Here is a 65,000-nt window from a genome sequence, read left to right on the forward strand (position 1 = left end):
GGCGATACGGCTTCTACTGTTTCATTTAAAAAGCTCTATAATGTTCATATGATCCACACAGTCGCTCTGACAGACTGTAATACACTACAGGAAGCGTAGGGGGCGATACGGCTTCTACTGTTTCATTTAAACAGCTCTATAATGTTCATATGATCCACACAGTCGCTCTGACAGACTGTAATACACTACAGGAAGCGTAGGGGGCGATACGGCTTCTACTGTTTCATTTAAAAAGCTCTATAATGTTCATATGATCCACACAGTCGCTCTGACAGACTGTAATACACTACAGGAAGCGTAGGGGGCGATACGGCTTCTACTGTTTCATTTAAAAAGCTCTATAATGTTCATATGATCCACACAGTCGCTCTGACAGACTGTAATACACTACAGGAAGCGTAGGGGGCGATACGGCTTCTACTGTTTCATTTAAAAAGCTCTATAATGTTCATATGATCCACACAGTCGCTCTGACAGACTGTAATACACTACAGGAAGCGTAGGGGGCGATACGGCTTCTACTGTTTCATTTAAAAAGCTCTATAATGTTCATATGATCCACACAGTCGCTCTGACAGACTGTAATACACTACAGGAAGCGTAGGGGGCGATACGGCTTCTACTGTTTCATTTAAAAAGCTCTGTAATGTTCATATGATCCACACAGTCGCTCTGACAGACTGTAATACACTACAGGAAGCGTAGGGGGCGATACGGCTTCTACTGTTTCATTTAAAAAGCTCTATAATGTTCATATGATCCACACAGTCGCTCTGACAGACTGTAATACACTACAGGAAGCGTAGGGGGCGATACGGCTTCTACTGTTTCATTTAAAAAGCTCTATAATGTTCATATGATCCACACAGTCGCTCTGACAGACTGTAATACACTACAGGAAGCGTAGGGGGCGATACGGCTTCTACTGTTTCATTTAAAAAGCTCTATAATGTTCATATGATCCACACAGTCGCTCTGACAGACTGTAATACACTACAGGAAGCGTAGGGGGCGATACGGCTTCTACTGTTTCATTTAAAAAGCTCTGTAATGTTCATATGATCCACACAGTCGCTCTGACAGACTGTAATACACTACAGGAAGCGTAGGGGGCGATACGGCTTCTACTGCTTCATTTAAAAAGCTCTGTAATGTTCATATGATCCACACAGTCGCTCTGACAGACTGTAATACACTACAGGAAGCGTAGGGGGCGATACGGCTTCTACTGTTTCATTTAAAAAGCTCTATAATGTTCATATGATCCACACAGTCGCTCTGACAGACTGTAATACACTACAGGAAGCGTAGGGGGCGATACGGCTTCTACTGTTTCATTTAAAAAGCTCTGTAATGTTCATATGATCCACACAGTCGCTCTGACAGACTGTAATACACTACAGGAAGCGTAGGGGGCGATACGGCTTCTACTGTTTCATTTAAAAAGCTCTATAATGTTCATATGATCCACACAGTCGCTCTGACAGACTGTAATACACTACAGGAAGCGTAGGGGGCGATACGGCTTCTACTGTTTCATTTAAAAAGCTCTATAATGTTCATATGATCCACACAGTCGCTCTGACAGACTGTAATACACTACAGGAAGCGTAGGGGGCGATACGGCTTCTACTGTTTCATTTAAAAAGCTCTATAATGTTCATATGATCCACACAGTCGCTCTGACAGACTGTAATACACTACAGGAAGCGTAGGGGGCGATACGGCTTCTACTGTTTCATTTAAAAAGCTCTGTAATGTTCATATGATCCACACAGTCGCTCTGACAGACTGTAATACACTACAGGAAGCGTAGGGGGCGATACGGCTTCTACTGCTTCATTTAAAAAGCTCTGTAATGTTCATATGATCCACACAGTCGCTCTGACAGACTGTAATACAATACAGGAAGCGTAGGGGGCGATACGGCTTCTACTGTTTCATTTAAAAAGCTCTATAATGTTCATATGATCCACACAGTCGCTCTGACAGACTGTAATACACTACAGGAAGCGTAGGGGGCGATACGGCTTCTACTGTTTCATTTAAAAAGCTCTATAATGTTCATATGATCCACACAGTCGCTCTGACAGACTGTAATACACTACAGGAAGCGTAGGGGGCGATACGGCTTCTACTGTTTCATTTAAAAAGCTCTATAATGTTCATATGATCCACACAGTCGCTCTGACAGACTGTAATACACTACAGGAAGCGTAGGGGGCGATACGGCTTCTACTGTTTCATTTAAAAAGCTCTATAATGTTCATATGATCCACACAGTCGCTCTGACAGACTGTAATACACTACAGGAAGCGTAGGGGGCGATACGGCTTCTACTGTTTCATTTAAAAAGCTCTATAATGTTCATATGATCCACACAGTCGCTCTGACAGACTGTAATACACTACAGGAAGCGTAGGGGGCGATACGGCTTCTACTGTTTCATTTAAAAAGCTCTATAATGTTCATATGATCCACACAGTCGCTCTGACAGACTGTAATACACTACAGGAAGCGTAGGGGGCGATACGGCTTCTACTGTTTCATTTAAAAAGCTCTATAATGTTCATATGATCCACACAGTCGCTCTGACAGACTGTAATACACTACAGGAAGCGTAGGGGGCGATACGGCTTCTACTGTTTCATTTAAAAAGCTCTATAATGTTCATATGATCCACACAGTCGCTCTGACAGACTGTAATACACTACAGGAAGCGTAGGGGGCGATACGGCTTCTACTGTTTCATTTAAAAAGCTCTATAATGTTCATATGATCCACACAGTCGCTCTGACAGACTGTAATACACTACAGGAAGCGTAGGGGGCGATACGGCTTCTACTGTTTCATTTAAAAAGCTCTGTAATGTTCATATGATCCACACAGTCGCTCTGACAGACTGTAATACACTACAGGAAGCGTAGGGGGCGATACGGCTTCTACTGTTTCATTTAAAAAGCTCTGTAATGTTCATATGATCCACACAGTCGCTCTGACAGACTGTAATACACTACAGGAAGCGTAGGGGGCGATACGGCTTCTACTGTTTCATTTAAAAAGCTCTGTAATGTTCATATGATCCACACAGTCGCTCTGACAGACTGTAATACACTACAGGAAGCGTAGGGGGCGATACGGCTTCTACTGTTTCATTTAAAAAGCTCTATAATGTTCATATGATCCACACAGTCGCTCTGACAGACTGTAATACACTACAGGAAGCGTAGGGGGCGATACGGCTTCTACTGTTTCATTTAAAAAGCTCTATAATGTTCATATGATCCACACAGTCGCTCTGACAGACTGTAATACACTACAGGAAGCGTAGGGGGCGATACGGCTTCTACTGTTTCATTTAAAAAGCTCTATAATGTTCATATGATCCACACAGTCGCTCTGACAGACTGTAATACACTACAGGAAGCGTAGGGGGCGATACGGCTTCTACTGTTTTGTGTTCTGTAATGATCTACACATCGTTTTGTTGTTCTTTCTCTCTGTAGGCTTCAGAGCTCTGTATTCCGGACTCACTCCCACTATGATCCGAACGTTCCCGGCTAATGGAGCACTCTTCTTGGGATACGAGGCCAGCCGTAAACTCATGATGTCACAGTTTGACAGTTAACGTTAAATCCAGCGTTGACTCTTTCGATAAATCCTACATTTAATCTCTCATGTTAACTCCAGCTGCTGTTTCCTATCTAGATCCCCAAAGTAACTTCCTCTATTTCACCGGTGCCGTGGAATTCACTCCGTTCTACTTTGGGTTTTATTTATTATTGTTTGAGATGTTTGTCCAGTACAGTGACTGACCGTCATGTTTCTGTTCTGCACATGAGTTCTGTTAACATTCCAGCATATCATCAGTTAGATCAGCATTAGTACGTTTATTTAGCTTTATTCTAAGCAGAACCAGCCCAGGATGTTCTATGGTGCCATTTTAACTCCAGTTGTGCTCTTCGGTGAGCACGTTCCACTCCACACGTGTCATGTGTTTCCTCAGCGTATTAAACTGTGGAACACTAGGTTTCACTATCGCTTTCGTTTACAGTCCCTGGCGTTCTAGTTAAACTGCCTGGGAACTTACCAACGGGTTACCCAAAATAATTATCTAGTACTTCTGGAAATTTCACCAGTTAACAGCTAGAACCTTTTGGGCATTTCAGTAAAATTGTCTGGGAGCTTAACATCAAAATTTTGGAAAATATACCACATACTCACCCAGTCCACTTAATATCTAGAACCTGTTTGAAATTTCAATGTAATATAGTTCGACTGTCTTGGAACTTTCCATCATGACACCCAAAATAATTTGTACGTCACACTTGTCTGGTTGTTATCTACAGTGCATCCGGAAAGTATTCACAGCGCTTCACTTTTTCCACATTTTGTTTTGTTACAGCCTTATTCCAAATTTAATTATATTAATCTTTTTCCTCAAAATTCTACACAAAATACCCCATTGTGACCATGTGAAAAAAGTTTTCTCGAGAGTTTTGAAAATGTATTAAAATTAAAAAACAAAGAAATCATATTTACATAAGTATTCACAGCCTTTGCCATGAAGCTCAAAATTGAGCTCAGGTGCATCCTGTTTCCACTGATCATCCTTGAGATGTTTCTACAGCTTAAATGGAGTCCACCTGTGGTTGATTGGACATGATTTGGAAAGGCACACACCTGTCTATATAAGGTCCCACAGTTGACTGCATGTCAGAGCGCAAACACCAAGCATGAAGTCAAAGGAATTGTCTGTAGACCTCCGAGACAAAATTGTCTCGAGGCACAAATCTGGGGAAGGATACAGAAAAATTACTGCTGCGTTGAAGGTCCCAATGAGCACAGTGGCCTCCATCATTCGTAAATGGAAGAAGTTCGGAACCACCAGGACTCTTCCTAGAGCTGGCCGGCCGTCTAAATTGAGCGATCGGGGGAGAAGGGCCTTGGTCAGGGAGGTGACCAAGAACCCAATGATCACTCTGTCAGAGCTCCAGCGTTCCTCCGTGGAGAGAGGAGAACCTTGCAGAAGGACAACCATCTCTGCAGCAATCCACCAATCAGGCCTGTATGGCAGAGTGGCCAGGCGAAAGCCACTCCTTAGTAAAAGGCACAAGGCAGCCCGTCTGGAATTTGCAAAAAGGCACCTGAAGGACTCTCAGACCATGAGAAACAAAATTCTCTGGTCTGATGAGACAAAGATTGAACTCTTTGGTGTGAATGCCAGGCGTAATGTTTGGAGGAAACCAGGCACTGCTCATCACGAGGCCAATACCATCCCTACAGTCAAGCATGGTGGTGGCAGCATCATGCTATGGGGATGTTTCTCAGCAGCAGGAACTGGCAGACTAGTCAGGATAGAGGGAAAGATGAATGCCGCAATGTACAGAGACATCCTGGATAAAAACCTGCTCCAGAGCGCTCTTGACCTCAGACTGGGGCGACGGTTCATTTTTCAGCAGGACAACGATCCGAAGCACACAGCCAAGATCTCAAAGCAGTGGCTTCAGGACCACTCTGTGAATGTCCTGGAGTGGCCCAGCCAGAGCCCAGACTTGAATCCGATTGAACATCTCTGGAGAGATCTGAAAATGGCTGTGCACAGACGTCTCCCATCCAACCTGATGGAGCTTCAGAGGTACTGCAAAGAAGAATGGGCAAAACTGCCTAAAGATAGGTGTGCCAAGCTTGTGGCATCATATTCAAAAAGACTTGAGGCTGTAGTTGCTGCCAAAGGTGGTTCTACAAAGTATTAAGCAAAGGCTGTGAATACTTATGTAAATATGATTTCTTTGTTTTTTAATTTTAATAAATTTTCAAAACTCTCGAGAAAACGTTTTTCACATGGTCACAATGGGGTATTTTGTGTAGAATTTAGAGGAAAAAGATTAATTTAATTCAATTTGGAATAAGGCTGTAACAAAACAAAATGTGGAAAAAGTGAAGCGCTGTGAATACTTTCCGGATGCACTGTAGAACGTACGGGACTGTAAAAGAAAGCGGTAGCTGCATTTCACCCTAATCAGTGTGATGAACTAATAATATTGATGTTGTACTGTTAATATGAGCAGATAATACTCCGTATCTAGCAGACGTTCTGCGCTGGGTGGAACACGCTGATGAAATCTAGCGGCGTAGCGACTGGCGCAGTACGGTCTGCGCTGCGAATTCGATCTGTGGCCTAAATAACGCGATTTCTCTTTTATGATGCTCTGATTTTGGTATTTTTGAAGGAAGTTTCTTGCTCTTTGTTGTTTTTAGCTGTTTTGCTGTGTTTTGGTGACCAAACGTTGCAGAAACGGAACCGTCAGCAGACTTTTAACATTGCAGAATATGATGCGCTAAGGCAGCTAGAACAGCTGCACTGTGCTCTGCCTCTCTAACACCGTCGCACAGCAGCTGAGCCCCAGATTTCTACCAGAGCAAAGCGTTCGAACAGAGAACCAGTAACGTTTAGAACCAGGATTTTCTATTTTTTAACACAGTCAGTGGGATCCGAGCGCTGAAGCGCGTTTTAGGATGTTTGGAAAGCTGCGTAACATTTTCTGACGACTAAAACTGTTGATTTGGGAATAAATAAGAGTTTTAAACGCAGCGTCCAGACTGTTTATTCACGCTTATGGAATATCAGATTAAACGCTCTCTACATCAATGGCCAGTGAATCATTTAAGGAACGATGGACTGACCGCCCCTGAGTCCAGACCCCAGCACCACTGAACGGGTTTAATCACTTCAGAAAATCATCAACCAGCTTCTCAGACTGAGCTTTGGAGGCGTGTCTGCAGGTTCTCTGAGGAACCGACAGTGAGGATCCTGAGAAGAACGGAAGCTGGAATGAAGGGAGAGAGAGACTCACTGACTGAACAGCTGAGATTAGATTTAGTTATAAATAATAATAATATATATTTTTAAAGCACATACAATGTACTGTTCTAGTCAACTATCTGAGTTCGTTTTTATGCATAAACATATTTATTTATGATTGTAATACACGACGCTTTGAGCACAGAGTGTACTGATAAAGCAAGAACCCGTTTTCTGTTTAAACTGAGGGGCTGGAGACTGATGTTGTTATCTAGAACCCGGCTGGTCAACTAGCTGACAGGCTAAAAGGCCGACGCTCTTTGTGTTGTTCTCTAAAAGTGATGTTTCCAGAGCAGATCACTGAAGAGACGCCGTCTGTTTATAGTTTAGAGCCCAGATTTGGGGAAAAACGGGTCGACTTTCAGTAGAAAAACAAACTGAGTTCAGCTTCTTTTATTACAAGGGTTTAAAATGACGTCACCGTCTATTAGACTGGAGAGAAGAGCTACAGCCTCACACGACGCCCAGCTTCTGAATGGAGCTCATGGAGTATGAACGTTATGGAGAACAGGACCGAGAGCGGTTTGGACCCACCGGTGGTCCCGCGGAGTTTAAAAGGTTAATAAACACACCTCCTCGTCTCTCATGTACATGTTTTAGCAGGATATATATTTATAAAGGCCATACATTCTCTTATAAGCCACATCATACAGTCAATTTACTACAACACATTAAAAGCGTGGTGAAATGCGTGTGGATGGTTTACGACGTCTGTTATGTCTCTGACTAAAACAAGTCCCACACAGTCCATAACAGGAACAGATCACTCATTTGTGAAAAAATAGCTGCTATTGTTAAATTTTGGACAATAAAACTGTAGAATAATACAAAATGAAGCAGATCAGTCACTCTAGTTATAAAGGTACAGTGTCATTCTCAATTAGATATCAGTTAGAGCGCAAAGCAAAGCACCAGGCCAGGAGAGTCTTATTACATGATTCCCATCAGACTCATCAGCAACGTTCTTCTGTTTACGCCAGCTGTATTAACATCTGGGTGATTTATCTATTATTTTACAATTAATATCTAATTAATAATGAATACTGGAGTGCGCCAGACTACTCCACATTAAGGTTTGCCTGCACAATAATAAAACATTCGCAACAGTTTTGAGATTATTAGTGAATTTATGCAACTGCTTCCTATAACATGGTGTTGGCCTGCTTGCAGCATCAGGGACTGTCCACCAGAGGCCGCTGCTTCCCTGTGCTGTGTACAGCAGGCGCAGTGTACAGTGCAGATCTACAGAGGCTGAAAAAGAGAAGAAAAATGTGAATTTGTGCACAATAAATCAAAGATATGTGTACGGAAGTGTAATAAACATGCTTACTATATAATATAACTATATCATTTTGATTTTGCACAGTGGTTCTGGGTGTTTAAATATATATACATCCATCCATCCTCTCACTGTAATGTTAATGTTATTAATTACTTGATTTTTTAATGAACTCTTTCTAAGAGGCGGATAAAATGAAATAAAACAGTTAAGATGTAAACAGAGCCCTTCAGGGCTCACTGAGTCAGAGCCGCTCACAGTGGTGGTGATGGGAACCAGACGTCCCTCTAAAAGCTCCTCACAGTGGTGGTGATGGGAACCAGACGTCCCTCTAAAAGCTCCTACAGAAAGTTCCTACATGAGCTGGTTCTGAATTCACTGCCTGATGACTGAGACGCTGTTTTATGAGAGTTTAGAGAAGTTCAACTCCATTCATGGTGGAGGGAGACATGCAGGGCGCTGTGCGGCAAAATAGTCCCCAAAGAAAACTCATTATTCCAGATTTTCCACTGTTTTCCATCATCAACATTCCATATAAGCTCAGAAGACTCGTGTAGGTTCTCTGGTGGTTCTGGATGGTAAATAAAGTGTCTATATCTGTGTTGTAGTCATGGCGACGCCTGGTTCCCATCACCACCACTGTAAAGACGTCTGAACCACTTCACACTAAACCCTCTGAATCTCTCTGTTTACACCTCTCACACTGGACAGCGGAGGAATTAGAAAAGAATGGGTGGAATTCTCCTTTACTCTTTCAATCATGTCACAGGCTGCACTGCAAAATACTTTAAAAGTTTTTTTAAATAATAATTTGCGAATCTTATTCATTTTGAGCATTTGTTTGGTTTTGTTTGCTTTTTCTCTCTCTCTGCCTGTCTCACTCTCTCTGTCTCTGTCTCTGTCTCTCTCTCTCTCTCTCTCTCTCCCCCTCTCTCTCTCTCTCTGTCTCTCTCTCTCTCTCTCTCTCTCTCTCTTTCTGTGTCTCTCTCTCTCTCTGTCTCACTGTCTCTCTGTCTCTGTCTCTCTCTCTCTCTCTCTCTCTCTCTCTCTCTCTGTCTCTCTGTCTCTGTCTCTCTCTCTCTCTGTCTCTCTCTCTCTCTCTCTCTCTCTCTCTGTCTCTCTGTCTCTGTCTCTCTCTCTCTCTCTCTCTCTCTCTCTCTCTCTCTCTCTCTCTCTCTCTCTCTCTCTCTCTCTCTTTCTGTGTCTCTCTCTCTCTCTGTCTCACTGTCTCTCTGTCTCTGTCTGTCTCTCTCTCTCTCTCTCTCTCTCTCTCTCTCTCTCTCTCTCTCTCTCTCTCTCTCTCTCTCTCTCTCTCTCTCACCCCTTTTTGGGTGCAGGTTCCACAGAGGCAGCCGAAAAGGCCGTTGATCATCTGAGAGGCACAGAGGATGAGCTGCAGGCCGCTGGTCACCAGCAGCGTTGAGAACAAGCCCACGTTGAACTCCACCACGTTCTTCGGCTCTGTGCACATCGACCACCAGTTCCGGTTATTCAGGTAGCTCTCAGACCTCCGAGAGGAAGAGATGAAGACAGAGACATGAAGATAAAAGCAGTGAAAAGCAGTAAAATACGGAACCACATCTCTATTTTACCGTATTAACTCAATAAGCAGAAGCTTCTGGCTGAAGGTGAATTCTCACCTGTCCTTGAAAGGTGTTTGCCAGATCAGGAGTACTTTGCAGTAGGGTCCGTTCACCAGGCCTAACGCCGCCACTACGAAACTGTAGAGGGCGCCAGCGACACCCAGTGCTGCGAAGGCGATGGAGAGGAACATCTACAACACAAAAATACAGTTTTAATTATTTGTATTTAGAGAAATTTGATTTATATACATATATTAAGCATTTTTCTAATACATATACATGGTTTAGACTCACAATCCACTGCAAAAGGCAGAGTTTTAAGACATGAGCTACTTAATGCTCCTCTTACATGGTCTTAAATACCAGTTGCTCACTTGTAAATTGGGCTTGAGCAGCTGTGAGATGGGAATAACCCGATTTTTCACCTTTTACACGAGTGAAAAATGCTAAACTGCTTCTATCTGATCTGTTCACCACACAAAACGGTATCCTGTGATCTTAAATATGACAAAGCTGATATTTCTCCTGCTGAGACTGCCGTAAGCATAATTCAAGATAGTTTTCCTAATTTCTAGACGTTGTTTACTTGTTTTAGGTAATTTTATTGAGTAAAATGATCCCACTGGAAATGTGCTTAAAGCTAGCAAACATTATCTGCCATTATAGATAATTGTACTCAATAAAATGACCTAAAACAAGTAAACAATGTCCAGAAATTCGTTATATGTCCGTTTTTCCTATCGTGGCTCTAAATATTCCTCACTGAGTGCGTTTACATACACTTAATAACCTGATAACTGCAGAAAATCAGATTTTGTCAGTAATTCGATCAGCAAAGTAAGTTAAAGCAAGCAACCACCTGGGACACCCCACCTAGCAACACCTTAGGAACCTCCTGGGATACTATAGCAATAGCCAAAGAACATCTTAGCAACCAACTGGAATAGCATAGCAACCACCTAGCAACACATTATCAACTGCTTGGGAATGCATAGCAACCACCTAGCAACACCTTACAAACCTCTGAGAGCTGATTGGTTAGTGTTGCTGCTACTGAGAGCTGGTTGGTTAGTGTTACTGCTACTGAGAGCTGGTTGGTTAGTGTTACTGCTACTGAGAGCTGATTGGTTAGCGTTACTGCTACTGAGAGCTGATTGGTTAGCGTTACAGCTACTGAGAGCTGATTGGTTAGCGTTACTGCTACTGAGAGCTGATTGGTTAGTGTTACTGCTACTGAGAGCTGATTGGTTAGCGTTACTGCTACTGAGAGCTGATTGGTTAGTGTTACTGCTACTGAGAGCTGATTGGTTAGAGTTACTGCTACTGAGAGCTGATTGGTTGGTGTTACTGCTACTGAGAGCTGATTGGTCAGTGTTACTGCTACTGAGAGCTGATTGGTTAGTGTTACTGCTACTGAGAGCTGATTGGTTAGCGTTACTGCTACTGAGAGCTGATTGGTTAGTGTTACTGCTACTGAGAGCTGATTGGTTAGTGTTACTGCTACTGAGAGCTGATTGGTTAGTGTTACTGCTACTGAGAGCTGATTGGTTAGCGTTACTGCTACTGAGAGCTGATTGGTTAGCGTTACAGCTACTGAGAGCTGATTGGTTAGCGTTACAGCTACTGAGAGCTGATTGATTAGTGTTACTGCTACTGAGAGCTGATTGGTTAGTGTTACTGCTACTGAGAGCTGATTGGTTAGTGTTACTGCTACTGAGAGCTGATTGGTTAGTGTTACTGCTACTGAGAGCTGATTGGTCAGAGTTACTGCTACTGAGAGCTGATTGGTCAGTGTTACTGCTACTGAGAGCTGATTGGTTAGTGTTACTGCTACTGAGAGCTGATTGGTTAGTGTTACTGCTACTGAGAGCTGATTGGTTAGTGTTACTGCTACTGAGAGCTGATTGGTTGGTGTTACTGCTACTGAGAGCTGATTGGTTAGTGTTACTGCTACTGAGAGCTGATTGGTTAGCGTTACTGCTACTGAGAGCTGATTGGTTAGAGTTACTGCTACTGAGAGCTGATTGGTTAGTGTTACTGCTACTGAGAGCTGATTGGTTAGTGTTACTGCTACTGAGAGCTGATTGGTTAGCGTTACTGCTACTGAGAGCTGATTGGTTAGCGTTACTGCTACTGAGAGCTGATTGGTTAGCGTTACTGCTACTGAGAGCTGATTGGTTAGCGTTACTGCTACTGAGAGCTGATTGGTTAGCGTTACTGCTACTGAGAGCTGATTGGTTAGCGTTACTGCTACTGAGAGCTGATTGGTTAGAGTTACTGCTACTGAGAGCTGATTGGTTAGCGTTACTGCTACTGAGAGCTGATTGGTTAGTGTTACTGCTACTGAGAGCTGATTGGTTAGTGTTACTGCTACTGAGAGCTGATTGGTTAGTGTTACTGCTACTGAGAGCTGATTGGTTATTGTTACTGCTACTGAGAGCTGATTGGTTAGTGTTACTGCTACTGAGAGTTGATTGGTTAGTGTTACTGCTACTGAGAGCTGATTGGTTAGTGTTACTGCTACTGAGAGCTGATTGGTTAGTGTTACTGCTACTGAGAGCTGATTGGTTACTCTGTAAAACATCCAACCTAAAATGTTTTGATTTTGTGAGAAATACCAGGTTAAATAGCTAATTGTAGTTAATTCGACACAGTCTGCTTCAGTGCTGGATTCATTTCTACATATCCTAGTTTGCAGTTTAACTCAGATTTAGTTTACAGCGATTTATGGATGCTTAAAGATTTATGTTCATTAAACAACAAAACTGATCTGAAGTTCACAGAACGTAACTTTTCTTTCAGGTGCGTCACATATTTTACATGAAATAACTATTTTTTACAGTGTAGTGCACATTTTAGCCGCCTGCAGCTGGTAGTCCAACACCACTATCCCTGAGCCTCGTGGCGCTGTGCAGCATTCCCACCCAGCAGGGCAGTTTTTGTGAAGACCTGGTTTCTGTACTAGTGGTTTACAGCAGTGGGCCAGTTCTGGTAGTGGTGTTGGTTTAACGGTGGCTGTGATGTGGCCCTGTAATGGCAGTAGACAGGCTGGGTTCTGGCAGCCGACGTTTGGGCCATATCAAATCTGCTGTCTGGGTATGATTATATGTAATGATGTTACGGTGGGGAGTTAAGGGGCGGAGCCATGTAGTTGAGTGGTTGCTGCTGTTGTTACTGTTGTCAAAATATAAACTAAATTATGGTGAATTACAGCTGGAGCACTGCAGCAGGTCTCCGCAGTCCCATGACACATAGAGGGACGGTTTGTGGTTGAAGTGTTTGTGTTTCCTCTCCGTCTCCACGGAAACACATGCTAGCATAAGTAGACTTGAATGTCCCCTTATCTCTCTCTCTCTCTCTCTCTCTCTCTGTCTCTCTCTCTCTCCCCCTCTCTCTCTCTCTCTCTCTCTCTCTCTCTCTCTCTCTCTCTGTCTCTCTCTCTCTGTCTCTCTCTCTCTCTCTGTCTCTCTCTCTCCTCTCTCTCTCTCTCTCTCTCTCTCTCTGTCTCTCTCTCTCTGTCTCTCTCTCTCTCCCTCTCTCTCTCTCTCTGTCTCTCTCTCTCCTCTCTCTCTCTCTGTCTCTCTCTCTCTCTGTCTCTCTCTCTCTGTCTCTCTCTCTCTCCCTCTCTCTCTCTCTCTCTCTCTCTCTCTGTCTCTCTCTCTCTCTCTCTCTCTGTCTCTCTCTCTCTCTCTCTGTCTCTCTCTCTCCTCTCTCTCTCTCTCTGTCTCTCTCTCTCTCTCTCTCTCTCTGTCTCTCTCTCTCTCTCTCTCTCTCTCTCTCTGTCTCTCTCTCTGTCTCTCTCTCTCTCTCTCTCTCTGTCTCTCTCTCTCTCTCTCTCTCTCTCTCTCTCTGTCTCTCTCTCTCTCTCTCTCTCTCTCCCCCATGTTTGGTCTTCCTGCATTCTTGCAATGTTTAGCTGTCATGTGACAGTCAGTAGTTCAGTAGTTTCATGTGTGGGAACAAACTGACCAAAGTGATTATGTCCAAGCAGATAGTTGTTTCTGAGGGTTCCTAACGAGTTTGATACGTAAACACACTCTTCGCTCCCCAAAAGCCGCAAAAACAACCTGTTTCAAACTTGTTTGATGAAACGATGAACAACCCATTAACTCATGTGCGCACACTCAGCAGTTTAGCTTGGACTGCTTTTTGAATGAGGCACAATACAAGCCAGCCAATCAGAACCAAGCTCATTTACATACATCAGCCTTAAAGGCACAGTAACAGAAACAACCTGTTTATTTTCAAGGGACGAAGAAAAGCTGGAACATGATCATGCAGAGATAAATTATGATTCTTTAAAATATATTTTGTGAGAAAACTAGAGTACAAGAAAAATGGAGGATATGGGCCCTTTAAGTGGGCATTTGTCTACTGTAGTGCGCACTAAGTAGTGAGCATGGGGCTTATTTGGCACTCACCCCACAGCGGTTCCCACAGCATCCCTGCTTTCCAGTCAGATGAATAAAGAGGGCAGGAGCTAAAACCTGAGAGGAAGAAGGAGAGAGGAGGTCAGTCGATCTGAATGGTTTGAACTTCAAAGGGACAGTTTGGCAACATTTTTTACTTCTTGTGCTTCTTTAGTTTCAGCCCTGGAGCTACAAGGCTAACATGTCTAACAAGTAATTTAAGCGTAACACAGCGCCTCAGCGAACACTGGGATACCGTAGCAATGAGTTTGATGCTGGATGTAAATATTCTAAAAGTTTCAAAGCACACCATTCACTAGCCGGTCCAGACCGTCCATACACAGAGACCACACTGCAAAAACAGCCTGTTTTGTTTTGTGTGATGTCACAAAAACCAACACATTCACATATATCCACCTATTTGGCCTACAGCGCCACTTTAGCCCCGCCCACTCACACTGACGTTACAAGTGGTGTTTCAGCCTGGGCTGCTTTTTGGTATTTGATATTTACATATTACATGTCAATTTTAAAGGCACCTTCTGTTTAATTCTAAGGGATCAAGAGAGGTCATATAAAGATGAACTATGACAGTTTTTGGTACATAAACCCATGCAAACATTATAAATGGATGTATGAATGAAAGAAGTCGAGTAAAATGTAAGATATGAGCCCTTTTAATTGATCTCTAATAGACTTGGATGCATGTTTTTAGATACTACTGTTTTATTGTCATGTATAAACACGGACTAAAGCAGTGTTTCCCAGCCCTGGTCCTGCACTCTTTGGTCTTTTCTCTGCTGCCAACACACCTAATCTGACTAATCATTCAAAACCAGATCATGGCTTTGTGCGGTACTCACCCACACTGTTTACCTCTGCATGAATCACACCCAGCAAACAGGGCTGGATTCCCTCTCCCTGTCCCGGAAATCTAATTTACAGTGGACCAGAAATCTAAACTGACCTTCTTTAACCTTGTTAGTTTGTGTCTCTGTTCACATTAAGCCTGATTTATCATCTCACATCATTTAAAGGCTAAATTCCTGCCTCCCGTCTAAATGTGACAACTTTAGCCCTGCCTCTAAAGCAGAGGTGGACAGTAACTGAGTAACTGAGTAAATGTAATTAGTTTCTGTACTAATCAGTACATCAGAATACCATGATTTACAAATCCCTTCAACCTGCATTCAGTTGAATACACTGCAAAGACAAGATATTTAATGTTCAAACGGATAAACTTTATTGTTTTTAGCAAATATTCACTCATTTTGAATTTGACAGTAATTAGTTTCTGTACTTTAGTATTTTTGGTGTATCTGTACTGAAGTTTCTCCGTTCTGGGGACTTTCTCCTTTCACTCCACTACATTTCAGAGTCTAATATTCGACTTTTTCCTCCTACATTTTGAGAAATCTGTCGTTCCTTTTGGTTTCTGTGTGTATAAAAACGTAACATGTCAAAACGAAAGAAGCGCAAAGCCAGAGCACCAATCAGGGCCCAGCGGTCACTTTGTTTAGAGCTGGTTTTGACCTGTTGGTCATACCGACCCAGTGCAGCACGCGGTTCAACGTCAGCGCAGCAGCGTAAAACTTTGGGAGAGTCTGTTCAACATAAATGATGAACTAACCTAACTTTGTGTAAATAGAGCTCAATATAGAAATATGTCCACATATGCAGTCGAGACTGACGCGGCTTTTTTCTGAATTTCTACAAACACCATTTCATTTTATAGTAAATGAGTTTGGGCTGGTTTATGTTTATGAACAGACGCCTACAGATCAACATAGTAAAGGAGCTCATCTGTGATCCTGAGTTTAAAGCCAGTTTTTATTCAACTTAAACTTGGAACTAAGTTGTAAATAAATCTGAAACTGAAACTTTGCTTGTGTGTAAAAAGTGATTTCAGAGCCACTCGGTTCTCCCTGATGGAAACTGTTTACCTTCAGTGTTTTGTGCTTCTGATCATTTTAATAGACGTCAGCGTCACTAATTAATGACGTTCTATTAAAAGACTGGTTTACCAAGAGAGACGCTGGAGGACTTTCACCTGAAATGAGTTCATGAAGCCAGTCTGGTTATAAAAATGATAACAGGACATCAGAGCCAGAATTACTCTTTTAGTACTTTTACTTTATACTTAAGTACATTTGAAGGGAAATACTTTAGTACTTTTACTCAAGTGGAGGTCTAAAGGGAGGAACTTCTACTTTTACTGGAGGAATATTTTACCTTGGGGGTCTCGACTTTAACTCCAGTACAGGGTTTGTGTTCTTCATCCACTGCTGCTCTAAAGTGTTTTCTTTGATGACTTCTCTGTGCACCAGTTGCCAGAGCTGAACAATAGAAGCCCCTGGCATGATGTTTCATGCTCAATTAGCTCTTTCCTGTTGTGTCAGCGTCTAATTTATGTTGCAAAATCTTATTCTCACAGTTCAGTGGGAATGATCACCTGCTTTCTCATGGAGTAATAACTGCTTCCTTATTGAGTCAATGTTTTGACCTTATAATACTGCTCATGCTTTAACCACAAAGTTCTGCATGTGCTCATCAATGTGGAAGTTCTTCTGCAAATTCAGGCGAATCATTGTTTCTCTAAACAGATCTTTTGAGTCGACTGTCCTCTTGTTTGCAAGTGATCACATCATATTTGCATGTCCAGAGGTCACTAGTATATCTGCATGGGTTGCCGTGGTAATGATGTAGGAGCTACTCTGGTGTCGTGGATTTCCATCGCGGATGCAGGAGAGATGGAGGAGCATCATCTCCCCTCCAAACTCTTCAGAACTCTCTTCATAATCATAAGTCTTTGGAGCTCTTCCTGAACCCCAGCACTTCTTCGCTCTGGATTGGACATCGTTGCTGTTTGCCGTGTTGTGAGTGACGAAAAAGGGACTCTGAAATCCGATTTGCGTGTCCAGAGCATCCAGATTGAGACTGGTCTGTAAAAATCTGACTGGACTTGCAGCTCAGACCACCTCAGAATGTGGTTTGGATCTGATTTACAGAAATCAGATTTTTCTGCTGTTCAGACTATCAAAAATCAACCTGGATGCAGTCTGAATGTGACAGAAATCAGATGTGGGCTGACTGTCTGAACCAGGCCTTAACAGATAAGCTCCTAAATTTGCCACGCCCCTCAGACACTGTGGCGGTAGACTGTCAGTAATTAACGCCTCTCTTTAGGCTGTGTCCACATTACAAGCCTCGTTGCTCAAATCCGATTTTTTGCTCAAATCCGATCTCTCTGACTTAATGGTTCGCTCTCGTTTAGGTCAGTGACACTGCGGCTGCGTTCACATTTCCAGCTGAAGTGGCACAAATCTGAGTTTTTTGTCCTGATGTGACTCAGATCCGATGTTTTCAGGGCTGTGTGGACATAAATCTGATCTTTTGGCAATGGTTCACATTTGTTTAGGTCAGTAATTCAAATCTGTCATTAATGTGATGAACTGGCCTGAACTGACCCTCATGAGCTCCTCCTACTCAGTGACGTCACGTGACTGAATCACTGCATCATCAGCACAAACTAACGAGCAGAACGAGCTTCGCTGAGAAGATCATTAACTCTGATCAGCTCTCGGCTTCATTATTAGAGCCAGACGGAGGAGAAAAAGGTGAGACGAGCTGCTTTTCCACCGTTTACAGGCTTTAACGTCTGTTTGGTGCTCTTGCCATGGTAACATGGAATGAAGTGGGAGAAAAAGCACAGGAATTCCAATCTGAGCGTCACGTTAAGGTCACAAGGCCACGAATCGGATATGTATCCGATCTAGGACCACATATGAAAGTGGCTCAGGTCGGATTTGGAAAGATCAGATTTGTGTCCACACAGACATGAAAACACCAGATCTGAGTGTCATCAGGGCATGAAATCAGATTAGTGCCACTTCAGTCTGGTGATTGGGACGCAGCCATAAGGCCTCAGGATACTTGTTGCAAAAGTTCTCCAGGGGTGGAGCTTGGAAGCTCATGTCCTTACTGTGGTTTTGTTTGGCCTGTCAGGAATGTTCCGCTCATGCAGGTGATGCAATGAGGCATGATTCCTGGAAAAAGACCCTTTCACAGTTCTCAGAATGGCAACGTGCGATTCCTGAACACTGCCACTATTTAAGGTGGAACAGGGAAATTCAAACAAGAAGCTGCCAAACAGGAAGCCGACTTCACCCTCGTCTTCTTCTGAGCCTAATGGTGAGAGAACCTGTATGGTTTGGTGCTTAGAGCTAGTTAGTACTACCAAATAACAGACTTAGGAGGTATTCGTTGTTTGTTTAACAGGGAAACACTGGCGCTCATCGTACTTCTTGCGAAATGAAGCTCCTGAAAATCGTTCAGCTTTGTTTGAAGTGCACAGATCTCTAGCTGGAAAATACAGGAGTAAGTTCAATATTCCTTTCAGTACCAATCCCAGTAAACTTGATTTAGGAGCTCGTAAACAGCACACAGTTCTACTGATTACAGCGATGGGCTGATGCTGTTCGAGTAGAAAAGAGTTGAAAAGTAGCTGAAATGAACTGGATAAAGTGTAAAAGTTACAGAGCTGTTTATGAATGGAGTTCTGGTCTGTTTGTCGAGTTTCTCTTCTTCAGCACTTTCATACCAGCATGATTAGATGATCAGACAGGTTGATGGCCGAGCTTCTCGTGCTCATACTGTGCTGGTCACACACAGTCAGTCAGTCAGTGAGTCAGCAGATGCCAATTACATACAAGCACACACTCACTTCAGTCTATATAGAGGAAACCTATGATTTCAATGCATCATATGTGATTAATATTGTTCTCTCAGAGACAGAATTCTTCTTAAATGTGATTACGGTAGTTTAAACCGCCAGGGCGCTGTGAGGCAAAATAGACCCAAAGAAAACTCATTATCCCAGATTTTCCACTATTTTCCATCATCAACATTCCATATAATCTCAGAAGACTCGTGTAGGTTCTCTGGTGGTTCTGGGTGGTAAATAAAATGTCTGTATCTGTGTTGTAGTCATGGCGACGCCTGGTTTCTATCACCACTGCTGTAAAGATGTCTGAACCGTTTCACACCAAACTGCTCTGAACCACAAACATTGCACAAAAAGTTTTAGCACCCCTGTTCTAAACCAGTATTGATTTCTCCTGGAAGCAAACCCGTTTAGGAACCAGCAAGTAGAGGGAACTGAGGCGAAGAACTGCAAGAACACAAACTGCTGGACTGCAGACAAAAACATTCCATCTACAAACTCAAATGGAAACTTCTCTGGACTGTCCATCTATTCACTTTCTGACGTGGGGTCAGAAAACTGAGCAGCAGGGGGGGGTGCAAGCGGCAGAAAGCACTTTAGGGCGTGGTAGCAAAGGAGAAATGAACAGGGAGTCCATTCAGGATCAATATAACTGTTCTACCACATAAAAACATTACATTCCACATGAGCTTTATATATTAAAAACCCCCGTATTTAAACTCGCATTTAACATCTAAACAGTTTACCTACTTTGCTGTCTATTAGTCCTTTTGGATTACTCTTGTATTTGAATGCATATCATGATATTTAGTAAATGTTCTACCACACTATAGATGCCATATAACAAAAAACATCTATTTTTATTATTATTCAGCTCAATAATGGTGAGATAAAAAGTGATGAAAGTGCAGCTGAGCTCAAACAGAAAGTGTCAATTCTGGCACAAGCATTAAAGATCCAGCATTTTCTCTGGATTTTCATGGTAAACTCACCATCAGTCCTCCTCCGATCAAACCCCCCATGTACTTCACTTCTTCGGTGAGATTTCCATCCTGCGCGTATTTGACTGACCATCCGGGGAAGAACAGGATGATGTTACAGAGAACGGAGATGAAGGCCAGAGGGTACAGTGCTCCGGCGATGAAGCGTGCACACTTTCCTGTGCACATTCTGACAAGAGACGCTCTGAAGTAGAAGAGGAAGCTAGAAAAGTGTACGAGGTCTGCAGTCTTCACTGCTCTGAAGCTCCTCTCAGCTCTGCTGAGGTTCCTCTGACGTTCTCCTACTCAGCTCTTCCTGTTAGAGCTGAAGTGACTGTGTGCTGAGACTCAGTTGGGTGGGATGGGCTTGCTGTGCGTGTGAGACCGTCTGTGTGTGAGATAAGACTGATTCCACACAACACTCCTAGTTCTGTCATTGTTAGTCGTGTTATTGATTAGCTTTCTAAAGGCTTCCATCTGAGACACCTCACGTGTCTCAGCACTGCTTTAGATGGTTTTCCCCCAACATAATCACCTACTAGCTGTTATAAATCATTTTAACAGAAGTGTGCATGCTTTGGTGCCATCCTAGGCCAGTTTTGTCTACCGGAGGGGTCTCAAACTCAAATTACATGGGGGCCACTGGCCAAGTGGTCTCACTGGTCAGTGCATCCTAGTCAGTGTTTATTAGCAAGTCTTCTATCACCACAATGTTATTATTAACATTATATTATTATTGTATAAAGGTTAATTAACATTTAGCGTTCAATTAAATCAAGGAAGCTTATTTGAATGTAGATGTTTGATAATTACGTTCAGTTCTTAATTAAAGCTCTGTGTCCTGAAAGAATCCACAGAGGCAGATTTAACCAGCTATCAGTCTAAATTCAGTCTTGCACGTCAGAGATTCAAGTCAGACTCGGACTCCCACCTCAGAGACTTGAAACGTGAATTGGACTAACACCTCAGAGACTTGACTCAGACTCCCACCTCAGAGACTCGAAACGTGGATTGGACTAACACCTCAGAGACTTGACTTGGACTCGCACCTCAGAGACTTGAAACGTGAATTGAACTAACACCTCAGAGACTTGACTTGGACTCGCACCTCAGAGACTTGAAACGTGAATTGGACTAACACCTCAGAGACTTGACTTGGACTCGCACCTCAGAGACTTGAAACGTAAATTGGACTAACACCTCAGAGACTTGACTCAGACTCCCACCTCAGAGACTCGAAACGTGAATTGGACTAACACCTCAGAGACTTGACTTGGACTCGCACCTCAGAGACTTGACTCAGACTCCCACCTCAGAGACTCGAAACGTGAATTGGACTAACACCTCAGAGACTTGAAACGTGAATTGGACTAACACCTCAGAGACTTTACTCAGACTCGCACCTCAGAGACTCAAAACACGACTCAGAGTCACACCTTAGAGACTTGAGATAAGATTCGCACTTCAGAGACTTCAAACACGACTCAGACTTGCACCTCAAAGACTTCAAACACGACTCAGACTTGTACCCCAGAGACTTCAAACACGACTCAGACTTGCACCTCAGAGACTTCAAACACGACTCAGACTTGCACCTCAGAGACTTCAAACACGACTCAGACTTGCACCTCAAAGACTTCAAACACGACTCAGACTTGTACCCCAGAGACTTCAAACACGACTCAGACTTGCACCTCAGAGACTTCAAACACGACTCAGACTTGCACCTCAGAGACTTCAAACACGACTCAGACTTGCACCTCAGAGACTTCAAACACGACTCAGACTTGCACCTCAAAGACTTCAAACACGACTCAGACTTGCACCTCAGAGACTTCAAACACAACTCAGACTTGCACCTCAGAGACTTCAAACATGACTTCACCTCAGAGACTTCAAACATGACACAGACTTACACCTCAAAGACTTCAAACATGACTCAGACTTGCACCTCAGAGACTTCAAACATGACTTGCACCTCAGAGACTTGGCTCAGAATTGCACGTCAGAGACTTGAATCAGACTTGCACCTCAGAGACTTGACTCAGACTTGCACCTCAGAGACTTCAAACACAACTCAGACTTGTGCCTCAGAGACTTCAAACATGACTTGCACCTCAGAGACTTGACTCAGACTTGCACCTCAGAGACTTCAAACACAACTCAGACTTGCACCTCAAAGACTTCAAACACGACTCAGACTTGCACCTCAGAGACTTCAAACACAACTCAGACTTGCACCTCAGAGACTTCAAACATGACTTCACCTCAGAGACTTCAAACATGACACAGACTTACACCTCAAAGACTTCAAACATGACTCAGACTTGCACCTCAGAGACTTCAAACATGACTTGCACCTCAGAGACTTGGCTCAGAATTGCACCTCAGAGACTTGACTCAGACTTGCACCTCAGAGACTTCAAACACAACTCAGACTTGTGCCTCAGAGACTTCAAACATGACTTGCACCTCAGAGACTTGACTCAGACTTGCACCTCAGAGACTTCAAACACAACTCAGACTTGTGCCTCAGAGACTTCAAACATGACTTGCACCTCAGAGACTTGACTCAGACTTGCACCTCAGAGACTTGACTCAGACTTGCACCTCAGAGACTTGACTCAGACTTGCATCTCAGAGACTTGACTCAGACTTGCACCTCAGAGACTTGACTCAGACTTGCACATCAGAGACTTGACTCAGACGTGCACCTCAGAGACTTGACTCAGACTTGCACCTCAGAGACTTCAAACACAACTCAGACTTGTGCCTCAGAGACTTCAAACATGACTTGCACCTCAGAGACTTGACTCAGACTTGCACCTCAGAGACTTGACTCAGACTTGCACCTCAGAGACTTGACTCAGACTTGCATCTCAGAGACTTGACTCAGACTTGCACCTCAGAGACTTGACTCAGACTTGCACCTCAGAGACTTGACTCAGACTTGCATCTCAGAGACTTGACTCAGACGTGCACCTCAGAGACTTGACTCAGACATGTATCACAAAGACTCGAGATTCAACACTCAACTTAGAATTACAACTCAGAGACTCAAACTTCACTCAGACACCTATAGACTCAACTTGAACCTCAGAGACTCAAGACTCAAACTCACATCTCAGACACTCAAGACTTGACTTAGACTTGCAAACCAGAGACTCAAATTTTACTCAGATTCGCATCTCAGACATTTGACTCAGGCTCACTTCTCAGAGAATCATGTTGGACTCAAATCTCAGAGATTTGTCTCAGACTCGCACCTTAGAGACTCAACTCAACTTAGACTCACACTTCAGACACTCGACTCAGACTCACACCCCAGAAACTTGATTTTGTGGTGCTAATGGTGAGCTAGTTCATATAACTAAGTTACATCCATGTATGAATTATTGCTAAACTGCCTTTATGAAATGAGGGACTCAGCCATTGATGGTGCTGTTACTGTTCCCGTGAAGACTCTTGTGTTCAGACAGGCTTTTAGCTGAAGCCGAGTCTCTCTGGCTCTGTCGAGGCAGGCCTGCTCTAAACCTGCTGCTGTTTACCTAGACCATTGTTTCTCAGTCCTGCAGAACCAGGAATGACGGCAGCACGGGATATTATGAATACATATACGTACAGTCATAATCACTTCTGGTGAAAGCAGCCACGACGTGTCCATTTAGGTTTTACAGTAACAGCCGAGTAACAGTAACACCCCTCCCCCTGCAAACTGATAATCTCTGATAAAGCCGAATAAATAGAGCAGTTAAACTGAGTGACCGCAGGCAGGGACGTTTACTAACACGTCCTCTACTGAGAGCATGTTTTAACGCACAATTACTGTTTATTTGCTGAATTTAACACATTAGGGGAATAAGAAGTAACACAAAATGTGACCTGTGCGAAAGTTATGGCCTATTTTATATTTTATGGTTATGTGGTACTTGTATATGTTATGGTTTTATGGTGGTTTTTTATTTTATGTTTTTTTGGTATTTTATTTTATGCTGATGTTAAACTTTCCAAATAAGTATATTCTTATATTTGGCCCGGAAAAGGATGGCATGCCCAATCCAGGTAAGGGGAAAGGACCTGCCCCAGGTGGAGGAGTTTAAGTATCTCTGGGTCTTGTTCACGAGTGACGGGAAGAGGGATCGTGAGATCGGCCGCAGGCTGGGACAGGCGGCAGCAGTAATGCGGTCACTGTACTGGACTGTAGTGGTGAAGAGGGAGTTGAGCCAAAAGGCGAAGCTCTCTGTTTACCTGTCGATCTACATCCCAACCCTCTCCTATGGTCATGAGCTGTGGGTAATGACCGAAAGAACGTGATCGCGAATACAAGCGGCGGAAATAAGCTTTCTTGATATTGATGAATAAGTATATTCTCTGTTGAGTACGTGTCACTTTGAAGATCAATAAAGCGTTGTTTCACCTGGGGCGCTCAAACTTTTGCATACTTTTTGCATACTGTATATGTACAATACATCGCCGCTGTCGGAAAAAGGAAAACCTTGGGTCTCCATTTTTTTGCCTGCAGGCTTTGGTGAAATCATGGTCAGTTTATATGAGCATCAGCACGTAAACTGGACAGTGAAACAAGAACATGACACAAGCAGAACTTCATCCTTTTATGGGAAGTGTGCGAGTGTCTTCCAACTCCAGACACCGCCAGAGCAGAGGAAGCGAGGACTAAAGAACAAACAGAGATAAGAGCCTCTCAGATCTTCAGTTAAACTTTAAGAGAGTGTATACAGAGGGTCTCCGTGTGTGACTGAATCTAGCAGAGCCATGGTGCTATATAGAACCGTGAACACTCAGATTACATTATATGGTTCTTTGTATGATGAGCTAGTTCAGATTGGTGCAGAATGTTGTATATGCATTTATATAGAACCTTTCTGAGAAGGGTTCTACATGGCACCAAAAAGGATTCTGCTGTTTTGTACAATGTCAAGTTTGTAACAACATAAGAACCTGTTTTGGTGCCATAGAGAACCATATACAACACTTTCTCCATCAATCTACAGAACCATTTCACCATGCAAAGAACCATTTAGTCATGCAAATGGTTCTTTGAGTGTTCATTGTTCTATTTAGAGACCTTTATTTAAAGGAGAATGTATCGTTATTGTTATTATTAATAATTATGCATCTACACTATTATTTTTTTCAGACCAAGTATGAATACATAGGCTTTGATACTTGTTGATACCAAGTCAGATATTGTAACAAATTACATTAAATAATTAAATCTATCTGATTGTTAATGAAGTGCGTTAGCTTGCTATGCTACATTAGTGATCTATGATCAAGCAGCGCTGCAGTGGAGGTGAAGTTCCCCCATCAGAAAAGCTCTTCTGTGAAGCTGTGAGTAAAGTAGGTTTCATAGTTTTGATCCTCATGTGTCTCTTTCAGCAGCAGCACAGTGACAGCAGGAATCACATCCGAGGTTGACGCACCTGAGGAGCTCGCACTTCCAGTTTTTCCGTCTTGTTGGAGTCTTTTGATTGGCTGGTTGAGCTGTAGCTGAATGTCCTCTAAAGCCAGACAGACACTGTGTGATTTTAGAAATCTTGTTCTTTGGTGACTCACATTACGTTTGAATAGACTATCGTGTTTAGACAAAGCTACGATTTATAGATTCACACTATGAAACACGCCATCTGACTGACCTGCTACGGAAAACGCAGCCTCTACAGATGCTCTGTCTACGGACCATTATCAATAAAGCTGATTCATTCAGAATAACTGAGTACTGAGCAAACATGCTGAGACACTGAGCAGCATTGCTAACACTGAGCACTGACGATAAAAACAGGTGCTGATGTTCACGGTAGGATAGTTCGTTCTCTCCGACTGTGATGGAGTCAGTAACTCTTTTCAGAGTGAACAGATCCTCCTTTGTTAGCGCAGCAGCTACATTCGGCTAACACCACACGGTACCAGCTTGTGTTGGAATGTTGGTATAGGTACATTTTTATGAGTATGAGTAAATAGCAATAGCAATACCAGTTTCAGAATATATGCATCCTCATTCATTATTATTATTATTATTATTATTATCAGGAGTAGTAGCATTGGTAGTACAGAACTACATGCGGAAACATCAATATTGGTATTGATGGATCCTTAATTGTTATTATTATTAGTAGTAGTAGTAGTAATAGCAGTAGTAGTAGTAATAGTAGTTGTGGTAGTGTCTCATATATATATATATATATATATATATATATATATATACACTCCAGAGATTGTATGTTTGTTATTACTGTAGATCTTTGATCTAAGAGACTGTATTTGTGATGAGGTTAGATTTAAGATCTTCTGGCTGTAGGAAGGAGAGAGTCTAACTGAAACTCCATATTAATACACATGTTTTTGGAATGTGACATCCAGCAAGCTCATACAGGTGTGATGGTCAGGTGTTCTCATACTTTTGGCCCTATAGTGTATGCGTGGGTGCTTTGTGTGTGGGGTGGTCTGTTATGGCTGGTGACACATCTTTTAGTACTGTATGTCGTAGTGCTCATAGTGAGGGCCACACCTGACACTGATGAATTCCTTACTGAAGTTAATGTTTAACTGACCCCTCCAAACTGAGGAAGGACTGTCTACGACTTCTACAGAGCAGCTCTAAGTTACTGATTAGCTCAGCTACACCCATAAATAACACACACAAACATGCCACACTCACACTCTACTGGACATGTAGCGCTTTGAAAAAGTCAGAGACCCCGCATTTGTTTAATTTCCACTCAAAACGGTCATTAAGTGCGAGTTTTAAGCCTCATGAAAAACCATGTTTAAATGAAAATGACACAGAATCCTAATCACCTAAGTCTGCTGTCAGCTGTGTGAGTGTTCAGTGTGTCACTCTTTAGCTTTGTTACAGCTTCCATTCTTTTCTCCTGCCTGAGAAATGAATTTGTGCTGAATGGCTGATTTGGCTGTTCATCAAACTAGAAATGTGCATCTTCTGGAGGAAACCACAAAGTGGTCGAGCAGATTAAATGGTTCCCACTTCCTGCTAGGTTGTTGCTAGGTGGTTACTATGGTATCCCCGGTGGTTGCTAAGATGTTGCTAGGCAGTTACTTTGGTGTCCCCTGTGGCTGCCATAGTGTATGAGATGTTTCTTAAGTCATTTATAGGGAGTCACTAAATGGTAGCTACGTGTTGTTTAAAAGGAATGGGACTCTATGGGAGGAACGAGGGATGAAAAAATGACACGTAGAGGAGTGCAGGTCAGGATGGCTGTGGATTAGAGCTTGAAGACCTGCCTTAAGTGAGGACATGCATTTTGGTGTCTGTCGGGCAAAGAAGTAATGGAGCCGAAAATGAATGGGAGTCTATGGGAGGAACGAGGGATGGAAAAAAGACAAACGGATGAGTGCAGGTCAGAACAACTGTGCTCAGGGGCCTGCCCTGACATAGTGTATGTGAAACGGTGTTGTTTGGTCAGGCAGAAATTCAGTAGATTTCTCACCCCATTCATTCTCTATGGGAAAAACCTCTGCTAAATTCCATTGCGACAGGGAAACGGTGCATCTGATCAAAAAGCCATATACAAGCATGCCTCACACAGTCAGACTGGACAGTGTGGAGTTGGAGCGGTGTTGATATCTCAAACTGTGGGACGAGTTACGCAGCAAAAAATAAGGACAATAAAAAGTAAAGAACAATCATAACCATCATAATAAATGAAGGGGTTGTATGTTGATTCTGTGTATGCTGTGGATGAGATAAGCTCGAAAAGTACGCCAAACACATCTGAGGTCAAATAAGAGTCCCTACAGTGTTGCAGTGAAGTGTGAGCACAACAGCAGAGGAGTGAGTTCAGCACCTGTTCAGTAATCAAACACAGACAATGACAGGAGTAAATACAATACTTCATAACAGTCACTGTGTTCCTGCTGTGTGGATTAGAGGTTTACAGCTATGTGCTCGGCTGTGCCTGGCACCACACGCCCAGCCCCTTCCTGCCTGACCAACAAACTCACACTCCCTTTACCATCATACACTCACTATATACTGTAAAGTATTACATACTGTGCTGTGCAAAAACCAGAGACCCTTCATTTATTACATTTCCACTCAAAACAGACATTAAGTAAAAGTTATTAAGGAAGATAAGTGAAATAAGTTTCCATAACAGTTAAAAAACTGATTAAAAGCTCCAGAGAAAATGTGGCTCCTAACAACCACCTGGAAGAGCTGGTCGACCCCAAAACTGCCCCCGTCAGATAAACAGCACTGAAAGCTTTGATCTCTGAGAGAGAGGAGAAGATCAAGCTGCTTCAGATCTGAAAACATCCACAGGTGTTTCCGTCCATCCTTCCACTGTGAGAAGACCACTCAGCGATGTGGGTCTGAAAGGACGTGTAGCTGATCAAGAAGAACCTCACTGAGAAAAGGAGACGGACACATCAAACAAAGAAGCTGAACGATGGACTGACCGCCCCAGAGTCCAGACCTCAGCACCACTGAATAAGTTTGATTACTTCAGAAAATCATCAACCAACTTCTCAGACTGAGCTTTGGAGGCGTGTCTGGAGATTCTTAGAGGAACCGAAAGTGAGGATCCTGAGCAGAAAGGAAGCTGGAATGAAGGGAGAGAGAGACTCATTGACATCAACACTAATTTATACACTCCACTCTCTTTAAAATATTCTTCTATGGTTCTTTAGTAAAGACAATGGTTCTATGTAGAACCATGGACACTCAAAGAACCCTTTGCGTGCTTGATTAGCTCTTTGCATGGTGAAACTGTTCTTCAGACATAAAAGATTGGATGTCAAACAATTTTCTGCTACTTAACTCAGATAAAACAGAGGTCCTGCTTCTTGGTTCAAAATTAGCCAGAAACAAACTTATTAACTCAACACTAAAACTTAACAATCTCTCAGTTTCATCAAGCTCATCTGTTAAAAGTCTTGGTGTCATGATAGACGCTGATCTGTTCTTCAATGCACCTATAACTAATATCACTAGAACAGCCGTCCTGCATCTCCACAATATCGCTAAATTAAGAAATGCATGATCTCTACAGGATGCAGAAAAGCTAGCTCATGCTTTTATTACTTCAAGGCTGGACACTGTAATGCCCTGCTGTCTGGACGTCCCAGCAAAAGCCTCAACAAGCTTCAGCTGGTCCAGAACGCTGCAGCCAGAGTTTCACAAGAGCCAGAAAGTTTGACCAGGTCAGCCCAGTTTTATCAGCCCTGCACTGGTTACCAGTTAAATTTCACACTGATTATAAAATCCTATTACTGACCTGTAAAGCTCTAAACGGACTCGCCCCTCAGTACCTGAGTGACCTTCTCTCCCACTATGAACCAACACGCCTACTTAGATCACAAGGTGCTGCTCACTACTGGTACCTAGAACTAATAAAGCTCCATCAGGGGGCGGAGCTTCTCATACAGAGCCCCCCAGCTCTGGAATAATCTTCCTGTTAATGTTCGGGACTCAGACTCAGCCTCAGTCTTTAAGTCTAGGCTAAAAACTTATTTGTATAGTGGAGCCTTTGGTGATTAGTCTCCCTGTCAGATCTGGACCTGCTGGAGTCTCTGCTGCTCTGTTATACTGTAATCTGTGGTCAGCCACTCTTTACAGAACTGACTCTGTGTTCTTCTTTCCTTTCTCTGCCGAGCTGATCAGCTGCCCATCCTGTGCGTCTGATGCTGTTGCCTCTACTGCCTTGATTGGTGCCGCTGCTCACCAGCCTTCTGGACCGGTTTGACCACCACTGAGCTTCTTGCTGTACAGCGCTGTGCAGTCCTCACCCTCAGATCTTCTCTTTCCCCACTTTACTATAAAACTTCATACTAATAATGTTTGTTATCTGGTGTTGACCTCAGGAGGACGGGTTCCCCTTCTGAGTCTTGGTTCCTCTCAAGGTTTCTTCCTCTTTTAGGGAGTTTTTCCTTGCCACCGCCGCTGGCGACGCTCATGGGGGCTCGGACCCGGATTTTCTTTCTTCTTTTCTCTTCTCTCTGTAACACTGATTGTTCTGTAAAGCTGCTTTGTGACAACACCTGGTGTAAAAAGCGCCGTATAAATACATTTTGCTTGCTTGCTTCAGATTGATGGAGAATGTGCTGTAGATGGTTCTTCATAGCAGAACCCTCCATCAATCTGAAAAATCACCTCACCATGCAGAGAACCATTTAAGCATGTAAGCGGGTATTTGAGTGTTCATGGTCCTTTATAGAACCATTCTCTATACTGAAGAACCCTTGAAGAACCGGTAATGGTCTTTAGGATGGATTTTAAAGTTCTTATACTAGTTTTTAAAGCTCTGTATGCCTCACTGACTGTTTATGTTCCTGCATGTGGTCTTAGATCTGCAGATACTCACCTTAAGCAAATCTCTGCTGTAAATTACAGAAAACATAAAAAGACCTTTTCTGCTGTCTAAACTTGTTTTTTCCCTCATTTTATTGTTTGTATTTTTTTATTTGTTACTACTTGATTGCTGCTACTCTGAAACGTACTCTATAAATAATATTGCTATTATTAGTATTTGTATTAGTAATTGTTACTCCTACTACCACTACTACTACTACAACTATTAATACTCATACTACTACTACTACTACTACTACTACTACTACAACCACTTATAATAATAATTAATAATAGTAATAATTCCTGTATTCTAATGTTTTTCATCTCCAGCTAAAGTTCGACAGATTTACAAAACTTAACTGTCGTTTTGTTTTGTGGCCTGAATGTTTGAGCGAAACGTGCTGAGTTCCAGCTCTGAGGGGTTTCTAACTTTGTATTTGTCGCCATCTAGTGGCGAAACAGTGGCGCTACAAAAGCAACATCCACCATCGCGCTTTGCGTCTGTCCTTAGCACAAAAACACAAAGAGAACCTCAAACTAACCAACATACACAGACCGGTCTTCACCACAGCAACACAAAAACAGACACGAATGTCTTCAAAATGCAGCAGCCAAAGTGAACTATAATCTCGATTTAGCATAACGCTAATTAGGCTATTCCGGCTGCTGTATTACCTAAATATCCATGAATATTCACATTTTCTCTGTAGCTTCTGTGCTAATAACAAAAACATAGAGAACTGAAACCATATAAACCAGATACAAAATGAGCTCAAACATACAGAACTGCTCCTCATATATTTCACATTATTTTAGTAACACTGTACAGTTAAATAATGGATAAAAACACAGCATTCAGAACAGGACAGTGTAAATTTAACAGGTAAATAATGTTGCATTAAAGTCACAACAACACTCATTAAACCCCAAAAGTAAAGCAGACTAATTATGAAGCTGCGGTGCGGTTTTTATTGGGAAAGTATTGGACTAATAGCAGAATCTGTCCACCAGTGAGCAAATCTCACTGACGTGCACATTTTGTCCAGAAGTTGAATTTTGCTGATTGGGCATTTTCTGAATGACCATTGAAATCATTTGGGTTAAAAGCATTAGAAACCAGTAGTTTCCTGTGGAACACCTTAAGATCCCATTAGGAAACCATCAAGTGAATCTGGAATCAGAACACCTGATAAACCATTAGAGTCCTGTACACTATAATACCAAACCATCAGATTAATAAAGAATACCGTTATTGTAATGTTTATTTGATGTTTGTTAATGATGTCTATTGTTTGTTTATATGAAAATAGAATACAATTTGATAAATATAAAGCTCTAGACGGAAACTTGTCAGCTCCCACTTCTTCGGTTATTGTGTCATAAAGCAGAGCGTATGCGATGCAGGTTTTTTGGCGGTATGTGATGGCATTGACATGCTTTTAAGGCTTTTTCGGGTGTCTGCCTTCATATGTTGGCTCCACAGATGCAGCCAACAAGGCCATTAATCATCTGGCATAAACACAGGACGAGCTCCAGGCTGCTGACCACCACCAGTGTGACGAACAAACCCACGTTGAGCTCCACCACGTTTTTCGGCTCTGTGCATGTGCTCCACTTGTCTATCTGAGTCAGATACTCAGAACTGAGAGAAGAGAGTGAGAGGGAAAAGAGGCGTTCAGTTCTGAAATCAATGGTATTTATACCTCTATTTTCATCAACAGTAGCGAAGACGTGTGTGTTGACTGTCTCGGTCTCTAAGGACACACTTTGTTTTTCTTACCTGCCCTTAAAAGGTCTTCCCCAGTTAAGCGATGCATATTTGCAGTAGGGTCCGTTTACCAGTCCTAACATGGCCACTACGAAACTGTAGAGGGCGCCAGCTGCACCAAGTGCTGCAAAGGCGATGGACAGGAACATCTACAACACAAGAAGAGGAACTTTGAACATAGTAAAGTAAAGGTGTTTCCTCTATTGGGAATATCAGACTTCTGCAGCCTTTGGGGAAAAAGGAACAGACCTGGGTGATCTCACCTCCTGTGTAACAGATCTTATCAATTTTATGAGAACATGATTGTCCCTACAGGAACATGGGGTGCTTCCTTAACAACAAGCCAAGGATTACCAATAACAACCCTCCTTGTAAAAAACGCGCCTTTGTGGAAGGAGAAGGGGCAGGAGGCCAAGCTTGTTCAGGTCAATTTGTGGTCCAGAAAGATCTCAAAGCAAAGGTCCAGCATATCGCTGTTGTCAGAACAAAAACTTGTATCTCCAAAATGGTAATTTTACACAAGAAGGAAAAAACATAATCTACTCTTAATGTAAGTCAATGGAACCAGAAGTCATTTTGGGCCGTTTCTTTTGGTCCATTCTTCATGAAATTTGCACACAATGTAAAGGACAATAGGTATTTTCATATTATGTCAAAAACTGAAAAATGACCAAAATGGAGATACAAGGTTTTGTTGCGACAGCAGCAATGTGTTGCTCCAAAATGTGTTCAGTGTAAATGGTGCTTTCACAGATGTGCAGGTTACCACTACCCCCCCACCAAAACACACCCACCCACAACATGACAGATGGTGGATTTTGAACTTTATACTGGTAACAACCTGAATAGTCATTTTCTTCTTTGGCCCAGGGAACAGATGTTTCCATGAACTATCTGAAAGGTCGACTCGAGGGACCACAATGCATGTTTCCACCGAGCATCAGTCCACTTCGGATGAGCTCGGACCCAAAGAAGTCGGCAGTGTTTCTGAATGTTGCTGATCTGAGATATTCACTATGCAGAGTAAAGTCTTACTCTGTATTTGAGGACGCAGTGACCGGCGAGGGGGAAAAGTGGTGTTGGTGCATCTCTAGCCATCATGAGCACATATTTACAAAGAACAAAGAAGCAGATGAAAAATTCAATATCTACTGCTCTGGTTTAAAAACAGGCCAATTTGGGTTTATAAATCACTGCTTTCTGTTTTCTTTGCATTTCACACGCTGTCTCAGCTTCTTTGGAGCTGGTTTGCACAGCCACACCCTCAAATGTGTTGGGAAACAATTATTCACATACTTTTTGTCTCCATCTCCATGAAAACACTTTAGTATATGAGCATATCGGAACAATTCTCTCTCTGTCTATTGTGTGGTCCTATGTTCCGATGCCATGTGATGGCTGAGCATGTGAGGCAGAGCATCATCCAAACAGATTACATGCAGACAAAAGGGATTTAGGGCGACTGTCTTCTGTAGTGTGCACTAAGGAGTGAGCATGAAGTTCAATTGACACTCACCCCACAGCGGTTAGCACAGCATCCCTGCCTTAAAGTCAGATGCACGAAGAGGGCCAGGACTAAAACCTGAGAAAAAAAGTGAGAGAGATTAAAAACTGTGAAAAAAATGTAGTCAAATTTTAGATTTAGACGTAAAATAAAGGTTCCGTTGATCCAGGGTATTTTTTTACCCCCAGAACATTTATGAAGGTTGACAGTAACTCAGTACCCACCCTTCCTTCCTCCACATTCACTTCATAACCATTCTAAGAATGACGGTCATTCCCTGGACACAGTGTAAACAGGCTGAGTTATTGGCAGCTTGTAGGAGAGAGAAACAGATCTGCTGCCAGCTCAGTGGAGTTTAAAGGGGCAGGTAACATTTTGAGCCTCTGCAAACTGTATGGCATTAAAATGTGACTGGCAAGATGTACTAAGCAGACTGACCGACGGACACTGAGGAAATCATTAAGGACTGACCATCACGCCGGAAACCCTTCATTCTTCATTCAGTCCACATCGGAGACTCGTGTGAAACGGCGTCAGAGAGTTTCCAGCTGCTGAAGCTGCTGCAGCTGGTTTGGAAAGCAGTGATGAAGATAACGGAGCGTTTAGATATGAAACATAATATTATGACCACATCCTTGTCCACTTTATCAGCTCCACTGACCGTATAGCTGCACTCTGTAGTTCTATAGTTACCCTGTTCTTCAGTGGTCAGGACCCCCATGGACCCTCACAGAGCAGGTACGGTTTGGGTGGTGGATCATTCTCAGCACTGCAGTGACACTGACGTGGTGGTGGTGGTGTGTTAACGTGTGTTGTGCTGGTGTGAGTGGATCAGACAGCAGTGCTGCTGGAGTTTGCATGTTCTCCCCGTGTCTGTGTGGGTTTCCTCCAGGTACTCCGGCTTCCTCCCGCAGTCCGAGCCAGTTGGACATGCTAAATTGCCCCTAGGTGTGAGTCTGTCTGTCTGCTGGGATAGGCTCCAGTACCCCCGCGCCCCAGAAGGTGAAGCGGCTTAGTGTGCGTGAGAAACAAAAACTATCAAAACGAAAGAACTCCTGAAGACAAAACTTCAGGTTTAGTTTTTTCAGTGTGCGAACGAGAGTTTCTGTGTTTGGTCTTTAAGGAACGCTGGAGCCGAGCTGAGCTCAGCCTACTGTGGCGTTTTACTCTCATCAGACGCCTCGTCGTAATATTAAAACCAAACCAAACCAGAAGTGAACTAAACCTATTCTTCAGAAGGTAAAAGACAAAGCTCGGACAATTAACGCACCTCTAAAAACAAACTGAAATCCAAAAACGAAATGTAAATAAAAAGCACTGAAAATTACGGTAAGAACTACAATAAACCTGCTCACGAGGCGTCAAACAGGTTCTAGATATTAAATGTACTCATCATTTCATTGGAGAGAGCTCAGAAATGTTAATGAGGAGGAAGCTAAAGTTCCATTTCCGTAACTTTACCGATGTCAGTCGAACGCAGCAAGTCGCTGCTGTCGGAACAAAACCTCGCATCTCCAAAACGATGACTTTACAGGAGAGGGAAAAAACCTACTCTACTTTTAATGTAAGTCAATGGAACCAGAAGTCTTTCCTCATCATTTTAGGTCATTTCTTTTAGTCCACTCATCATGAAATTTACACACAATGTAAGGAGTAACAAATATTTTCAAAGTAAATAAAAAACTGAAAAAACTACAAAAATGGAGATACGAGTTTTTCTTCCGGCAGCAGCGATATGACGTATTTATATAATGCACTGCTGGGTGATGTAGTGAGAAAACGCTGATGAGCAAAACATGAAAACGAATAAAGATGATATAAACATAAATTCTTTCAAACTTATGCAGCTGAGAGATAAAATTCTGATATATTTCTACAAACAACATCTTCAGCTTTGGTGTAATTCCCAATTAAACGCGGCACTAAACACTTAATTATGTTCATAAACGTTTTTAAAAGTTTTTACACCAAAAATGAAAAATCTGTATGACTGGTCTGATCTACTTTTCCAGATAAAAGTTGGATAAAACTTCATGAGAACAGCTCCCGTCTATCATCGAGCTGCCAAACGAAAATAACGAGTTCATTACAGCTTTTCTGAATATTTTTAGCTTCTAATTAAATAAGAATTATTTTAGAAAAGCTCACCATGACTCCCCCTCCAACCACACCCCCCATGTACTTCACTTCTGGGGTGAGACGGTCATCCTTCACGTATTTAACTGACCAGTCGGGGAAGAACAGAAGAACATTACAGACCATGGAGATGAAGGCCAGAGGATACAATGATCCGGCGATGAAGCGTGAACACTTTGCAGTGCACATCCTGACAGGAGACGCTCCGCAGTGGATGGGAAGACCGAAAGTGGGCCAAAGAGGGAATGCAGAAAGGGTCCAGACCCAATGATCACACACAAAACTTCTGATCCTCAAAGGTTCCTCTGAGGTTCTCCTGCTTATCCCCTCCTTATGTGTCTTCCTAGAGCAGCTGTGACCATGAGGTCAGACCAAATAATTTAGATTGAACGTAAGATAGACAGAGTCAGTGTTGGAGGCGAGGCCAGACATTTTTCCAGGGAGTGGAAAAAATGTTAACGTACTGCCCACCAATTACAGAAAACTGAAACGAGTGAGCAGCTGAGAGCATGAGAGTTAAACTCTTAGGAGGTTTTCCAGCAGTATCAGAAACACAGTGCTGTGTAAAAGTCACAGACCCCTTTATTTACCCAGCTTCCAGGCATATTGACCATTAAGGACAAGTTACTCTTTCCCAGTATCGGAATAAAGCAGAAACGTCTCGCTGCTGTCGGAACAAAACCTCGTGTCTCCAAAATGGTGATTTCACAGGAAAAGGAAAAACTTACACTACCTTTAATGGAAGTCAATGGAACCAGAAGGTTTTCCAAGTCATTTTGGGACGTTTCTTTTGGTCCATTCATCATGAAATTTACCCACAATGTAAAGAACCACAGGTCAAAAACTGAAAAACAACAAAAATGATACACAGTTTTGTTGCGACAGCAGAGATATTGTCGCCCAGGGTTGTCAAAAGGGCTTCAAAGACTAACTCTACTCTCAGCTGTTCAGTCAGTGAGTCTCTTCACCTTCATCCCAGCTTCCGTTCTTCTCAGGAGCCTGACTTTCAGCTCCTCAAAGAACCTGCAGACACGCCCCCAAAGCTCAGTCTGAGAAGCTGGTTGTATTTTCTGAAGTGATCAAACCCGTTCAGTGGTGCTGAGGTCTGGACTCTGGGGTGGTCAGTCCATCGTCCAGCTTCTTTGTTTGATGTGTCCGTCTCCTTTTCTCAGTGAGGTTCTTCTTGGTCAGCTACACGTCCTTTCAGACCCACAGCGCTGAGTGGTCTTCTCACAGTGGAAGGATGGACAGAAACACCTGTGGATGTTTTCAGATCTGAAGCAACTTGATGTTCTCCTCTCTCTCAGACATCAAAGCTTTCAGTACTGTTTATCTGATGGGGGCCGTTTTAGGGTCGACCAGCTCTTCCAGGTGGTTGTTAGGAGGTCGCTTGGTTCTCTCTGACTTTCTCCTTTCCTATACAAGTGAATTATCTTGTATCTAATCTTACAAATATCTCCTGAACATGAAAGTCTGCTGAATATCGCCTTGGGTGATGGGAGCCTATGGAAGTGTTTTAATCTATCCTTTGCCTTCATTTCACTTTTTTCAGAAACCATTCAGTACAGAAGCTCTTAAGAGCACCACGAAAGGAGAACAAAACCACAAAGGAACACAGTTTCAGTTCTGTTTTGACAAGATTGGCGATACAGACGGGGGAGGAAGGCCTCTTCTGGGAAAAGTGTTGGGCAACAGAAGTTGAAGTTCTCCCTCTAGAACATTTCTAGTCTTTGAGGGTTGTGAACTAACCAGGCACAACACTGTGTTCAGTGGGTTTGTGTTACTGTTAACACAAAATGTGCTGTAATATTTATGTAGAAACACTGTTCAGTTGATTTCTCTGCTGTAGAACCTTCTTCACCATCTCTAAAGAGGTTTTATCCCCCTCCAACCCAGCTTGCTTTTTGGCCTCTACCAGCAACTGACACGTGGTCAGATTTGATCATGTCTACTGTTATGAATGCCTGAGCTTATATTTCCAATAACGTCAACCAATAATTCCATAATTCAGTAAACGTCAGTGTACGTGCACTGTCCCTACGTGTACGCATTGTCTGCACTGACAGTTAAAAAGGTTTTTCAAGGGTTTCTTAGTAAAGAAAAAAGTTCTAAACAGAACCATGAACACTCAAAGAACCCTTTGCATGCTTAAATGTTTCTCTACATGGGGAAATCTTCTTCGGATTGATGAATAACGTGTTGTATATGGTTCTATATGGGACGGAAAGGGTTCTGGTACTGTTACAAGCTTGACGTCATGGTATCATGTGTATATTATGTGTGTGTATTGTGTGTAAATGTGTGTGTGCATTATATGTTTCACTCATGATCAACCTCCTTGTTTCTACGCTCACTGTCCACTTTATCAGCTCCACTTACTGTATAGCTGCACTCTGTAGTTCTACAGTTACAGACTGTAGTCCATCTGTTTCTCTGATACTCTGTTACCCTGTTCTTCAGTGGGCAGGACCCCCATGGACCCTCACAGAGCAGGTACTATTTGTGTGGTGGATCATTCACAGCACTGCAGTAACACTGACGTGGTGGTGATGTGTTAGTGTGTGTTGTGCTGGTCTGAGTGGATCAGACACAGCAGTGCTGCTGGAGTTTTAAACACTGTGTCCACTCACTGTCCACTAGTCCTTCATCAGTGGTCACAGGACGATGCCCACAGGACGCTGCCCACAGGACGCTGCTGGCTGGATATTTTTGGTTCTCAGTCCAGCAGCGACACTGAGGTGTGTAAAAACTCCAGCAGCACTGCTGTGTCTGATCCACTCACACCAGCGCAACACACACAAACACACCCCACCTGCTCTGTGGGGGTCCATGGGGGTCCTGACCATTGAAGAACAGGGTAACAAAGTATCAGAGAAACAGATGGACTACAGTCTGGTCAGTGGAGCTGATGGAGCTTCAGAGTTACAACACTGATGCGTTGATGACCGGGGGAACAAACTGTCTCTGACTTGTTTTTGTTGTGGTTGTTGGTATATGACCCCTGAAGGAAGCAGGGTGTGGATGTCAGGGTTCCTGCTTTTGTCCTTTATCTGCTAAGTCACTGGAAGGTGGAAGGTGGCCAGTGTACAGCTAAATCCTCCTTCTGCTGTCAGAACGAAGCACTTTCCTTTTCTGTAGACCAGCCAAACCAAATAGATAACAAGAGTGTGAGGCTCTGTGACAGAGGACACTCAGAACATACAAACCAGCACGGGACTTAAGGATGACCACTGGTGTAAATAAGACGCACGGCCCGTGTTAGTCGGTGGAAATAAGTGGAAAATACATCGATAACCTCCTCGTTCAGAACGTCCAGCATACTGGACATACCGGACTAGCAGCTGCGCCACCACTAAAGAACTCAGTTCTATTGCTTGGTCAAAGTTTTCTTTTTTATCTCGTCTTATACACAAACAAACATGCACCTTAAATGGTGCAGTTGTACATTCTGGTGCCATTTAAGGTGGAACTGAAACTTCAGATAAGAAGCCATATAAAAACAGAAGTTTGCGCAGCTGTAATCGTCTCATTTTGGATCATCTGGTGTGAAATAAAAAAATGCTAAAGCGCCAAATCGAGAGGAGCGATCAACAATAAAGCAGAACAGGAGCTCAAACAGCACGGCACAGTGACCCTAAACCCAAAACAGAAATTAGGGACTAAATGTTAATGACTAAAATAGAACTGAGGATAAAACAGGTTACTTTACTCGCTAATATACTTAAACAGAAAGTAAAATACTCAAGTAAAAGTACTTGAGTAGTATTAGTACTCAGAGAAGTACACATGAAATGTTTAAGTATTTATGACTGCGTAAATGTTGCTTGTTATTGCACAACTCTGCTCTTCATTAGTTCCATTCCTGCACAATTAAGCTGAAAACGGAGTCGTTCAGAGCAGTTTGGTGTGAAATGCTCTGTTCTAGATAAACTTGAGTCAGAACCGTTCCCAGTGGTGGTGATGGGAACCAGATGTCCCCCTCTAAAAGCTCCTCACAGTGGTGGTGATAGGAACCAGACGTCCTCCTCTAAAAGCTGCTCCCAGTGGTGGTGATAGGAACCAGACGTCCCTCTAAAAGCTCCTACAGAAAGTTCCTACATGAACTGGTTCTGAATTCACTGCCTGATGACTGAGACGCTGTTTTATGAGAGTTTAGAGAACTTCAACTCCATTCATGGTGGAGGGAGACATGCAGGGCGCTGTGCGGCAAAATAGTCCCCAAAGAAAACTCAGTATTCCAGATTTTCCACTGTTTTCCATCATCAACATTCCATATAAACTCAGAAGACTCGTGTAGGTTCTCTGGTGGTTCTGGATGGTAAATAAAGTGTCTATATCTGTGTTGTAGTCATGGTGATGTCTGGTTCCCATCACCACCACTGTGAAGACGTCTGAACCGTTTCACACCAAACCCTCTGAACCTCTGATTACATCTCAGGCATTGAAAAACCAGTGGAATCCCCTTTAAGGTGGAAAACATAGATAGAAACTTTATTAATTATAATAGAAAGTGGCATAAAATGGAAGTAATACCCTGTAGATGTGAGCCGTTGACCTAAAGTGACCCCTGTGTTCATGTTATTCACTGTGAAGTCCCTTTGGAAGTCTTTTGGAAGTGTTGAGTCCATATGGAAGTCGGTCAGTGAGCTGGAGTCTCCGTGGGTCATACCACGTCTGTGAGAGTGAGCGGAGCCTGTGCCCCTTCAGCAGTGTGCATGGTGAGGAAGTGTGTCCAGTTGTGCATGAAGCCGTGTGAAGGTGTGCTGGTTTCCACCAGCAGGCCGCAGAACCGCCTGCGTCCGGTTCCGTTCCGCAGAGCCAGCTGGACCTCACGTTCCGTCACGTTACAGCTGATGTTGATGATCTGCAGGATCAGCAGGTGCAGCAGACCCCCTGTTATTATACAGCTGTACCACACACACGTAAAACACAGAGCCGTGCTGGACACACACACACACACACACACACACACACACAGATCAGAAAGTGTTAAAACCCCAGAGAAAATGATGACACTCTGAGAATAGAGTAACTCCGCCCTAATCATCTGGAGCCGTTTTACAGCCGTCTTTTAGTCGTACGTTTAAATCTGATGGGTCAACATAAGATTCGTATTACAGAAGCTGATCTGATCTTAACTCAGGAATCTTGTCTTATGTTACAGCGTCTTACCTCCAGTTCAGAAATCTTAACCTGCTCGATTAAAGTCCACTATCAACTGTGATGTCTGTTGCCTAGCAACTGACGATCGGCGCACAGCTGAAACGTAAACATGTAATCAAAATAATCGGGTAAATCAGCCACGCCGCTGCCCTTACTGACGTGAAGAAGGCCAAACAAAACTAAAGTGTGATGAACTGTAAGTTTGTGAATACCGTGAGAGCGCCCCCTGCTGTTTATCATGAATGTGTGCATTATATGTGTATATAATGTGTGTGTTTGTGTACCTGTACTGGTTGTAGATCCCTGGGGCAGAACAGTGTGCTATATGGGTGTGTATTGTGTGTATTGGAGTGTGTGTGTGTGTGTGTGTGTATCTGTACTGGTTTTAGGCCCCTGGGGCAGCACAGTGTGTATTATGTCTGTGTGTGTGTGTGTGTGTACCTGTACTGGTTGTAGACCCCTGGGCAGTAGAGTGTGTTATATGGGTGTGTATTGTGTGTGTTGCTGTGTGTGTGTACCTGTACTGGTTGTAGACCCCTTGGCAGTAGAGTGTGTTATATGGGTGTGTATTGTGTGTGTGTGTGTGTGTGTGTGTGTGTGTGGTATGTGTGTGTGTACCTGTACTGGTTGTAGACCCCTTGGCAGTAGAGTGTGTTATATGGGTGTGTATTGTGTGTGTGTGTGTGTGTGTGTGTGTGTGGTATGTGTGTGTGTACCTGTACTGGTTGTAGACCCCTTGGCAGTAGAGTGTGTTATATGGGTGTGTATTGTGTGTGTATGTGTGTGTGTGTGTACCTGTACTGGTTGTAGACCCCTGGGCAGTAGAGTGTGTTATATGGGTGTGTATTGTGTGTGTATGTGTGTGTGTGTGTGTGTGTACCTGTACTGGTTGTAGACCCCTGGGCAGTACAGCAGAGCAGTGAACACACTCTGCCGTGGACACACACTGCGCAGCACCATGCTGATCCCGTACAGTGATGTCAGCAGGAAGAGGAGGAGTGTCAGCAGGAAGTGCCTGTGATTGTCCTGCCCCACACAGCAGTTTATCCTAAAACAGCCGAACACACAGAACCAGTGACTCCGTATAAACGCATTGACTCTGCTTCTACTGCCGGCTTTACACGCTCAAACTGTCAAGCAGCTTCATCAGTCAGAGCCGCTCACAGTGGTGGTGATGGGAACCAGACGTCCCTCTAAAAGCTCCTACAGAAAGTTCCTACATGAACTGGTTCTGAATTCACTGCCTGATGACTGAGACGCTGTTTTATGAGAGTTTAGAGAACTTCAACTCCATTCATGGTGGAGGGAGACATGCAGGGCGCTGTGCGGCAAAATAGTCCCCAAAGAAAACTCAGTATTCCAGATTTTCCACTGTTTTCCATCATCAGCATTCCATATAAGCTCAGAAGACTCGTGTAGGTTCTCTGGTGGTTCTGGGTGGTAAATAAAGTGTCTGTATCTGTGTTGTAGTCATGGCGACGCCTGGTTCCCATCACCACACCAGACGTCCAGTGTAAAGACGTCTGAACCATTTCACACCAAACCCTCTGAATGTCTCTGTTTATGTCTCTAACACGGGATTGTACTCATATTTTGAAAAATCAGGGGAATTTCCCTTTAAGGGAGATTCACTTTACTGCTGGATCTGCATCCAGGGACCACTGGAGTGGTCAGTTGAATGAGTGAAAGAAAGTATGGACAGACAGACAGCAGGCAGACAGATGGCCTACCTTGATAGCTCTGTCACGCTTGTTAGTTCAGCTTTCTGCCACAGACGGACTGAGCAAAGCTTAGTTAAAGCTGTGTGGGGGGCAAACCACATCAGCCCTGTGATTGGTGGGGATACTACCACCCATTTTAAATAACAGCAGATTTTTGGCTAAATCAATCAGTACATTTCGAATACTGAACACTGAAGAGCCACACACAGGATATACTTTGTACACTGTGTTCCCACAACAGCAAAATTAACCTACATAATAGGAAAATACAGTTTTAGGCTCCTGGGCGCTTTAATGCTTGATAGCCTTGCCCATCAAATCTGTAACCAGGCCTCCCTAAAATGAAAATTTGGCTACGCTGTTGGTTGTGAGTATCAGTCTGTAACAGATTGGCCTGGTGTGCGTCTCCAGGCTGAAGACTGAACTCCTGTGGCCTTCACACATGTTTCCCCAAACAAACAGCTCTGGTGACGTCTTCTGGGAATCAGCGTGTATGAGTAACAGACAGGAAAGGGAGAGTTCGCACTGTAAGGCCTTTAAACCAACGTGGAATCTGGGGCCGTTTACAGAAACACAGTGACACGTTAAACATCCAGCAAAGATTTAACAAAAAAGCATCATAGAAATATAATAAAACACGCTGATCAGACCTATCTGAGGACTGTGAGGGTGTGGTCTAATATTCTGCTTATGTTGTTTTATCAGAGCACCCCCTGCTGTTTATCAGAGTCGCCCCCTGCTGTCTATCAGAGTGACCCCCTGCTGTGTATCAGAGCGCCCCCTGCTGTTTATCAGAGTGTCGCCGCTCCCAGTTTCAGTTTCCATTTCCCAAACGCTTTAGGTGAGCACGCTAATGTTCCTCCTAATAAGAATTTTCTGTAATACCACCCCTGGAATGCTTAACTCTCTGGAGTCCTCGAACTCGCCTATGTTGTTATGTCTATCTTTGTCTCTTCATGATGATCCAGCTCTGAAATCCAGTTCAAAGCCTTCCTGAATCCGTAGAGCCGCCCTTTCCCTGCCATCTTATCACGAGATCCTAAGGGACTCACATCTGGAATTATGAGGGGCTGAGATCCACGCCATCTGCCTCTCACCGTGTGGAACTGGTGGATTCGGGAAACAAGTTGGAGTTTAAAGTTGTATAAGGTTGGATGTAGTGATTTACACAAGCAGCTCAAAAAACTGTGTTGAAAAAATGACTGACGTGCCCTGAAAACACTTTGGCACAGATCTTTTTAAAATGGTGACAAATCACTCAATCACAAATCAATGGTGACGAATTTTGGTGGCCGCGGCTCGGACATGTGGTAGTGTGGCCAGAAGCTCACGCTGCTTGACCTTCTATAACATAAAAAGTCTGTGTTAAAATGTGCCCCACGTTCGGTTCCCCACACTAACCTACACTAGTCACCTGAGTGCGGCTTGGCTTTTATCAAGTTTAGCTAAGGCTGGATATACTTTTCATCATTTTTATTATAACTCAAAATTGCCCTTTACAACTAATTTTCTCAACTGGAAGTGACTGATGGAACGGATGATCTGTGGTGTGAGAGGAGAAACGAGTGAATCTTTAGCCCCTTGATTGAACTCTGGAGTGATCAGAGACCCTCTGATATTATCAAACACGTTAACTTAAAATGTTCATGACTTTTCGACGCTGCTGCCATGGTAACGCTGAGTGCGATCTAGGACTGCATACGAATGACTACGTCCACATTTCCAGGCTGAAGTGGCACAAATCTGATTTTCTGCCCTGATGTCACTCGGATCTGATGTTTTCAGGGCTGTGTGGACACAAATCTGACCTGAGCCGTTTTCTTATGTGGTCCTAGATCAGATACGTATCCGATTCGTGGCCTTGTGACCTTTTCGTGGCCTTGTGATCGGAATTCCTGTGCTTTTTTCCCCACTTCACTCAGTGCTACCATGGCAACAGCTCCGACCAGACGTTAAAGGTTGTAAACGGTGGCAAAGCAGCTCGTCTCGCCTTTTCCTCCTCCGTCTGGCTCTAATAATGAAGCTGAGAGCTGATCAGAGTTAATGATCTTCTCAGCGAAGCTCGTTCTGCTCGTTAGTTTGTGCTGATGATGCAGCGATTCAGTCACGTGACGTTACTGAGTAGGAGGAGCTCATGAGGGTCAGTTCAGGAGCCGGTTCATCACATTAATGACCGATTTTAATTACTGACCTAAACGAATGTGAACCATTGCCAAAAGATCAGATTTATGTCCACACAGCCCTGAAAACATCGGATCTGAGTCACATCAGGACAAAAAACTCAGATTTGTGCCACATCAGCTGGAAATGTGAACGCAGCCTCAGTGAGTGATTCAAACTAAGGCGGAGAGGCAGAGGAGCTGAGAGTAAAACACAGGCAGATAAGAGCCGATATCCTGATTATAAAGCACAGATCCAGACATCAAAACACTCTACACTTTCAGCTCAGCTGCCAGTTTGTAGTGAAATATTTCTCCATCTCTCGCTGCGATATTAACCTTTCTCACCTCATATTCATCCCCAGTTTGAGCTTTCACTATACATAAAAGCACAAACAGCCCTGTTTGTGTCGTGCGATCTGAGGAGATCTGGGAGTTTGAGCTCTTAATCGTAGCTGAAAGCCATTATGTGTGATATTTTATACAACAGTCAGTTCCAGCCACACGAGCTGATCTAACTGTGCTGCTATTTCACCAACACTGTATCACTCTGATGGGAGGCGGTTGGTAAGCAACGACCTTGACCGCTGTAGGAGACGCTCAAGCCATTTGATTTGAATGTTTTTACTTCTTACTTTGCGCAAAAACAGAAAACGGACACTTTCAAGATCACATTTGACTGACAGCTGATTTGGTCCGACTCTGAAGATGAGAAATTCCCAAGCGGTCAGTCGGTCTGTGCAGAGCTGGAGAACAAACTGCCGGCTGGGCGGAGCTCGTTACTCTGACGTAGCAACGAGCTGCTCGTTAAGGAGCTCTAATTAGGAGGAAGGAGCTGAACATTAAAACATATTAAAGCCGCGTTCACGGCCAGTTTATTCATTTCTTACTGTATTTATTTACCTGCTGTATTAAAGCAGTAGAGCACTCGAGGAGGGAGTTATTTCACGGTAACACACGACCTCGAGTTCTACTGCTTAAATGTCTCGTTACCATGTCGTCTAGTCTGGGCGCATCACGACCTACCAGACGCAGTGATGGTCCATTCTTAGCACGCATACTCCACAGATCCTGCAGTGACCCGCCCTGGACGGACGCACCAATCGGCAGATGGAACACCACTTCCTCTTGTTTTCCACAGCATGATCGGATTGGCTGACTCCATTGCAGCAGGCGGAGTCCTGATTACAGAGTTTGCTCTGATTGGTGGAGGTAATATTGTTGTGTCTATTGTCTGCTTGGACGTATCCGGGACCCTGTTTGGTGCGAACGAGGGAGATGAGCATCAGTATCATGCCGGTTGTTGCGGTAACTACTTGCTGGTAACTTACGTCCCCCCTAGGCACGATTTCGGTGATGAAAAGGTAGTACATGTAGGCGAGGGAGAAGAGCGCCAGGCTGAGGAAGAACAGCGTTCGCCTCTTCTTGCGGTGCGTCATGTAATAATACCACAGTACGAGTCCCGGCAGGGCCGTCAGGACCACGACTCCCAGCACGCAGTGCAGTGCCGCCACCTGCAGCAGGACTGGAAGTAAAAGCATTGGAGGCAGGATGGACAGTTCAATGCGGACGGATCCCAAAGGGGAGCACTGAAGACCCAAACGCTCCGAGAGAACGGAGAGAAGACGAGAGAGAAAGTCCTCATTCTTTGAATCCCTTTGAATGAGTCTGAGAGAGAGAAAGAAAGTTATCAATAAAAAAGAAATGCATTAAAAAAATCATTAAGGACTGCACTGATACAGCTTCTACAGTTTCATTTAAAAAGCTCTATAATGTTCATATGATCCACACAGTCGCTCTGACAGACTGTAATACACTACAGGAAACGTAGGGGGCGATACGGCTTCTACTGTTTCATTTAAAAAGCTCTATAATGTTCATATGATCCACACAGTCGCTCTGACAGACTGTAATACACTACAGGAAGCGTAGGGGGCGATACGGCTTCTACTGTTTCATTTAAAAAGCTCTATAATGTTCATATGATCCACACAGTCGCTCTGACAGACTGTAATACACTACAGGAAGCGTAGGGGGCGATACGGCTTCTACTGTTTCATTTAAGAAGCTCTATAATGTTCATATGATCCACACAGTCGCTCTGACAGACTGTAATACACTACAGGAAGCGTAGGGGGCGATACGGCTTCTACTGTTTCATTTAAAAAGCTCTATAATGTTCATATGATCCACACAGTCGCTCTGACAGACTGTAATACACTACAGGAAGCGTAGGCGGCGATACGGCTTCTACTGTTTCATTTAAAAAGCTCTATAATGTTCATATGATCCACACAGTCGCTCTGACAGACTGTAATACACTACAGGAAGCGTAGGGGGCGATACGGCTTCTACTGTTTCATTTAAAAAGCTCTATAATGTTCATATGATCCACACAGTCGCTCTGACAGACTGTAATACACTACAGGAAGCGTAGGGGGCGATACAGCTTCTACTGTTTCATTTAAAAAGCTCTATAATGTTCATATGATACACACAGTCGCTCTGACAGACTGTAATACACTACAGGAAGCGTAGGGGGCGATACGGCTTCTACTGTTTCATTTAAAAAGCTCTATAATGTTCATATGATCCACACAGTCGCTCTGACAGACTGTAATACACTACAGGAAGCGCAGGGGGCGATACGGCTTCTACTGTTTCATTTAAAAAGCTCTATAATGTTCATATGATCCACACAGTCGCTCTGACAGACTGTAATACACTACAGGAAGCGTAGGGGGCGATACGGCTTCTACTGTTTCATTTAAAAAGCTCTATAATGTTCATATGATCCACACAGTCGCTCTGACAGACTGTAATACACTACAGGAAGCGTAGGGGGCGATACGGCTTCTACTGTTTCATTTAAAAAGCTCTATAATGTTCATATGATCCACACAGTCGCTCTGACAGACTGTAATACACTACAGGAAGCGTAGGGGGCGATACGGCTTCTACTGTTTCATTTAAAAAGCTCTATAATGTTCATATGATCCACACAGTCGCTCTGACAGACTGTAATACACTACAGGAAGCGTAGGGGGCGATACGGCTTCTACTGTTTCATTTAAAAAGCTCTATAATGTTCATATGATCCACACAGTCGCTCTGACAGACTGTAATACACTACAGGAAGCGTAGGGGGCGATACGGCTTCTACTGTTTCATTTAAAAAGCTCTATAATGTTCATTTGATCCACACAGTCGCTCTGACAGACTGTAATACACTACAGGAAGCGTAGGGGGCGATACGGCTTCTACTGTTTCATTTAAAAAGCTCTATAATGTTCATATGATCCACACAGTCGCTCTGACAGACTGTAATACACTACAGGAAGCGTAGGGGGCGATACGGCTTCTACTGTTTCATTTAAAAAGCTCTATAATGTTCATATGATCCACACAGTCGCTCTGACAGACTGTAATACACTACAGGAAGCGTAGGGGGCGATATGGCTTGTTCCAGTGCACCATCATAAAAGAAATTGCTTGTAAAACAACACTTGTGGTACATAAATATATATAAAAAGACCATCACGCAGACCACACTAGAATAGAATACTGAACAGTTCAAACTGTTACAGAGACTTTATTACAGCAGTAAAGAGCATTGCTGCCACTTCAGTGACCTTGGACCCTTTACCTTTCACAGGCATTGTCCAGTTCCTCACAGTCACAGCAGCAGTACTCCCTCTGTTGGTCGATGTCGCCACAGCAGCAGAACGGATCATCAGGCTCTGGGGGTTTAAAGCGCTCTCGCTTCATTCTGACCGTTCTTGCTAACAGGGGGCGCCACCTGCATGCAGCTCAGTCGGCACAGGTCAGAATAGCTTCATAGTGTTACACCTGTGGGTTAGAGCAGAGACTGTGAAACATATGTGAGTCAAAGGTGTATTTACATCAGTAAGCTCACTGGCCACTTTATTGGAAACACCCACCTTGTGCTTCCACTCTCTGGCGAATTTATTGGAAACACCCACCTTGTGCTTCCACTCACTGGCCACTTTATCAGAAACACTTATAGCTCCACTATATAGCTGTACATTTCCAGATTGCACTCCATCTGTTGCCGCACAGTTTGAGCTGCTGACCACTGATGAAGGACTAGAGGATGCCTAACACAAACTGTGCCTCAGCAGATGGGCTACAATCTCTAACTGCCCACCAATGAGGGAGGGGTTTCTGATAAAGTGGCCAGAAAGTGTTCTAAATACCAGTTAGCACTGAACACATGTTGATGTTAGCATTCTTGAGTCAGAGGAGGTGGCTGTCATATGAGTGCAGCTTCAGCAACATGACACTGCTAACCGTGTTAGTTACTTTATATAGAGAGCACATCCAGCAGTAATGAACCAGATAGGCAAAGCAGCAGAGTCCCTGAATGTCAGTCAGTGTAACTGAGCTCACAGTGCTGTGGGAAAGCGTTAGACCGGACAAGAGGAGATAGAGAGACAGACAGACAGATAGATAGACAGATAGATAGATAGACAGACAGACAGACAGACAGATAGACAGACCGACAGACAGATATAGACACTTTATTTACCATCCAGAACCACCAGAGAACCTACACTGTCAGAAATGAAGCTTCTGTTCAGGAACGTTTCTCGTGCATCAAGTTACAAACAGTGTAAATGTTCCCTCAGAAGTTCTACAGTGGTTCTAAGGTCTGATTGTGGAGCTTAAATCAGGTTCTCCAGGTGAAAAGTTGGTATTTGTTCCTTTTCATAACCGAATGTTTTAAAACAGAGCAGTAGAGTAAAAGCCTGGAGGCGAGGCGGGGCGGGTGTGTGGAGTCAGTCCAGCTTAGAACAGATCATTTCAGTGGATTATGGTTCAGTTATGTTCCCTGACTAAAGGCACTGAGATGGAGCCTCGAGGGTTCCACTCAGGTTCCACTCAGGTTCCACTCAGGTGAATTTTGTGTATAATAACGCAGTTTTATATGCTGGGGGCTACTTTCCTTTACAGTGCCCTCCGCCAAGAATGGACTAAAATAAATGGACTAAAATAAATTTTAAGACAAAAATATCTTAAAATGATGTCGTGCGTTTTATGTTATAACTATAAATCTAATGATGATGTTTGTCTTTTAAAAAAAATTATATTTAATTTCTACATGATCGTTTTCAGTCTCTCTTTATACCTCAGAAGTAAACTGATATATGAAAATGAGCTCTGTCTTGATTGGCTGCCCTGTATTGTACTGTATTGAGCTAAACCGCTGTAGCTGAACGGTGGAGCTAAACCGCGTAGCTGAACGGTGGAGCTAAACCGCTGTAGCTGAATGGTGGAGCTAAACCGCGTAGCTGAACGGTGGAGCTAAACCGCTGTAGCTGAATGGGTGGAGCTAAACCGCTGTAGCTGAATGGTGGAGCTAAACCGCTGTAGCTGAACGGTGGAGCTAAACCGCTGTAGCTGAATGGGTGGAGCTAAACCGCTGTAGCTGAATGGGTGGAGCTAAACCGCTGTAGCTGAACGGTGGAGCTAAACCGCTGTAGCTGAACGGTGGAGCTAAACCGCTGTAGCTGAATGGGTGGAGCTAAACCGCTGTAGCTGAATGGGTGGAGCTAAACCGCTGTAGCTGAACGGTGGAGCTAAACCGCTGTAGCTGAACGGTGGAGCTAAACCGCTGTAGCTGAACGGTGGAGCTAAACCGCTGTAGCTGAACGGTGGGGCTAAACCGCTGTAGCTGAACGGTGGGGCTAAACCGCTGTAGCTGAACGGTGGAGCTAAACCGCTGTAGCTGAATGGGTGGAGCTAAACCGCTGTAGCTGAACGGTGGAGCTAAACCGCTGTAGCTGAACGGTGGAGCTAAACCGCTGTAGCTGAATGGGTGGAGCTAAACCGCTGTAGCTGAACGGTGGAGCTAAACCGCTGTAGCTGATCGGTGGAGCTAAACCGCTGTAGCTGAATGGGTGGAGCTAAACCGCTGTAGCTGAATGGGTGGAGCTAAACCGCTGTAGCTGAACGGTGGAGCTAAACCGCTGTAGCTGAACGGTGGAGCTAAACCGCTGTAGCTGAATGGGTGGAGCTAAACCGCTGTAGCTGAACGGTGGAGCTAAACTGCTGTAGCTGAACGGTGGAGCTAAACCGCTGTAGCTGAATGGGTGGAGCTAAACCGCTGTAGCTGAACGGTGGAGCTAAACCGCTGTAGCTGAACGGTGGAGCTAAACCGCTGTAGCTGAACGGTGGGGCTAAACCGCTGTAGCTGAACGGTGGGGCTAAACCGCTGTAGCTGAATGGGTGGGGCTAAACCGCTGTAGCTGAACGGTGGAGCTAAACCGCTGTAGCTGAATGGGTGGAGCTAAACCGCTGTAGCTGAACGGTGGAGCTAAACCGCTGTAGCTGAACGGTGGAGCTAAACCGCTGTAGCTGAATGGGTGGAGCTAAACCGCTGTAGCTGAATGGGTGGAGCTAAACCGCTGTAGCTGAACGGTGGAGCTAAACCGCTGTAGCTGAATGGGTGGGGCTAAACCGCTGTAGCTGAACGGTGGAGCTAAACCGCTGTAGCTGAATGGGTGGAGCTAAACCGCTGTAGCTGAACGGTGGAGCTAAACCGCTGTAGCTGAATGGGTGGAGCCAAACCGCTGTAGCTGAACGGTGGGGCTAAACCGCTGTAGCTGAATGGTGGAGCTAAACCGCTGTAGCTGAACGGTGGGGCTAAACCGCTGTAGCTGAACGGTGGAGCTAAACCGCTGTAGCTTCTGTACCGATTAGCCAACTACAGGCATGTGAGAAACCTCTATCTCTCTTTTTCTCTTTATCTCTCCCTTTTCTTTCTCTCTCTCTTTCTCTTTTTCTATCTGCCTCTCTCTCTCTCTCTGTCTCTCTCTGTCTCTCTCTCTCCCACTTTCTCTCTCTCTCTCTCCCACTTTCTTTCTCTCTCTCTCTTTTTCTATCTGCCTCTTTCTCTCTCTCTGTCTCTCTCCCTCTTTCTCTCTCTCTCTCTCTCCCTCTTTCTTTCTCTCTCTCTCTTTTTCTATCTCCCTCTCTCTCTCTCTCTCTCTCTCTCTCTCTCTCTCTCCCTCTCTCTCTCTTTTTCTATCTGCCTCTTTCTCTCTCTCTGTCTCTCTCCCTCTTTCTCTCTCTCTCTCTCCCTCTTTCTTCCTCTCTCTCTCTATCTGCCTCTTTCTCTCTCTCTCTGTCTCTCTCCCTCTTTCTCTCTCTCTCTCTCTCTCCCTCGTTCTTTCTCTCTCTCTCTCTCTTTCTCTTTATCTCTCCCTTTTCTTTCTCTCTCTCTCTCTCTTTCTCTCTCTCTCTCTCTCTCTCTCTCTTTCTGTTTCACTCTCTCTCTTTCTTTCTCTCTCTCTCTCTGTCCCTCTCTGTCTGTCTGTCTCTCTCTCTCTCTCTCTCTTTCTCTCTCTCTACTCTCTCTCTCTTTCTCTCTCTCTTTCTGTTTCACTCTCTCTCTTTCTCTCTCTCTCTCTCTCTGGAATCAGGGCCATCACGTCCTCCAGCAGAGCTCCAAACCAAATCAGGCCAACCTGAAGACCCGTTCCCTGGGAGAGATCTCCATCACCACGCAGCATAATGAGTGACATTGACTAATTCACAGAGGGCGTGTTCTAAATTACACTGGCTCCCTAGAGTGCACACTGTAATGAGCCCTTACATGAAACCAGCCTGTGTGGGAAAACGGCTGCACTGAACTGAGTCGTCTGAAATGTTGTGCATTGTGCTGCTGGAGTTTTTAAACACCTCAGTGTTGCTGCTGGACTGAGAACAGTCCATCAATCAAAAACATCCAGCCAACAGCGTCCTGTGGGCAGCGTCCTGTGGGCAGCGTCCTGTGGGCAGCGTCCTGTGGGCACTGATGAAGGACTAGAGGATGAACAACACAAACTGTGCAGCAGCAGATGAGCTGCCGTCTCTGACTTTACACCTACAAGGTGGACCGACAAGGTAGGAGTGTCTAATAGAGTGGACAGTGAGTGGACGCAGTGTTTAAAAACTCCAGCAGCACTGCTGTGTCTGATCCACTCGCACCAGCACATCACACAACCACTACATCAGTGTCACTGCAGTGCTGAGTATGATCCACCACCCAAACAGTACCTGCTCTGTGAGGGTCCATGGGGGTCCTGACCACTGAAGAACAGGGTAACAGAGTATCAGAGAAACAGATGGACTACAGTCTGTAACTGTAGAACTACAGATTATATCACATATACTTTTAAAGATGGTTCTAAAAGGTTTCCTTTAAAACCCTTTTAAAGGGTACAAACCGTAGTTCTGTATAGAACCATGAACACACAAAGAACACTGGAGCGCTTAAACAGTTCTCTGCAGGGTGAAATGGTTCTTCAGACTGATGGAGCATGTGTTGTAGGACCTTTGTGAAAAGGGGTCCATATAGCACCAAAAAGGGGTTCTTCTGTTGAATACAATGTTAAGATTAACAACAGCTGACCCAATTTTGGTTCTAGATAGAGCCATATACAACACATTCTCCATCAGTCTGCAGAGACATTTCACCATGCAGAGAACTGTTGAAGCATGCCAATGTTCTTTGAGTGTTCATGGTTCTACATAGAATCACATATAGAACCCTTGAAGCTTTACAGTCTCTTTAACTCTGAGCTTCAGTAAAACTCTCCGTCTCTTTAACTCTGAGCTTCAGTAAAACTCTCCTCCCCTTTAACTCTGAGCTTCAGTAAAACTCTCCTCCTCTTTAACTCTGAGCTTCAGTCAAACTCTCCTCCTCTTTAACTCTGAGCTTCAGTCAAACTCTCCTCCTCTTTAACTCTGAGCTTCAGTAAAACTCTCCTCCTCTTTAACTCTGAGCTTCAGTAAAACTCTCCTCCTCTTTAACTCTGAGCTTCAGTAAAACTCTCCTCCTCTTTAACTCTGAGCTTCAGTAAAACTCTCCTCCTCTTTAACTCTGAGCTTCAGTAAAACTCTCCTCCTCTTTAACTCTGAGCTTCAGTAAAACTCTCCTCCTCTTTAACTCTGAGCTTCAGTAAAACTCTCCTCCTCTTTAACTCTGAGCTTCAGTAAAACTCTCCGCCTCTTTAACTCTGAGCTTCAGTAAAACTCTCCTCCTCTTTAACTCTGAGCTTCAGTAAAACTCTCCGTCTCTTTAACTCTGAGCTTCAGTAAAACTCTCCTCCCCTTTAACTCTGAGCTTCAGTAAAACTCTCCGTCTCTTTAACTCTGAGCTTCAGTAAAACTCTCCTCCTCTTTAACTCTGAGCTTCAGTAAAACTCTCCTCCTCTTTAACTCTGAGCTTCAGTCAAACTCTCCTCCTCTTTAACTCTGAGCTTCAGTAAAACTCTCCTCCTCTTTAACTCTGAGCTTCAGTAAAACTCCTCCTCTTTAACTCTGAGCTTCAGTAAAACTCTCCTCCTCTTTAACTCTGAGCTTCAGTAAAACTCTCCTCCTCTTTAACTCTGAGCTTCAGTAAAACTCTCCTCCTCTTTAACTCTGAGCTTCAGTAAAACTCTCCTCCTCTTTAACTCTGAGCTTCAGTAAAACTCTCCTCCTCTTTAACTCTGAGCTTCAGGAAAACTCTCCTCCTCTTTAACTCTGAGCTTCAGTCAAACTCTCCTCCTCTTTAACTCTGAGCTTCAGTAAAACTCTCCTCCTCTTTAACTCTGAGCTTCAGTCAAACTCTCCTCCTCTTTAACTCTGAGCTTCAGTAAAACTCTCCTCCTCTTTAACTCTGAGCTTCAGTCAAACTCTCCTCCTCTTTAACTCTGAGCTTCAGTAAAACTCTCCTCCTCTTTAACTCTGAGCTTCAGTCAAACTCTCCTCCTCTTTAACTCTGAGCTTCAGTCAAACTCTCCTCCTCTTTAACTCTGAGCTTCAGTAAAACTCTCCTCCTCTTTAACTCTGAGCTTCAGTAAAACTCTCCTCCTCTTTAACTCTGAGCTTCAGTCAAACTCTCCTCCTCTTTAACTCTGAGCTTCAGTAAAACTCTCCTCCTCTTTAACTCTGAGCTTCAGTAAAACTCTCCTCCTCTTTAACTCTGAGCTTCAGTCAAACTCTCCTCCTCTTTAACTCTGAGCTTCAGTCAAACTCTCCTCCTCTTTAACTCTGAGCTTCAGTCAAACTCTCCTCCTCTTTAACTCTGAGCTTCAGTCAAACTCTCCTCCTCTTTAACTCTGAGCTTCAGTAAAACTCTCCGCCTCTTTAACTCTGAGCTTCAGTAAAACTCTCCTCCTCTTTAACTCTGAGCTTCAGTAAAACTCTCCTCCTCTTTAACTTTGAGCTTCAGTAAAACTCTCCTCCTCTTTAACTCTGAGCTTCAGTAAAACTCTCCGTCTCTTTAACTCTGAGCTTCAGTTAAACTCTCCTCCTCTTTAACTCTGAGCTTCAGTAAAACTCTCCGTCTCTTTAACTCTGAGCTTCAGTAAAACTCTCCTCCTCTTTAACTCTGAGCTTCAGTCAAACTCTCCTCCTCTTTAACTCTGAGCTTCAGTAAAACTCTCCTCCTCTTTAACTCTGAGCTTCAGTAAAACTCTCCTCCTCTTTAACTCTGAGCTTCAGTCAAACTCTCCTCCTCTTTAACTCTGAGCTTCAGTAAAACTCTCCTCCTCTTTAACTCTGAGCTTCAGTCAAACTCTCCTCCTCTTTAACTCTGAGCTTCAGTAAAACTCTCCTCCTCTTTAACTCTGAGCTTCAGTCAAACTCTCCTCCTCTTTAACTCTGAGCTTCAGTCAAACTCTCCTCCTCTTTAACTCTGAGCTTCAGTAAAACTCTCCTCCTCTTTAACTCTGAGCTTCAGTCAAACTCTCCTCCTCTTTAACTCTGAGCTTCAGTCAAACTCTCCTCCTCTTTAACTCTGAGCTTCAGTAAAACTCTCCTCCTCTTTAACTCTGAGCTTCAGTAAAACTCTCCGTCTCTTTAACTCTGAGCTTCAGTAAAACTCTCCTCCTCTTTAACTCTGAGCTTCAGTAAAACTCTCCGTCTCTTTAACTCTGCGCTTCAGTAAAACTCTCCTCCTCTTTAACTCTGAGCTGCAGTAAAACTCTCCTCCTCTTTAACTCTGAGCTTCAGTAAAACTCTCCGTCTCTTTAACTCTGAGCTTCAGTAAAACTCTCCGTCTCTTTAACTCTGAGCTTCAGTCAAACTCTCCTCCTCTTTAACTCTGAGCTTCAGTAAAACTCTCCTCCTCTTTAACTCTGAGCTTCAGTAAAACTCTCCTCCTCTTTAACTCTGAGCTTCAGTAAAACTCTCCTCCTCTTTAACTCTGAGCTTCAGTAAAACTCTCCTCCTCTTTAACTCTGAGCTTCAGTAAAACTCTCCGCCTCTTTAACTCTGAGCTTCAGTAAAACTCTCCTCCTCTTTAACTCTGAGCTTCAGTAAAACTCTCCTCCTCTTTAACTCTGAGCTTCAGTCAAACTCTCCTCCTCTTTAACTCTGAGCTTCAGTAAAACTCTCCTCCTCTTTAACTCTGAGCTTCAGTAAAACTCTCCTCCTCTTTAACTGTGAGCTTCAGTAAAACTCTCCTCCTCTTTAACTCTGAGCTTCAGTAAAACTCTCCTCCTCTTTAACTCTGAGCTTCAGTAAAACTCTCCTCCTCTTTAACTCTGAGCTTCAGTCAAACTCTCCTCCTCTTTAACTCTGAGCTTCAGTAAAACTCTCCTCCTCTTTAACTCTGAGCTTCAGTAAAACTCTCCTCCTCTTTAACTCTGAGCTTCAGTAAAACTCTCCTCCTCTTTAACTCTGAGCTTCAGTAAAACTCTCCTCCTCTTTAACGCTGAGCTTCAGTAAAACTCTCCTCCTCTTTAACTCTGAGCTTCAGTAAAACTCTCCTCCTCTTTAACTCTGAGCTTCAGTCAAACTCTCCTCCTCTTTAACTCTGAGCTTCAGTAAAACTCTCCTCCTCTTTAACTCTGAGCTTCAGTAAAACTCTCCTCCTCTTTAACTCTGAGCTTCAGTAAAACTCTCCTCCTCTTTAACTCTGAGCTTCAGTCAAACTCTCCTCCTCTTTAACTCTGAGCTTCAGTAAAACTCTCCTCCTCTTTAACTCTGAGCTTCAGTAAAACTCTCCTCCTCTTTAACTCTGAGCTTCAGTCAAACTCTCCTCCTCTTTAACTCTGAGCTTCAGTAAAACTCTCCTCCTCTTTAACTCTGAGCTTCAGTAAAACTCTCCTCCTCTTTAACTCTGAGCTTCAGTAAAACTCTCCTCCTCTTTAACTCTGAGCTTCAGTAAAACTCTCCTCCTCTTTAACGCTGAGCTTCAGTAAAACTCTCCTCCTCTTTAACTCTGAGCTTCAGTAAAACTCTCCTCCTCTTTAACTCTGAGCTGCAGTAAAACTCTCCTCCTCTTTAACTCTGAGCTTCAGTAAAACTCTCCTCCTCTTTAACTCTGAGCTTCAGTCAAACTCTCCTCCTCTTTAACTCTGAGCTTCAGTCAAACTCTCCTCCTCTTTAACTCTGAGCTTCAGTAAAACTCTCCGTCTCTTTAACTCTGAGCTTCAGTAAAACTCTCCTCCTCTTTAACTCTGAGCTTCAGTCAAACTCTCCTCCTCTTTAACTCTGAGCTTCAGTCAAACTCTCCTCCTCTTTAACTCTGAGCTTCAGTCAAACTCTCCTCCTCTTTAACTCTGAGCTTCAGTCAAACTCTCCGCCTCTTTAACTCTGAGCTTCAGTAAAACTCTCCTCCTCTTTAACTCTGAGCTTCAGTAAAACTCTCCGTCTCTTTAACTCTGAGCTTCAGTAAAACTCTCCTCCTCTTTAACTCTGAGCTTCAGTAAAACTCTCCTCCTCTTTAACTCTGAGCTTCAGTAAAACTCTCCTCCTCTTTAACTCTGAGCTTCAGTAAAACTCTCCTCCTCTTTAACTCTGAGCTTCAGTAAAACTCTCCTCCTCTTTAACTCTGAGCTTCAGTAAAACTCTCCGCCTCTTTAACTCTGAGCTTCAGTAAAACTCTCCTCCTCTTTAACTCTGAGCTTCAGTAAAACTCTCCGTCTCTTTAACTCTGAGCTTCAGTAAAACTCTCCTCCTCTTTAACTCTGAGCTTCAGTAAAACTCTCCGTCTCTTTAACTCTGAGCTTCAGTAAAACTCTCCTCCTCTTTAACTCTGAGCTTCAGTAAAACTCTCCTCCTCTTTAACTCTGAGCTTCAGTAAAACTCTCCGTCTCTTTAACTCTGAGCTTCAGTAAAACTCTCCTCCTCTTTAACTCTGAGCTTCAGTCAAACTCTCCTCCTCTTTAACTCTGAGCTTCAGTAAAACTCTCCTCCTCTTTAACTCTGAGCTTCAGTAAAACTCTCCTCCTCTTTAACTCTGAGCTTCGGTAAAACTCTCCTCCTCTTTAACTCTGAGCTTCAGTAAAACTCTCCTCCTCTTTAACTCTGAGCTTCAGTAAAACTCTCCTCCTCTTTAACTCTGAGCTTCAGTAAAACTCTCCTCCTCTTTAACTCTGAGCTTCAGTAAAACTCTCCTCCTCTTTAACTCTGAGCTTCAGTCAAACTCTCCTCCTCTTTAACTCTGAGCTTCAGTAAAACTCTCCTCCTTTTTAACTCTGAGCTTCAGTAAAACTCTCCTCCTCTTTAACTCTGAGCTTCAGTAAAACTCTCCTCCTCTTTAACTCTGAGCTTCAGTAAAACTCTCCGTCTCTTTAACTCTGAGCTTCAGTAAAACTCTCCTCCTCTTTAACTCTGAGCTTCAGTAAAACTCTCCTCCTCTTTAACTCTGAGCTTCAGTCAAACTCTCCTCCTCTTTAACTCTGAGCTTCAGTAAAACTCTCCTCCTCTTTAACTCTGAGCTGCAGTCAAACTCTCCTCCTCTTTAACTCTGAGCTGCAGTCAAACTCCTCCTCTTTAACTCTGAGCTTCAGTCAAACTCTCCTCCTCTTTAACTCTGAGCTTCAGTAAAACTCTCCTCCTCTTTAACTCTGAGCTTCAGTAAAACTCTCCTCCTCTTTAACTCTGAGCTTCAGTAAAACTCTCCTCCTCTTTAACTCTGAGCTTCAGTAAAACTCTCCTCCTCTTTAACTCTGAGCGTCAGTAAAACTCTCCTCCTCTTTAACTCTGAGCTTCAGTAAAACTCTCCGTCTCTTTAACTCTGAGCTTCAGTAAAACTCTCCTCCTCTTTAACTCTGAGCTTCAGTAAAACTCTCCTCCTCTTTAACTCTGAGCTTCAGTCAAACTCTCCGTCTCTTTAACTCTGAGCTTCAGTAAAACTCTCCGTCTCTTTAATGCGTGGAGGGAAAAAATAAGTCATAAAACGTGGCCTGTGCAAAAGTTGTGGCACATTTTACATTTTGATAATAATTATCTTTATTATTATTAATTCACATTAAACTTAGAAATTGAACAAAACGTAATTTGACTTGAGGAGTGTTCAGTCTTTTGCCCATGACTGTACAGGCTGAGTATATAGAGCGAGCTGTCTACACAAAGAATATTTTAAAGGGAAATTTCACACGTCTTTCAAAATTTAATCTGAATAATTAAGTGTTTAAGTTTAAACCCAGCGGTTCAGAGCAGGTCGGTGTGAAACTCTCTGTTCTAGATAAATTTACCCAGTCAGAACTGATGCGTCTGTTTTTTCTTTGTAGAATTGTGCAGAACGCAGCGTTAAGAGGAGCTTTCAGTTTAAGGTTCTCCTACCTGTGGTGCAAAGGTTCCTCCGGTTCTCAGGCTGTTTGTGGCTGTTGATGCTGCTGTAGTGAAGTCCCGCTGAATGCTCTGTAACGGATGAGCAGGTGAACAGGGCTGTACAGGTGAACAGGTGCGTCTCTTCTCCTCAGATAATCCCGATTGTGTTTATTACTGTTTATATTCCAACAACGTTTAATTAGGAAGGAAAGACGGTTAAACTGGACGCTGCTACAAGAGGCTGAGAGAATACTCTCTCTACGCTCTCTCTCTCTTCCCTCCTTCTCTCTACGCTCTCTCTCTCTTCCCTCCTTCTCTCTACTCCTCTCTTCCCCTCCCTTCTCTCTCTGCTCACTCCCTTCTCTCTCTCTCTCTCTCCCCCCCTCTCCCTCTCTACTCCTCTTTTTCTCTCTATGCTCTCTCTTCCCTCCCTTCTCTCTACTCCTCTTTCTCTTCCCCCCCCTCTTCTCTCGCTCTCTCTCTACTCCGTTCCCCTCCCTGATTTCTCTCTTCCCTCCCTCCCTCCCCCCCCTCTCTCTCTCTCTCTGTCTCTCTCTCTCTCTCTCCCCCTCTCTCTCTCTCTGTCTCTCTCTCTCTCTCTCCCTCTCTCTCTCTCTCTCTCTCTCTCTGTCTCTCTCTCTCTCTCTCTCTCTCTCTCTCTCCCTCTCTCTTGTTGTTGTCTATGTCGGTCGTCCCTCAGGGTTCTAGTGTAAGGCGCTAAGGCTGTTCAGGTGTCTGTGAGCTCTGCGATGCTACAACCACCTTTAGTGACACATTCAACTTAAAATATTTTAAATATTAATATTAGACAGACTTTAATCTAAAATAGATTAAACATGAATATAATATAGACTAAATATTAATATGACCGACTAAACATCCATCTAAACTAGACTGAACATGAATCTAGAACAGACAGAACATTAATCTAGAACAGACTGAGCTTTAATCTAGAACAGACTGAACATTAATCTAGAACAGACTCAACATTAATCTAGAACAGACTCAACATTAAATAGTAAACAGACAGGGTTAAATGTTCATCCCTCAAAAAAATTGAACCTTATGTAGCACAAATTTTAGGGGTATCTGAGGGTCTCAGCCACGTGATTTTTCTGTTGTGGCCGTCATATTTGGGACTGAATTTCTGGCTTTGGTCCACACCAACATTACTAGAGGTGACAGACTCTCCTCACTCTGGAAGAGAAGAGACGTGACCCGTGACAGAGCCGATAAAACAGGCCGTGACCCGTTTCCCCCTGAACTCCTGCTCCCATTCGAACCGGTGAAAAACTACTAAATTAGTGTTCTGACATACTGATCTCATACTCAGGCCCTCTCCCTGTTCTGGAGAGGCCACAGAAGCCCACCTGCTCTTCACATCAGGCTGGGTAAATCATCATAGGAGGGAAACGACCTCAGCTCGTTAACTCAGACGTGATCAGTGTTGGCCTTTAGAGAACTTTAGCTGATGTTACCATCCGAGAGCTGAACAGTCGTCCCCCTGACGGAGCTGCGGACCGCCGGGATAACTTTACTCTCTGTCTCTGGTTTAAATGAGGTTTGAATGGAGACGTTAAATATCAGACTGAATGACGTGGGACGGAAAACGGCGTCGTGTCTCGACAGACGTGGTTCTGTAAGTTTGCCAGTGAAGTTAGTTCAGAGTTCAGCTCCAGTCCTGAAATCCCTGAACTGCATAACTGTGGTTTCCCGGTTGAAATTCCTGATATTATCAGCTGATTAATCCTTCTGGAGCTGAATGAGGTGTGAACAGCAGAGAATCACTGAATTATTCAGTGCAGGGGCTCAAAGCCTGGAGTGAAAACACACACACACACACACACAAACACACACACACACACACACACACACACACACACACACACACACACACCTTCTAAGCCGCTTATCCTTCTGGGTGGCTGGGGGAGCAGGGGCCTATCCCAGTGGTCATTGGGTGGAAGGAAGGATACACCCTGGACAGGTCACCAGTCCATCGCAGGGCAGACAGACAGACGGACAGACTCATTCACACCTAGGGGTAATGTAGCGTGTCCAATCGGCCTGACTGCATGTCTTGCGACTGTGGGTCGCGTCTCGCAGGTGGATTGTTAACAAAGCCGATCCGACTCGGTCCTCAGAATGGCAGCGACTACACAGTGTGACATCACGAAAAACGTGAGAATATCGTCACTGTCGAGATAAAACCTTGTATCTCCATTTGTGTTGGGTGCTATATTCACCAATCAACAAATGGCAGCTGTATTTTACACTTACATTTCAATATATTTCAGTATTTCATGATGAACCAATGGAAATGTTGCAGAACTGCATGTCTTTGAGTTAACATGCATTAACAGTTGGGAGCGTTTTTCCTTCTCCTGGAAGTTCCAGTTTCAGAGAGATGAGGTTTGATTCCAGCAGTGACAGCATGGTGAATAATAAGGTTTCCTTTATTTTGATAATAAAGAGGGCGTCCGTTGGGGGGGGGCGGGGCTGGGGGGGGGGGGGGGGGGGGGGTTCGGAGCTGGTGCTGTCCAGGTGCGTCGCTGCACACTTTGCACGATTCTTGCAAGTTCAGCCGTTAAGTTTCGCCTCCAGTTGGACGCGACTGCAGTGCGACTGCTCAGTGTGTCATGAAGGTACGCTGTTGAAAAATGTGGTTCTTCAAGGGTTCTTTAGTAAAGACAGTGGTTCTATACAGAACCATGAACACAAAAAACATTTGCATGTCTAAATTGGTTCTTTGCATGGTGAAATGGTTCCTTTGATTGAAGAATATGTTATATATGGTTCTTTATAGCACCAAAAAGGGTTCTGCTGTTATGATATGAAGCTTGCAATAATAGAAGCACCATTTTCGGTGCTATATAGAACCATCTACAACATATTCTCCATCAATCTGAAGAACCATTTCACCGTGCAAAATATCCATTTAAGCATGCAAAGGGTTCTTTGAGTGTTTACGGTTCTATATAGAACATTTATTTGTCACAGTGAAGCTGTATTTCAGAGATCCTCGCCCTTCATAAAGTGTCTCCTCCTTTCCTCACGAACACTGATGTGGTCTGGATTGAAAGTTTGGAATTGAAAGTACTTTCCACACAGTTTCTCCATCTGTGTTGCTGAACGAGTCAGAAACGCACACACACACACACACACACACACACACACACACACACTAAGCCGCTTCTCCCTCAGGGTCATGGGGGATACTGGAGCCTATCCCAGCGGTCATTGGGCGGAAGGCAGGATACACCCTGGACAGGTCGCCAGTCCATCACAGGGCAGACAGACAGACACAGACAGTCACACCTAGGGGCAATTTAGTGTGTCCAGTTGGCCTGACTGCATGTCTTTGGACTGTGGGAGGAAACCGGAGAACCCGGAAAAAACCCACGCTAACACGGGGAGAACATGCAAACTCCACACAGAGAGGACCCTGGTCGCCCGGCTGGGGAATCGAACCCAGGCCCTCCTTGTTGTGAGGCGACAGCGCCACCCACCGCGCCGCCTCGAGTCAGAAACGATTAAACGGATTTACAGATCGAAGCAGGAGGTGCTTAACGATGTGAACGTAATGCAGAACATTCTAAATATTCCTGTGAGTGAACGATGTCAGCTCTCTTTACCCGGACTCACACCTTCAGGCTTTGGAATCGTCCACCCCGTGAGGGACAGGGGTCACGCAGGGTGTCGTGCGGAGTCACAGAAGGGTCACTGTGGTGATATGTGACCCCGTGCCCCTCCCTCTGATCTCGGGGTTCCTGTTGACGGTAAGCTGAGCCGTTTCCTGTCCCACGAACATGCTGTTCCCTTACCCGTGATTCACTGCCAAGACCGAGGGGGGCACTGACACCTGCTACACACACACACACACACACACACTCTTCTAGAAGGGAGCGGCTTCATGAACCAGACCACAAATATGAGCAACAGCTGAGCTCAGAGTCACTGAGACGCATTTAACCCTGCAGCCCAGCTGATTCGAGTAGTGACTGTTTTTTTATGTCTTAAAGACTTTTTCATATAAATGTTTATGCATTAAATGTTCCTCAGACACGTATATATAGTATATTAGTGATGGCACTTCGGCTCCTTTCAGAGCGTCAGGTCAGTCAGCTCAGCTCGCCGATAGGAGTCGACTCCTTTAGGCTCCCAAACGGCTCTTTATTCAACATCACTGTCCAGTTTTCATTAACCAAGTTGCCACCACTGTCTCTCGTTTGTTCTTCACTAAAATCTCCGTCTACTTCCTAACAAACAAAAATGTTGGTAAGTAATTTGACTGGATGGATTTCGAGAGGCGCGACTCACAAGACTAGCAAAATGTAGGCAAAACCACCAAGAAAGGAGGCAGGTGAGATGCTGAGATTTTCGTTGGGAGTGACCAGGATGGACAAGATTAGAAATGAGCAGATCAGAGGGACGGTGAAGGTGGAGCAGTTTGGAGATAAAGCCAGAGAGGCCAGGTTGAGATGGTTTGGACATGTGTTGAGGAGGAATAGTGGATATATTGGGCAAAGAATGTTGGAGATGGAGCTGCCGGGCAGAAGGAGAAGAGGTAGACCTCAGAGAAGGTTTATGGATGTAGTGAAGGTGGACATGGAGATGGATGGTGTGAAAGTAGAGGAGGCAGTGGATAGGGCAAGATGGAGGCAGATGATCTGCTGTGGTGACCCCTAAAGGGAGCAGCCGAAAGAAGAAGAAGAAGAAGAATCTCTCGCTGTAGTCTGAACAAAACCTCATATCTCCAAAATGGGAACTTTACAGTAGAAGAAAAAACATACTTGACTTTTAATGTAAGTCAATGGAACCAGAATTTTGTCCAAGTAATTTTAGGTCATTTCTTTTGGTCCATTCATCATGAAATTTACACACAATGTAAAGAACCACAAGCATTTTTCAATTATGTCAAAAAGTGAGAAACTAAAAATCAGAGACAGAAGGTTTATATTTATATATATATATATATATGTGTGTGTGTGTGTGTGTGTGTGTGTGTGTGATCTCTTCAGAGGTCAAGAAATTTTAACCCAAAAAAATCAACTGACGTTTTCAGATTCTGTAAAAAAATGAAACGGACATTAATTAAACGAACGGCGTTGAAAGTGCGGATTGTAAACTTTCACTTCATGTCACGTTTGCGTTTATAAGTAGAAGAGGTGATTTTTTAGGACTGGACCATCGTTTACATTCTTCAGTGATTTTATCAAAACTAACGGGGAAAAGTTGAAGTGAAAGTTTGATTAATTATGCAAATGCTTAACGACACCAGCATAATTAGATTTAAGATTCAGGATTGCAGAGAGTACAGCAGCAGTCCTGACCGCGCATTCACAAAAAAAAGATTAAAACTAAAATATGAGCTAATGCAAAACATGACAGGCAAGCAGAACAGCAGTGCGACCTCTCGGCCTCTGAGGGAGGGGTCACCGACTCAGAGGAGCAGGTGAGTCCAACCAGAAACACCACAGAGGCAAAAACACAGGAGGTCTTTTTCCTGACTCCGTCTGATCTTCACGATCTGCTGATCACGGTCTCCTCTGACATCAGCCTGGACCTCCGCTTCAACCACGGCCGCCCAAAGTCACCAACGATGTTAAAACGCGCGCTCACACTCACTGTGACACGATTTCACTAGTGCAGGTTAGTTTACACCAATAGTTTAATGATCTTTTAACGGTCTCACAGTAATCTCAGAATGGGAAACGGTAGACACAGTAAGGAGATTTAATCTATCATAAAGTTATAATACACCACTTGCCCGGTTATAATTACTGCATCGACCAGAAGATTCTTCTGTTTTACTTTTCTCTGA

The 65,000-nt window shown here is 43.8% G+C and overlaps 4 protein-coding genes across 6 annotated transcripts in view; 1 reads left to right on the top strand and 3 right to left on the bottom strand.

The window, feature by feature from the left end:
• slc25a15b (solute carrier family 25 member 15b) overlaps positions 1 to 4,340 on the top strand; it is a 14,751-nt gene extending 10,411 nt beyond the window's left edge. For both annotated transcript variants that reach the window (XM_037533142.1, XM_037533143.1), the window contains exon 7: positions 3,507 to 4,340. In XM_037533142.1, the coding sequence (XP_037389039.1) occupies positions 3,507 to 3,628 (122 nt within the window). In that variant the 3' untranslated portion in view covers positions 3,629 to 4,340. The remainder of the gene's footprint in view (positions 1 to 3,506) is intronic.
• Positions 4,341 to 7,453: 3,113 nt separating this feature from the next.
• Positions 7,454 to 20,178, bottom strand: si:ch211-137i24.10 (uncharacterized protein LOC565274 homolog). The gene is made up of 5 exons (XM_037533144.1): positions 19,852 to 20,178; positions 14,149 to 14,214; positions 9,785 to 9,918; positions 9,466 to 9,652; positions 7,454 to 8,116 (listed from the first exon to the last, which is right to left on the bottom strand). Exons 1-5 carry the CDS (start codon positions 20,026 to 20,028, stop codon positions 8,108 to 8,110), a joined length of 573 nt encoding a protein of 190 aa, XP_037389041.1. The 5' UTR covers positions 20,029 to 20,178; the 3' UTR covers positions 7,454 to 8,107.
• A 10,766-nt stretch (positions 20,179 to 30,944) lies between these two features.
• On the bottom strand, positions 30,945 to 35,979 carry LOC108411997 (transmembrane 4 L6 family member 1-like). The gene is made up of 4 exons (XM_017683833.1): positions 35,593 to 35,979; positions 33,457 to 33,522; positions 31,953 to 32,089; positions 30,945 to 31,814 (listed from the first exon to the last, which is right to left on the bottom strand). Exons 1-4 carry the CDS (start codon positions 35,767 to 35,769, stop codon positions 31,637 to 31,639), a joined length of 558 nt encoding a protein of 185 aa, XP_017539322.1. The 5' UTR covers positions 35,770 to 35,979; the 3' UTR covers positions 30,945 to 31,636.
• Positions 35,980 to 40,043: 4,064 nt separating this feature from the next.
• On the bottom strand, positions 40,044 to 59,503 carry zdhhc23a (zinc finger DHHC-type palmitoyltransferase 23a). 2 transcript variants are annotated; one of them, XM_037533140.1, is made up of 6 exons: positions 59,189 to 59,503; positions 52,685 to 52,717; positions 48,270 to 48,472; positions 45,650 to 46,291; positions 41,624 to 41,791; positions 40,044 to 40,520 (listed from the first exon to the last, which is right to left on the bottom strand). In XM_037533140.1, exons 3-6 carry the CDS (start codon positions 48,389 to 48,391, stop codon positions 40,244 to 40,246), a joined length of 1,209 nt encoding a protein of 402 aa, XP_037389037.1. In that variant the 5' UTR covers positions 48,392 to 48,472; positions 52,685 to 52,717; positions 59,189 to 59,503; the 3' UTR covers positions 40,044 to 40,243. The 2 variants fall into 2 exon arrangements, with proteins under 2 accessions (XP_037389037.1, XP_037389036.1); XM_037533139.1 differs by lacking the exon at positions 52,685 to 52,717.
• Positions 59,504 to 65,000: the final 5,497 nt, after the last annotated feature.

Source organism: Pygocentrus nattereri, chromosome 23 (genome assembly GCF_015220715.1).
Source record: "Pygocentrus nattereri isolate fPygNat1 chromosome 23, fPygNat1.pri, whole genome shotgun sequence".
NCBI classification, from domain to species: domain Eukaryota; kingdom Metazoa; phylum Chordata; class Actinopteri; order Characiformes; family Serrasalmidae; genus Pygocentrus; species Pygocentrus nattereri.

Coding starts and splice junctions, on each gene's coding strand:
- zdhhc23a (XM_037533139.1), bottom strand. CDS start 48,391: ATGAAGCGAGAGCGCTTTAAACCCCCAGAGCCTGATGATCCGTTCTGC. Junction 46,292..48,269: donor CTGGACAATGCCTGTGAAAG/GTAAAGGGTCCA, acceptor TCTCTCTCTCAG/ACTCATTCAAAGGGATTCAA. Junction 40,521..41,623: donor GGGGTCTACAACCAGTACAG/GTACACACACAC, acceptor GTGTGTGTCCAG/CACGGCTCTGTGTTTTACGT.
- LOC108411997 (XM_017683833.1), bottom strand. CDS start 35,769: ATGTGCACTGCAAAGTGTTCACGCTTCATCGCCGGATCATTGTATCCT. Junction 32,090..33,456: donor GCTGTGCTAACCGCTGTGGG/GTGAGTGTCAAT, acceptor CTTGTGTTGTAG/ATGTTCCTGTCCATCGCCTT. Junction 31,815..31,952: donor GGAAGACCTTTTAAGGGCAG/GTAAGAAAAACA, acceptor CTCTTCTCTCAG/TTCTGAGTATCTGACTCAGA.
- si:ch211-137i24.10 (XM_037533144.1), bottom strand. CDS start 20,028: ATGTGCACAGGAAAGTGTGCACGCTTCATCGCCGGAGCACTGTACCCT. Junction 9,919..14,148: donor GCTGTGGGAACCGCTGTGGG/GTGAGTGCCAAA, acceptor TTTGTGTTGTAG/ATGTTCCTCTCCATCGCCTT. Junction 9,653..9,784: donor CAAACACCTTTCAAGGACAG/GTGAGAATTCAC, acceptor TTCCTCTCGGAG/GTCTGAGAGCTACCTGAATA.